Source organism: Ixodes scapularis, unplaced genomic scaffold (assembly GCF_016920785.2).
Source record: "Ixodes scapularis isolate PalLabHiFi unplaced genomic scaffold, ASM1692078v2 PGA_scaffold12__126_contigs__length_90152505, whole genome shotgun sequence".
NCBI classification, from domain to species: domain Eukaryota; kingdom Metazoa; phylum Arthropoda; class Arachnida; order Ixodida; family Ixodidae; genus Ixodes; species Ixodes scapularis.
Genome location: NW_024609838.1, coordinates 34,455,896 through 34,525,990, shown reverse-complemented (window position 1 = coordinate 34,525,990; position 70,095 = coordinate 34,455,896). Strand labels below are relative to the sequence as shown.

The 70,095-nt window shown below is 47.8% G+C and overlaps 1 protein-coding gene and 1 non-coding gene across 2 annotated transcripts; one reads left to right on the top strand and one right to left on the bottom strand.

Annotated features, from left to right (window-relative positions):
- Nucleotides 1-10,665: 10,665 nt before the first annotated feature.
- Nucleotides 10,666-54,970, bottom strand: LOC8029461 (zinc finger protein 2-like). Its single transcript, XM_040209702.1, has 3 exons — nucleotides 54,609-54,970; nucleotides 47,370-47,893; nucleotides 10,666-10,805 (listed from the first exon to the last, which is right to left on the bottom strand). The coding sequence occupies exons 1-3, from the start codon at nucleotides 54,668-54,670 to the stop codon at nucleotides 10,666-10,668; spliced, it is 726 nt and encodes a 241-aa protein (XP_040065636.1). The 5' UTR covers nucleotides 54,671-54,970.
- An 874-nt stretch (nucleotides 54,971-55,844) lies between these two features.
- On the top strand, nucleotides 55,845-55,963 carry LOC120839425. The gene has a single exon (XR_005715325.1). It is a non-coding gene; the product is annotated as a U5 spliceosomal RNA (small nuclear RNA).
- The last annotated feature ends 14,132 nt before the right edge of the window (nucleotides 55,964-70,095 follow it).

The window sequence follows — 70,095 nt, the reverse complement described above, 5'->3', positions numbered from 1 at the left end:
CAACCGAGCAAACAACCACTGGCCTTGCAGATCAAAAGAGTGTGGCCAGAGGCTCATCGAGTCAAGGAATCAATATAGTCGAACCGACGGATCAGGCAAGTGTTGGGGACCACCCAAGAAAAACACCGGAATCCTCCAAGCGAGATTAAGCTTATCGAGAATGCTACAGTTGCGGGAAGTACGGACACATGGCGAGAAACTGCCCAGCAACAAACCCTGTTTGCAACTTCGAGGTGAATCAGAGTCCAAAAAAGTAACAGTGATCAAGCTAAATTCCTTATCAATGGAACTCACCAGCTCCCGTGATGATCGACCCTGGAAGTTGTGGGGACCACGTGTTTCCCGTCTCCCTATCTAGGCCTAGCACAAGCAGGCCGTGGGAGCGTTATGGCGACGTCATCCCGGATACGGGGGTAAGGCCGCATTCCTCGAAGAGGGCGTGTCTTCCCTCGCCCCTTTTGGGTGAAAGTGCCTCCGGCGCACCCTCCGGAAATGATTGTGGACGTGGCCCATCTGCGGGATCAGCCACACTATCTACCCCGGGCGCGTCCACTTTCCGCTGGCTAGATAAGCGGCCGCGAACGGCGGCCCGGGCTCTCGTCCGGGGAAGGCTCTGGGCCACGGAGCCTCGTTCTTTTTGGAGCTTTCCCCATTCCACGAATCTGCCTAATGCGGCAGCGTGGGCCCCCTCCAGGTGAATCTGTCTAATGCGACAGCGCCGACCCTTTTCCGTTCTTTTCTTTTATTAGTTTGGCCGACGGGCACAGCGTGGTGGCACAGCAGCCGAATAAACCCGCTTCTTCAGTATCTTTGTGTTTTGGAGTGAATCCTCTCCTCGGAGTCCACGGCAGCCTCCGGACGGACCCGGCCGTAGCAGTCCTCAACATCGAGCTACGGAGTGGGATCGACCTCGTGGTGCAGTAAGGCAAGTCGAATCCCACATTTGGCGCCCCAACGTGCGGCCTGTCCGGCGACTGCAAACAAAGCAGCACTTTCGCAATGACAGCGAACCACGCCAGTTTCCGGTCAAGGATCAAACAGGTGGACAAAGGGAGAGGCGAACGCCCGACACCCGATGCCACTCAACGGCTTAGTGGCACGTCAGCCACGTAAAGACAATGAATAAGTGTCTCGGCCGAACACGGACGTGACTCAACGCCCGGAATGCGTCCGAGGCATTCCCCTTCGGGACGACGCCAGCCTGCTTCGCTGGGAGAGCGCACCTGCGCTTTTCGGGGTCAACCCCGTTCCCGAACAAAGTACGTTGACGCAACAAGAAGCAAGTGCAGCTTTTTGCCTTTGAGACGGGTCGCGGGGCCCACCCAGAGTGGACACCCCGTCAGCGCACAAACTTAGAGCGTATCTCGGAGCGAGAAAATGCGCTGTGCCTGCATTCCCCCACTGCTGGAATACGCAGCGCGCGTATGGAGACCGCCGATGGTGCCCCTCTATAGGCTGCGACAACGGACCAGCAGTCAGCACGTCGACGGCGGGACCTTCCCGGATCCAGAAGCGAGATCGACCATCCACGGAGAACTACTGAGTGAGTCCTTTCATTTTTCTCCCAAGCCTTTCCGTCCCCATCGAGGGAACAGGACTGGCGTCAGAACGGTTTTCGGCAAACTAACTTCAAAGATTTCCCGATCACCCGCGATTGATTCCGGCAAGAGTCAATGAGCGTCGCACGTACCGACATCGTTAAAAACCTGTGACTCCGAAAAAAAAAAAAAAAAAAGCGACGTCGAAAACGTTGCGGAGTTTGGGAGACGTTTAACCAGCGCTACCGGACAAGCGCAGGAGGTTGAACAGCATCCCGAAAACGTGGTAGGAACCGCGACGTAATTGCGTATCATAAGGTGACCGCCATGCGGTCACTGGACGATATCGTGAACCACGGCACTCGGGGTGTTCGTTGGGAATCGACCGTAGCACCGATGAGTTTTTGATGCTCAGCAGAACGATCCGGGGTGTAAATATGTGAATAGTTGTAAATACTTTCGCGGACTCTGCGGAGTCGGGCGGTGCGTCCGCCGGGCGGTACGCTCGCCACTAACGTCGCTAAGCAACTCGTATTGTTGCAGACGGGCTTTGGCAGCCGGGCAGCGTACTCGCCGGGTCGAGCAACTCGTGTTGTTGCCGATCGGTGCCGTAAATAGTCTGGTATTGCTATTGGCACGGGGTTTGTTTTTATTTGGGATCGGTTTCTGTTCTTGCTGATGCGGATAAACTCGTGCTACGGCGCTTGGCCTCTACGAACAGTGCAGTTCAAGGTGGCTGTCCTGCGCGACTGGGAGTTGCATTCGGTGCTCTCCTGGTTCGCGTTGGCCAGGGCAGCACGCGGCTCCAAGACTTTTCGAAGTTAGGTCGCTGTGCTATACCTGGCCACAGGAATTTGTGTTTTAGCCTAAGGTAAAGCTAACATGTTTGGAAAATAACAATGTTGGCGAGCCTGCCCGATTGCAGCCCTGCATCGTTTCAATATCACAAGAAAGGACAGGGTGGCGCATTTGACATTTCATTGCGCCCGCAAATCGAAGCGATTAGGCATCGTTAGCAAAAGCAGCTACAAAGAACTTTGCCTCTTCGAATAGTCACCAACAAATCCATTGTCCGGGGTGACGCGAGTCAGCTTGGTATGTGGACATCCGTGTTCACATTAAGCGGAGTCGTGGAACTATTTTCACAATAACTTCGCAAGCCGAGCCAGTGCGATGCACGTGACTCACGGCAGAAAAGACACCCTTGTCTCTGCCTTTTTCGTTTTTTTTTTTTTATCTCTGGGTCCTTGAGCACCCAGGGATCGGTCGAGTGTCCTCAGTTGGACGGCTTGACCTTGCTCGGAATTGCCGAGGTTTCTTGGGGAAAGAAACGGGAGAGGGGGCAGAGCGCAGGTTGCATTCCAGTACCAGGCGGGTGTGAGTCATGGCGCCGCCCACGAGGAGGACAACAATGCCGGGCAGCGTCATCATCGCCGGGGCTGCCTGTCCCCCTGCCGGCCCGAAAGACTTGGTCACTTCCGCTGTGATCAAGATGGCGTCACGTGTCCTCCTGCTGCCTGGTTCCGTCTCCAACCCTGGGAACCTGGAGCTGGGGCTTCGCTGCCGTTCATGGGCTTTGAGTGTCATTCCCCGACACACTTCGTCGTCACGGCGATCCTGCTGCTGCCCCCAACCTGCGGATTCCCGTCCCGATGCCTGGACCCCGTCTGCAAGCCACCTGCACTGCGGGTGGGCGCTCGTGCCGACGCCAACGACGGGGCGCGTCGTCTGGAGACGCTCCGTCGTCGTCATTCCTGGACTACGGCAAGACATCGTCCTGCGCCATGGTGAGCCACGGACTTCAACGCCGGGAGCGCCTCCGAGGATATTTTTTATTTGTCAGCCCCAGCATGTGGGGGTCGGTACCGGACGCGGTAGTTTTTTTTTCGGTTTCGTTTTTTTGTGTTTGAGAGTCGGTAGGCCAATTTTGTTTTTAGTCCTACCTTAGCCTTAAGGGGGGAGGAGTGTGGGGACCACGTGTTTCCCGTCTCCCTATCTAGGCCTAGCACAAGCAGGCCGTGGGAGCGTTATGGCGACGTCATCCCGGATACGGGGGTAAGGCCGCATTCCTCGAAGAGGGCGTGCCTTCCCTCGCCCTTTTGGGTGAATGTGCCTCCGGCGCACCCTTCGGAACTGATTGTGGACGCGGCCCATCTGCGGGATAAGCCACACTACCTACCCCGGGCGCGTCCACTTTCCGCTGGCTAGATAAGCGGCCGCGAACGGCGGCCCGGGCTCTCGTCGGGGAAGGCTCTGGGCCACGGAGCCTCGTTCTTTTTGGAGCTTTCCCCATTCCACGAATCTGCCTAATGCGGCAGCGTGGGCCCCCTCCAGGTGAATCTGTCTAATGCGACAGCGCCGACCCTTTTCCGTTCTTTTCTTTTATTAGTTTGGCCGACGGGCACAGCGTGGTGGCACAACAGCCAAATAAACCCGCTTCTTCAGTATCTTTGTGTTTTGGAGTGAATCCTCTCCTCGGAGTCCACGGCAGCCTCCGGACGGACCCGGCCGTAGCAGTCCTCAACATCGAGCTACGGAGTGGGATCGACCTCGTGGTGCAGTAAGGCAAGTCGAATCCCACAAAGTTTACACTGTATATTGCGCCATCGAGCAGCTGAAAAGTGTGACCTACAAGTTGTGTGCAAGGGCCAAGACTTGTATGGATTTGGGAACACCGACGTATCTACAGTGCGGTCAATCGGAACCTCAGAGGTCGACATTGAAATCGACGACGTGGTATGCCGTAAGGTCAAGGTGATCGTCGTCAACGACAGTGCCCTGCCTGTGTACATGCTGGTCGGTAGGACCTGGACGGAACAAGGCCACCATTGCATACCTGCGCATGAAAGATGAGCTCAGGTTTGGCTACCGTAATGATTTTCCGTTTTGTGACATCGACCTTGCCCGGATGAAGCCTACCAAGGAACCATTGCGTGTGAAGGAAACCATGGGGCTGCCCAAGAGAACTGTGTTGGGTAACAGTGGAGACCGGTAAGAGTGAAAGAAATTTCATCGTACCAAGTGGGACTGACAAGAGAATGCTGCTTCACATTGAACACGGAAGGGTTGAGATACCCGTGTTGAACGACAAGAATGAAGACCAACAGCTGCTCAAGGGAAGTTTGTTTGCTCACGCTGAATTACTCTCGGAGAGCGAAGAGTTAACCCCAGTGAGGACTGTGCCTCAGCAAGAGCCCATCGATCGGGGCATGCTGATGGTCGGAAAGGACATTAATGAACAGCAAATGGACGTACTGCTGGAGTTGCCGATTGCGTATAAGGACTGCTTTGCACTGAATCTGCCCGAGTAAGGGTGTTGCAACCAACTAGAAATAACCATCACGGAGAAACCTGGAAGTATACCCAGTCAGCTGCAAGCTGTACAAGACTAAGGCAGTGGAAAAGGAAGCGATCCAAAAAGAAATTGTCGAAGAGTAGAAGGCGACTGGTATCGTCACCGAAACAACGTCACCATATGCTACTCCAGTGCTACTCGTGAAAAAGAAAAATGGAGAAAATCGTCTTGTCAGACAATCGACGGCTCAACAGCCAGACTGTGGCAGAACACTTCCCATTACCAAACATTGACGACCAGCTGCAACGACTGTCCGGAGCACGAATGTACTGCATGTTAGACTGAAAACGGATACCTCCAGCTTCCACTGAGTGAGGGATTGAAGGCCAAAACTGCATTCATCACGCCTGATGAGACTGCACAGTTTGAACGTATAGTGTTTGCGCTAAGAAATGGCCCGGCTGTATTTCAACGTCTAATGAACAAAGTCCTTGGGACTCTGCGCAACACAGTAGCATTGTGCTACATGGACGACTTGTTGATTTCAGCCAAGGACTGGGAGGACTGGCTGGTTCAGCTCAAACAAGTCCTGCATGATCTGCGGGCTGCCTGACTAACCCTGAAACTATCCAGGTGTGTGTTTGAAAGTGACGAACTTGATTACTTAGGCTTCAAGATTGTAAAGTGCTATATGCAGCCAGGTGAAGTGAAGCAACGAGCCATACTGGAAGCTAGCCCGCCGATCAATGTTCACGGGTGTTGTGTATGTATAAAGCAATGTCACAGGTTCCTATTCTCACCACCAGGGTGCGCTCGGTTTGCCCTGTAAATTGGGTTTTAGAGACAGCGAAGGGAGAGTGGATTTCAAGACTGTAGAGATTACCAAGCAAAGATTAAGTGAATGGTGGCAGAAATCGAGAGAAAACTAGGTATTTTCTTATCCACTGATGGCAAGGGGGTTTCATAGCCTCACTTTCTTTGCACTGCGGAGTGAATATAGATTTCACATTTAAATATTCTAAGCTTAAATGGTAAAACAAAATGGCTAGGTGGCGTAAGCTACCGCCCGATCCAAAGGACTCAGCCGTATTCATCCATCCATCCATCCATAAAATGTGTCTTCGCCATATTAAGTTTGTTCTTTCTGTGCTGTTGCTCTGCGTGGGAGCTTCTGTTCTTTGGCGCTTCGGCGCGACACAACAATGGCAACGAGGCTCGGATGGGAGATCGAACGAACCGAGTAACAACGTGGCAAACGGCACAATGCCGAAGTTCACGGAGTTCAAGCCGGAGGAGGACGACGTCGACGAATATCTCGGACGCTTCGAGATTTTCCTTCGAGTGAACGCTGTCAAGACGGAAGACAAGGCCGTGACGCTGCTGAACTGCATCAAGAAAGCGTTGTACCAGGTTCTGAAAACCTTGCTCGTCCCAGACTCGCCGGTATCGAAATCGTACGACGTACTTTCCGAGTGTTGAAACGCCACTACGCGCCCAAGCGCCTAGTGATTGCAGAGCGCACGAAGTTCCATTGGAGAAATCAAGAGGTCGGCGAGAGCCTAGCGGACTTCTCCTTGGCTATCAAGAAGCTCGCCCAGACATGCGCGTTCAAGGACTACCTCGACCAGGCTCTTCGGGACCGGCTCGTGGCGGGGTGGCGGGGTGTCGCGACCCTGAGGTACAGCGGACACTCATCCAGCTCGACGACGATTACATCGACGAAGTTCTAAAGGTGGGCCTGGCCAAAGAACTTTCTCTGCGCAAAACGGACGAGATACGACAGCCCGGCGTTCCGGACTCAATGGACGTGCACCGCGCTCAAGGTGATGGTGGAGGACACTCCGGGTGTCCACCTTCCGCCACTGCATCGAAACAGGTCCAGTATCAGCGTACGGTAGGCCATTGTTTTAGATGCGCCAGTACCGTGCATGCTTCCGAAAAGTGTCCGTTTTCGAAAGCAAAGTGTTCCAAATGCGGGAAGCAGGGGCACACTAAGGCGGTGTGTAGGGCCAAGCCTAAGCCTACTTCGAACACCAAGCGCGGACCTTGGAGCGTAACCTGTATGCGGAAGAATGACGCGTCTGCGGCATTCCAGAAGGTTTTAGAAATCGAAGGAAAACCGGTGACGATGGAAATCGACACTGGTTCAGCAGTTACTTTGATGCCAAAAAGAATGTATGTGAATTTTTTTTCTCACGTGCCCCTTGAGGCGAGTGACATGCGTCTCCGAACGTACACCGGGGCTCTAGTGCCAATCAAGGGTGTAGCGAGCGTTAATGTAAAGAACGGGGAGCTACCTAGCGAAAAGTTACCTTTGATTGTGGTAAAGTCCGCGAATGCCCAGCTGCCAGCTCTTCTAGGCAGAGACTGGATGGAGCAGTTAGAAATTAACTGGTCGGGCGTAGGTCGTATTGAGAACGAGACGATGACAGACTTGCTGAAAAGGTCGTTCCCTAGCGTCTTTGAAGGTCCAGTGGGGCCGATAAAGGGTTTTCAGGCAAGGATTGTACTGAAAGAAAACTCTCAACCGGTGTTTTGTAAACACAGAGTGGTGCCATACGCATTCAGAGAGCAAGTAGAGAGTGAGCTTGAGAAAATGGTGGCGCAGGGCATTTTGAGGCCTGTAAAAAGTAGTGAATGGGCAACACCCCTTGTTGTGGTTCCCAAGCCAGGGGGTAAAGTTCGCATCTGTGGTGACTACAGTGTGTCCGTAAACCCACAGGTGACGGTGGATCACTACCCATTACCGAGGGTAGATGAGGTGTTCAACAACTTTCGGGGGTGTGGCATCTTTGCTATTTTGGATCTAAAGACTGCATACTTGCAGTTAGCCCTTGACGAAGCTTCGCGGAAACTGCTCACAGTGACCACTCACCTAGTATTGTTTGAGTTTTTACGTATGCCTTACGGAGTCTCGAGCGCACCAGAAATTTTCCAGAGTGTAATGGATAAAATTTTGTTGGGCCTAACCAAGGTAGCGTGCTATCTTGATGATGTACTGGTGGGTGGCGTAGACCAAAATGACTGCAACCAGAGAGTCTTGGAAGTGTTGAAACGCTTTCAGGAACATAGCCTTTGTGTGAATCAGGACAAGTGTCAATTTTTTGTACGCGAAGTGCGTTACTTGGGATACTTGTTGAGTGACCAGGGTTTAAAGCCATGCCCTGAGAAGGTAGAGGCTATCAAAGAGGCACCCGCACCGAGTAACGTGACGGAGGTTAAGGCATTTTTGGGGCTGCTAGCTTTTTATGCTCGTTTCCTCCCAGACTCAGCTGCCACACTGGGACCTTTGTATGAACTCTTAAAGAAAGACAAGAAGTGGCATTGGTCGGAAGAATGCCAACAGGCTGTAGACAGAAGCAAAGATCAGTTGTGCAGTGCTGGGGTAATTGTCCTCTACGACCCTAGTCTACCACTTCGAGTGACGACCGACGCATCCAGCTACGGCCTCGGAGCGGTCTTAACACAAGACATGGGAAACGGGGACTACAGACCTGTGGAGTTTGCGTCTAGGACGCTTACTGTGGCTGAAAAGAACTACGCACAAGTGGAAAGAGAGGCCTTGGCACTCATATTTGCGGTCAAGAAATTCCACCGGTATCTCTTTGGGCGTTCGTTCACCCTCGTAACTGACCACTACCCGCTAACGTCGATCCTGGGACCTAAGTATCCTACCACAGCCATAGCTGCTGCGAGGATCCAGAGGTGGCACTTGTTACTTGCAGAGTACAACTTCAAGATCCTGTACCGCAAGGGCGGGGAGCTCGGGGATGCTGATGCCTTATCGAGACTTCCTCTGAAAACAACTGTAGGAGAGGAAAGTATGTTGAAATATTTTTCACCCACAGAGAAACCGCTTCTTTCAAGTTCTGATGTGGGGAAAGAGACCCTCAGCGACCCCTTGCTGCAACGTGTCCTTGAACACACCAAGAGAGGTTGGCCAACATCCGTGCAAGATCCAGGGTTGCAACCCTTCTGGCACAGGCGGGAGACGCTGTCAACGGACCAAGATTGCCTACTCTGGGGGATTAGAGTCGTGATTCCACAGGCACTACAGGCTGCGGTCCTCAAGAGCCTGCATGAAGAACATCCAGGAATGGTGCGTATGAAACAACTTGCGAGAGGGCATGTGTGGTGGCCCGGAATCGATGCCATGATCGAGAACAAGGTGCAGTCATGCGAGATCTGCCAAGCGGTCCAAAACGACGTTCTTCCAGTACCACTCCAGCCATGGAAGATGACCTCGCGGGTCTTTGAACGTGTTCATTTGGACTTTGCAACCAAGTCGGGAACCAACCCGTTTGTTTTGGTTGACAGTTTTTCTAAATGGGTTGAGGTCCTGCCCATGTCTTCCACAACCGCACCCCAGACAGTCGAGAAACTTATGGCTGTCTTCGCACAGTTTGGACTACCCGAAAAAGTGGTGACTGATGGAGGCTCCCAGTTTCGAAGTGAGGAGTTCAAGAACTTCTTGAAGGATCAAGGAGTGGTGCACACCATGACGCCACCCTACCACCCGGCTTCGAATGGCGCCGCGGAGAGGGCTGTGCAAACAGTCAAGCGAGCGCTGCTCAAGCAGGTACTTGAAGACGACCTCCAAGGGAAGAGAAGGAATATCCATGAGAAGTTGTCGTGTTTCCTACTTGTCTACCGGACGACACCACACACAAGTACTGGAAAGGCACCTGCAGAGTCCTTCCTGGGACGGCTTCCGCGGACCCGACTGTCGCCGCTCAAGCCAGGTGCAACGTCTTTTCCACGACGAGAGAAGCAAAACAAGAGAAAGGAGCTGGCTGACAAGCGCAGAGGTCCAACGAAACTCTTTCAAGTGGGCGACAGAGTTTGGGTCAGAAATGTGAGGGGGGAGAGAGTAAACTGGACCAAAGGCATTTTAAAGAAAGTAATAAGTCCGGTTACATACCTGGTGTGGGTGGCTAGCCAGATTCGTTATGTGCATGCTGATCACTTGCGCTTTCGAAGTGAGGGCTCGTCCCGGTCAGCCTCTTCGGAGAGTGGATCGAGTGACAGTGAGAGTGTTGATGAACCGGGCGAATGTGAGGTGCCTATGCCACTGAATGCTGGCAGTGGCCTAGCTGCTCACGAAGTTCGACGGTCGAGCAGAGCTCGACGCCCTCCAAATAGACTGGTGTACTAGTGTTCCTTTATGTAAGTGTGGAGGAGTGTTGTGTATGTATAAAGCAATGTCACAGGTTTCTATTCTCACCACCAGGGTGCGCTGGTCTTTGCCCTGTAAAATGTGTCTTCGCCATATTAAATTTGTTCTTTGTGTGCTGTTGCTCTGCGTGGGAGCTTCTGTTCTTTGGCGCTTCGGCGCGACACAACAACGGGGTCAGGAGGTTTCTGGGCCTGACAGGATTTTTCATATGGCTCATTCCCCACTATGCCCTGAGGGCAGAACCTCTTACTCGTCTGACTAAGAAAGACACAAAGTTTACATGGGGAGTAGAGCAACAGGAGGCTTTCCACCAGCTCCGAAAGGAACTAACAGAACCCCCGGTACTGAGGTTGTACGAACCTTCGGTCCCAACTGAACTCCATACGGACGCAAGCCTGCATGGACTTGCGGGAACGATTCTTCAGCAAGACGAGTCAGGACGCTGGCACCTGGTGTTTTGTGTTAGCAAGCGCACCACTGATGCTGAGAATTACCATGCAGGAAAAGTAGAGCTCATGGCAATAGTCTGGACTATGGAAAGACTTCGTCCATTCCTTCTAGGGATTCCTTTCACGCTGGTAACAGATTGTCATGCGATTGTGTACCTAAATGCACACAAGACTCTTAAACCACAAATAGCAAGGTGGTTTGACTTACTACAGGAGTATGACTTCAAGATGAAGCACCGTGCAGGTGAGAAAATGGCTCATGCGGACTACCTGAGTCGTGAACCTGTAGAGCCGTCGGAGGACACCCTTGATGAGGTCGTCGAAACCAGACTTGAAGTGTGCCTCACCTTAGGTTTAGAAGACCAAGTTGTGATCATCCAGAGATCTGACACGGACTTGGCTAACCTCGCACAGGTTCTCGAAAAGCCAATCAAGAAAAAGGGCCAAAGAGGAAAGTGTCAAGGTCAATAAGAACCTACGACTGAAGGATGGAAAGCTGTTTTACGTGGAGGAAGACGGACGACTCCTTTTCGTGATGCCTAAGAGCATACGTACAACACTGTGTAAAATTTCACGACTTGCAGGGAAATTTTAGCACAGACCGAACTGTGTCGAAAATCAAGGAACCCTATTGGTTTCCTCGGATGAAGCGCTGTGTGCACCAGCACATCCGTAGGTGTTTCGAGTGTCTGATCACAAAGGTACCAGAAGGGAAGAAGCCTGCACGTCTGCACTTTATACCGCCTGGGAAGAGGCCATTTCAAGTTCTACACGAGGACCATGTTGGTCCGTTTGTGAGAAGTTCCAAGATAACCAGTGGATCTTGGTGCTGATGGACAGTCTGACCAAGTTTGTACGCCTCTACTCTGTGCGAGACACTTCGGCAAGGAATGTACTGCGTTGCATGCAGAGTTTTATCACAGAGTTTGGACTGCCGGAACGCATCATTTCGGACCGTGGTTCCTGTTTCACATCACACAGCTTCGAAGCCTTCCGCCAGGAATATGGTGTGGCTCACACACTGAACTCATCACACCATCCAAGGGCTGACGGCCAGGTAGAGTGAGTGAACCGAACTTTAGTACCGTGCATTATGGCTACAATCGAGGACCCAGCTCACAAGGACTGATCAGAAGATCAAGGAGGTAGAGAGCTACCTGAACACAGCATATAATGCCTCAGCAGGCACTAGTCCCTTCAGGCTTCTGCATGGATATCAACCAAGGATGCAAGACAGTGTCCTCAGATTGCTAAACACAGAGGGTGATGAGTGGGTGTGTCCAGAGCAACTTCAAGAGACGGCTCAAAATGACATAATTACCCAGCAAGGAAAGTCAAAGCAGTACTTCGACCAGTATCACTTCGCAGCGGAAGGACTGAGCATTATAGACGTAGTGGTCATGCGCTGCGTTCCAGAGCACAGCGGCGTCTCATCAAAAACCCAGAAGAAGTTTAGAGGCCCACTGACTGTGACGGAAGTACTCCCAGCGGACACCTAAAGAGTGACCGAGAGGAATGAAAAGAAGGGGGTCTACTCAACAACCGCCCACACCAGGCAACTGAAGAGATGGGGTGAAAGATGCCAAGAACCGTGCGACCAATCAAGCACCGACGAAGAAGACAGCGTGCCGGAACGTAGCGCAAGTGTGCCCAAAATACCTTCATACCTTGGGGACTACGCCACATGAACTCAGGACAGTTCGCTGCCAGGAATAACTAAATTCGAAAACGAAGGGAGCAACATTGGGCAGAGAGTCAGGGACCCGGAAAAAAGATGGCGGCATGCAAGTGTGCGTTCGCCGCACGTGTAACTTTAAATGTTATTTTTCCTGTATTGAAGTTTTTAATTTTCCTAAAAGTTTGTAAATCATATAAAATAGCGGAACAGAAAGACAAGGACAATAAGTATACAGGACAGGCGCCTGTCTTGTATACTTCTTGTCCTTGTCTTTCTGTTGCGCTATTTTATATGATTTACTAAGATTTATTTTTTTATTTATTTATAAATACTGTTAACCCTTGCCAGGGTCATTACAGAGAGGGAAAAACAACAAAACACATTACCTAACATCTTTCACAACAACAGTACACGTCAAGTAGGCTCTCAAATTCACGAACATTTTCCCTGTCAACAATATAACTAGGCAATGCATTCCAGGACTCAATCACATCAGGAAAAAATGAGTATCGAAAAACATCAACACGGGCATTGAACGGCTCAATGGCTAGGTTGTGATTTAATCGGTCACTTCGTTTACATGGTAGTTTTACATAGCTGTCCTTATTAATCTTAATTTGTCCATGGATGAGTTGAAAAAACAATATCAGTCGATGTTTTTGTCTCCTTGTCTAGGCTAGCTCTAAGTCGCATGAGTCTAACATTGATGTAACTGAATCTGTCCATTTATATTTAGCACAAACAAAGCGGACAGCTAATCTTTGAATTCTTTCTAATTTGGACTTCTAGACTTTCTGATGTGGACTCCAGACAGCCGATGCATATTCTAGAACTGACCTCACGAATGTTTTGTAGGCAATTAACTTAACGTTCTTTGTTGCGTTGTGCAATTTTTTCCTTAAGAAGTACAATTTCTTTGAAGCCTAAGAGCACACGTTTTCCACATGTTTTCGCCAGTTTAGATCATGGGTCATGGTCACTCCTAAATATTTAAAACTATTTACACTGTTCAAGACGTTATTTCCAATGTTATACCTAAAACAAAGTGCACTCTTTTTTGTAGTTATGTGAGTAAATGTGGATTTAGTATAGTTAATTTCCATGTCCCACTTTTCACACCACATGTTCAAAGCCTGAAGGCTACGATTGATTTTAATTTGCTCATTCACATTTGTGACTACCGAATAAAGTAAACAATCGTCGGCAAAAAGCTTAATTTCTACGCCTGGCTCTACAATGCTAGCAATATCGTTGATGTACAACAAAAATAATAAGGGTCCCAACACAGATCCTTGTGGGACACCAGAAAACACCTCCAACGAACAAGACATACAATCGTCAACACGCACCACCTGCCTGCGATTGATCAAATAAGCCTCAATCCATTCTAATATTGTAGAGCTAATACCGATTTGTTGAAGTTTGAAGAGTAGTTTATTATGAGAAACCTTATCAAAAGCTTTTTGCGAAGTCTATACAAATAACATCTATCTGCCTCTGGTCGTTTATTGCTAACGAAACATCGTGAATAGTTTCGATTAGCTGCGTAACAGTGGAAAGATTGCTTCGAAACCCGTGTTGATGCGGGTAAAGCAACTGGTTCTCTTCAAGAAAGATAATAATATGTTTTGCTACATTGTGCTCCAGAAGCTTACATGACACAGAGGTAAGAGACACGGGGCGATAATTATTCACGATTGCTCGGACTCCGTTAAAAATAGGTATTACGATTGCACTACGCCAATCTTGTGGTAGTGAGTGAGTTTGCAAAGATTTCTGAAAGATAGCTTCTAGATAAAATGACACCCACTCGGCATATCGTTGCAAAAATGCAGTCGGTATTTCATCAGGCCCACTAGCCTTCTTTACATCCAACTCTAGCAACTGCTGAAATACGCCCAGCCGAGTTATTGAAAAATCTTCCATGCAGCACGGGAATGAATTAAATTGTTCACCGTCATAGCTATTACCATTGTCTTTCGAAAAAACAGACTGAAAAAATTCATTGAAGCAGTCTGCTATTTCCTTCCGTTCTGTAACCATCTTGGTTGCGGTTTGAACATGATCGATGCTTTCTTTCTTCTCACTAAAAAAACGCCAAAATTTTTCTGGCGATGTTTTCAGGAAGTTGCCAAGTCTCCAATTAAAGAACTGTTGCCTAGATTCATTTAATGCGGTTTTTAAATTACGACGGACCTGAGATATCTGGTCTTTACTATCTTTTCTTTTCCGTAATCTATTTATTTTACGCTTCATGTGAATAATCTTACGATTGATCCACGGGTTTTGTTGTTTTGTTTTTTTAAAGCGAGTCGGAATAAATCTGTTTACACAATGATTTATAACTCCTTTAAAACGCTGCCACAGTTCCTCCACGGACTCACAATCGCAGGCAAGCTGGAACTGGCTAAATGAACATTCCAAAAAATCGATTACAGAAGTGTCATCCGCTTGAACATAATCTTTGATTGGAATAGGAACAAAGGGTCGCTTACGATTTCCTATACTATGCAATATGTCCATAGCAATCATCTTATGATCTGATATTCCTTCTTCAACGGATAGTGTGTAATCACCCACTCTCTGGGATATAAACAACAAGTCCAACAGTGACCGGGACTCAGGAGTTACTCTCGTTTCCTCGTTCACAATTTGCTTTAGATTGTGAGAAATCAATATTTCCAACAATATTTCAGCACTGGAAGTCTCCACGTGCCCAGGGGACAAAGCTTCCCAATCTATGTGAGGTAAATTCAAGTTACCGGTCAGTATTAATCTTGTAGTACTGTTCACATGAGCGCACAAGAACAAATTCAACTTATCCAAAGATGAACCAACTAGCCCAACAACGTACCCTACTAAAAGTTTGTTGAATCGGAGGAAGGCCAACACGTCGTAGTGCCCCCCTTCCCCCCCCAAAAAAAGGAGGTTAGTGACTAGCTGTCGACGACCATCATCTAAATGCTAATACAAATGTGCCCGTCTACCTAATGCCAATGACGGACTGGGTGTTAGCCGAGCTAAGAAGGGCAAGGTGGTTCACAAGTTATAATTTGTCTATGTGCTTTCTTTAGATCCAGCGAGGACGTACCCAAGACGGCATTTTTATGTCACCTGGGCACGTTCGAGTAAGAGAAGGCCCTTTGGGGTAGGGAGCCTTCATGTGCGCACATGGAGGCACCCTACTTTGGGGTAGCTGGCGCACCAGCCACTTCCCAAGCTCCGATGGTCAAGGTGTTGAGAGACATCAAGTACAAATTCTTCATGGCTTTTCCGGGTGATGTGTTAATTTACTCTGGCTCCTTCGAACACCTCCTGGGCCACATTAAGGAAATGTTGCACAGGATTGAGCAGGGTGAACTCTCAATCAATCCCAGCAAGACCCAACTGTACCAAGGGAATGTCGTCCAGATCCAGAGAAGGTTGCAGCCGCGAGAGACTTCCCACCCCCCAGGCAGTCAAGTAGCTGCAAGCACTCTTGGGTCAGCAGGAGATTATTGCATTTTTATCCCTAGATTTTCAGAGGTAGTGAGACCCCCTACCTTCGCTGCGAAAGGACGTTAGACGGGCGCGGGAAAACCAGCAGCGAACGGCTTTCATTGATCTACGAGATCTTCTTGAGGACAACCTGTAGTCCTAAACAGACCGTTTGTCGTCGAGACCGATGCACGTGCCATGGGCAAGGCTGCAGTCCTTCTGCAGGACCAAGATAATCATCTTAGACCGGGTTTATTTATTAGGACTCTTGAGATCCACACCGACCACGGCACCTTAAAGTAGATGTTCACAACAGAGCAAAGATCGAGCCGCGTGCGTCGCTGAGTTTTCATACTGCAAGGTTTCAACTGCCTTCTTAAACATCAGCAAGGAAGAGCAAATATCCCTGTAGACGAATTGAGCAGATGCCCTCTACCGCCCGAGTCCACAGCATGCCCCCCTGAATCTACAAAAGAGACAAAGGAGTGGTTCCCAATTGACGCTCCCTAGCCTTAACCCCAGATGCGTTTTGAAGAAGTGGCTCTCGTACAAGAGCTGGATTTGACAGCCCTAAACGATAATGCTCAAGTGGCCAAGCAGATAATGCCAGAGCCGGCCAGGATGATCACATATATAAAATATGGGACCTTATCTGCCAACCGCCTTAAAGCTCGTCAGGTCCAGAGCTTGGTCGAGGACAGTGAACTACGACCGAGAGGAATTCTGGACCAGATTTTTAGAAAAAGACAGGTTGGCTGGATGTCCCTCCAGTTGCGTCAGAGTGTTAATCGACTGTACCACGACCAACTTCTCAGTGATCACCTAGGCTATTGTAGACATTGAGGCGGATCCAGCAGCGGTACATCTGGCTGGGCATGCGGTCTGACGTGCCGTGCTATGTGCGTTCTTGCAAGTCTTGGCGGATGCTCAAACCACGCCGACAGAAGCCAAAAGGCTTCATGACAGAAAATGGACGGCGGAGCCGATGGCTGAGCTTAGTGGTGGCCTGATAGAGCCGCTTCCTAGTACACCTGGACAAAACAGACACCTTCTGGTGGTGGTGGTGGATGAACTCACCAAGTTTGTACAACTGTTTCTTCTCCGCGTTCCCACAAAACAAGTTACCTTGGAATGGATGCTGGAGAGCTTCTGTCGCCATGGGTTCCCCAAGAGTACAACGGCAAAGTCTTCGTAAGAAACTTGTGAAGGCCAGTCCGGAAACGTCTCGGAATTGAGAACACACACACGGCACCATACCGACCGACAGGACAGCTGGTTGAACGCCACAATGCCACTGTGAAGCAGCGTCTCGTGGCTTACTGTCATGAGCACAGGGATTGGGGCGGACCTGCGAAAACATCATAACGGGTGTACTCTAGCGCTCATGTGCTATGGACGACAGCTCCGAATGCCAGGAGAATCCCACGTGAAGCAAAATTAAACAACCTCGTGAAGTTCTGCTCCAGGTTCCAGCATTTGTAACGAATTTGACCACAAGTTTGCAAGATGCCCATGCCTTCGCATTGAAGCATCAAAGGAAAGCACAAGCGCTCCAGCGTAAATATTATGACAATATGATGATGCCAGTGGAGCACCATGCCGGCACTTTGGTGTTGCGTGATCTTCACACTCCGAGTGATGCCAGACGAGCAGTCGAAGCGAAGCTGGCAGAGCGAAGGACTGGGCCATATGTGATCGTGCAGAGAATCGGATGCAATGACTACCGCCTTAAGGACAGCCAGAGTGGACGGCCAGCGAGCATTGCCCATGCGGATCAGCTGGTGGCCTACCACGAGAACTGAACTTTAAAAATGTTATATTTACAATTCAATGAGAGAGAATTGTTAGGATGTGGAGCAGCCGGCCCACCGGTTGCTGGTGCAGAACTAGGAAAAAGAAGAACGGGCGCAGTGCACACTTGAGCCCGCGTGGACTCTCGTTTCGCCATATAAAAGCATTCGTTACACCACATAATTGTCGAACCCCCGTAAGCGTTGACGTGTCAACATGTCTACAAGGACAATCCGGAAAACGTGTAAATCCTTGAAGAGCTCAGGTGACCCCGAGTGAAACGCTAACCCACACAAGAGGTCACCGGATCACCGAACAAAACTAGTACGCCGTGGAGGTCACGAAAGAAATAAACGGCTTAAAACGAGTTCGGCCTATCTTACCTCACATCAAACAAAAAACGAAACTCAGGTGTGCGCCTGAATACCACATGAAAAAAAAAAAAAAAATAAAATCTACTAAAGTTTGTGACACACACCCCACTTCAAAAAATAATCAATTATGAAAATTAAAAAAGAGGCACAAGTTTAGACATACCAAACCCAGGAGCCAGCACTCCTAAAGGAAAAAATTTATCTATTACTGATTAGAGCAGAAAAAAAATTATTACTCAGGCTACACGAAAATAGCCCTAAAGGGTAGAACAACACAAAACAGATCCCTCAAGCCTGTCTAGGTAACCTTCCATGAGCAAGAACAAAATTTAAAAGCAGAAATCGCCTTGTACAAACATCTCGAACAAAAAAAAAATAAATAAAAAAAGCATCGCTCTCTGCGCTTTATCGAAACGATATAACGCGAAAGGAAATCTGACTATTCTTCAGGTTGCCCCTGGCAGGCACGTAGCCAGGATTTTGTTTCGGGGGGGGGGGGGGGGGGGGGGGCGCCCATGACAAAATTCTGTATGAGGTGGAGGGGGGAGAGGAGGTCCCAGCAAAACTGAAGATTTAGGGGGGGGGGGCCCGGGCCCCATGGGCGCCCCCCCCCCCCCCCCGGCTACGTGCCTGGCCCCTGGGCCTCGCGAGGAAAACCCTGACATAAATACCTTCAATAAAAACCTACGACCGACGAAAATCAATTGAAAAAAAAACTAATAAAATTAGGAGGTCGCTGGCACTCCCCACGCGCCTATGAAAGACCCTATTTATTCGCACCCAAACGGTGGAGAAAGACGAAAAGATACTCATCACCTCGAAGAAGGTTCAAACTCCACCCCCTAACCTAGCTTGCCATGCTACCCAGCTTTGCCCTACCATCCCAGTCGCCCCTGGACCCGTATGGAATGTCGCGTAGTTGTCCGCTTCCAGGCCCTCTTTAGGATCGCAGCTCTGACGGTATCTCTTCCCATCTGGCTTGCGGCCTCGGCGCTTGGATGTATACCACTCTCTCTTGACTGAGGCGCAGGTTCGGCGTCCTCTGCGCCTGCCCCTGCAGGACCATATGCCGGGGCTCGGTGTCTCGGAGTCACTGCCAGACGTCCCTTCTTGGCTGAAGCCTTGTGGTGCCCTGCCAGCTTGACCTTCGGCGATGAGGCTGCTGACCTTGCCCCGAAGTCACTGCAGTCTTCAGTGACGAGTTCCCCGAGTCCTCGCGAACGGCGCAGCCGTTGGTTTCAAACCCGTGATAGACGGTCTCCTCGATATTGGAGTCGCCTTCACCCGGTCGTGTAGGCCATGGGCTAAACTCGCCGTCGTTGACCCTGTCTTCATGCGATGCCGGCCGGCTCTTGGGGTGTCTTCGGCACTTCCACCTGCGCCGCTACCGGCCGTCTTCTCGAAGACGGAGACTGCTCCGTCTTCGACAAGAGACCTGCCACCCGAGAGAGTGGTCTGGTCTCTTGTCGGCGTCTTTCATGTCTCTGCCGCGACCTCCCTCGATACGCCGCTCGATCTGCCATCCAGGCGAGACGCCAGGTCCCCCGTGCCAGGAGATCCGCCCTGGTCCCCCCCCCCCCCCTTTCCCCCTTCCCGGTGGGATGTCGGGTGCGTCGTCGAAGGCGCACACGATCCCCACCGGCCGCGACGTCGGCACCTCCACGTCCGTCCTCGGGCTGAGCTTGGGGCCCTGTTGCCTGCCTTGAAGATCGGATCGGCTCTGTTTTGCCCGTCAGCCTCTGCATCTTTCTCCAGCCTTGCGGCGGAGGCGACCAGGTCCTCGGTGCAGGGTTCTTGCGGGACCTCCATTTCCTGCTGAAGAGTATCGAGCTATGAGCGCGCTTTTTTTCTTGAAGCGCGACGTCCAGAATTTCTATGGCCGCCACCAGGTACAGGATATCTACCTCAGCCTTCTCCCGTGCCTCCCGATTTCGTCTCAATCTTGCACAGTCCTTATCTGATACTTCAGGGCCGTCCTCTTGCTTTCATTGCAGGAGAACACGCTCACAGTCTTCGGTCTGTCCTAGGTCTCCCTTACAATAAACCAACATTTCCTCCTTCGGCCATACCTTCGGCCTCGCTACATCAAGCCCGAGCGGCTCATAACGATGGACTATTTCAGCCAGATTCATCGCAAAAACCCTGTTCAAAATATCACAAAAAATATCGCAGAGCCCTCTGCGGTCATAACCTTTCCGACCTCACACCAACGCCACCGGTCCTGTCGCGGACGCCAGATTTCAAAGTGGGGTGAAAATTAATAAAAATAATATACTCACTCCATTTGAAGAAAGATAAGTTACTTAAAAAGAAAAGAAATGCTAGATTCGGGCTGGTAACAAGCGATGGGTCCACGTCTGGTGTGAAGCCAAAAGAGAGGCGACGGAACGCGCAGAAGTTTAAATAAAAACAAATATAAGTAGGAAAAAAAAAAAAAGTCGCGCAAGGCGACGACACGAAAAGCTACCGACAAAACGCCCACAAGCATTCACCACAAAGTACTCCGACGAACCTTCGAGCAGCGTGACCACGAAGAAACAAACAGAACTCAAAACCAAGACACCGCGAAACAACGCGACGCGCGTGGCACAAATGCAACCGGGAAGAAACGCTCGCTGGCGCAAATTAAAAAAAGCTCCGAAAAAGAAAAAAAAAAAAAAAAAAAAGTCTCAACAACTGGATTTGAAGTCCAAGAAAAATTGTTCGCAGGCTCACCGACGTTGGGTGGATGACGGATCCAGAAGATCGCTGTCACCTCGTTGCTCGGCGGGCCGCCGACAACACCGCAGTCCCAAAACGGGAAGAACACACCGCCAGCCTCAAAAAACACGCCGTAAGGCGGCAGCACGTTCGAAGGCAACAGCACGCCCGAATAAAAGCTCGCCCAAAGGCAAAAACACGCCCATAAGCAAAAATAAAAAATAAAAAAAATCCCGAAGGCAGGCAAGCTCGCAGGCAAAGCACGCCCGAAAGCAAATGCATGCCACCGAGGGCGAAACACCGAAAAACCAAAAACTTAAATTACAACCCCGCCCCCCCCCCCCCCCAAAAAAAAAAAAAAAAAAAAAAAAACGAGTTGTAGGTACGTGTTTTTAGAAATCGGGACCGCTCGTTAGTTGCTCAAGGCGGAACTTCGACGAAAGGACAAGTGGTTCCTGAACATCTGCAGGAGGATGTGGGCAGCTTCCCGCGCCTCGTGGTCGACGTCAGCTGTCGTGGTGAGACGCAGCTCCGAGTCCTGCACAGCTGCTGGCTGCTGCCCGACATCCTCTGTGAGTATACAAACCAGAGAAAAAGACGTTTGCCACTTCGGCGATATCATCGTTATAAAAGAGACCTTAAATAGAAGCTAAAGAGGTTCTTGACAAAAGAAGAATAAAAAAAAACGCATCTCCACGTGGTGAATGATGTTGATTGGGGCGAAGCTCTGGGGTGCTATTCTGGTCACAAACGGTCACGTTCGTGTTTCTCGAAAACTCCTTCCCCCTACGAACCGCGCGCTCCTATTGGCCACAGCCCGCGTGATAATTCCACGCGGTTCCCATGGGAACGTTCGCGAAACATGAAAGCAACCGTTTGCCGTAAAGCGGGTTTCACATGCAGCGATTTTGGCCCTAAAGCGGTGCGATTTCTGCCCTCGCGGCGCTCGTGCCGCTCAATTGCTGGTGCTGGCCAGAGCGTCGCGACGGCAGAAATCGCGCCGCTCTTGGGCCAAAACCGCTGCATGTGAACTAGGCTTAACTGTCGCTCTTCGAGTTCGGACCGTGACGACAAAGTGACGTATGACCACGTCTGACTTACGTAGCACATAGCGGAAGTCGCGTCACTAGATTAACTGCGGTATTACTCGACACAGCCTACTCCCTGTTTCACTATGAATGCGAGCTAGTGCGGGTGAGCTACATGAACGTGCTCCGGGCTTTCAACGTCCCTGTCGAGCAGGCGCGCTTGCAGTGCAAGCCAACGTTCATGCAAGATCGTTCGGGGTGATGCGCTCGTGCATTTAACCTCTCTTTCTATTGCACGAAGTAGAACAAGCTTTGGGCCAAAAAGCGCAACATAGCCCCCCTGGGGGGCTATGTTGCGCTTTTTGGACTCCCAGGAGACTAGGGAGAGGGAAGTGACGTCAACGACACAGCAAGCGCAGATTGGGTGTTGATTTCTTTTTCTTCTGTCAACATCCAATCTGCGTTTGCTGTGTCGTTGACGTCACTTCCCTCTTCCTAGTCTCCTGGGAGTGCAAAAAGCGCAACATAGCCCTCCAGGATTACGGCAGGATTCTAGAGCGTAGAAGATGGCGGCGATGCTTGTTGCTCAACGATGGCTCGACCAACGCGTACAATGACGGGTTTTCCGCGAGCACCCGGTTGCCTTCGCGATGCACGACGACTGTTTCTGACGACAATACCGCTTGTCGAAAAGCACCGTGTGATCGCAGTGTGACAACGAGAGACGGCGACGATGAGAGATGATGACCGTCGAGCAGCAGCCACTAATTGAATCGCACTGAGATTTTTCGCAACGGGGAACTACAAGGGCGCGGTTGCCCCCGATGATCACATAGCTAATGCCCAGTGGATAATGATCAGAGCCGTGACGGCCGTCGTGAGTATCGCTGTCAACCGGCTGGGAAGAGACGGTTGGGTCGACAAAACCCCGGACCGAGGCAGCTGAGGCATGTGTGAAAGAAGGCTTTCGTCGCCACCATGACAAGCACACCGACGTCGTCGGGTGCGTTGACTAAACTTAGACTCTAACTAAACCTTCGTCACTGTCATCATCGGTCTGAAGGAGACCGTCACCATTCTGAAGGACTCCAACACTTTGCCGCAAACATCATTTTGCCATTAACAACATGGTGGTAAGTTGACGTTTAAACTTCAGGGTTTCTACCGCTTCGAAGTTAGCGCACGCTTAGAAGTTAGTACCTATGTCTTCAGTTGACAATTTGTTGCGGTCTGTAGCTACTGTCAATCACGCAATAAAATCCGGATGGGTTGCTGATGGCATTTCGTTGTATCAATTAGATATTTTACCTTTTCACGCCAAGCTGCTGGAATTGCAAGTCAGTCATCGGAAAGTCATAAGAACACTTTTCGATGCCCTGCAATAAACTACGAACACGTCTGTCCTAAAATGAATAGTTACTTGTCTATACAGCAGCAGTTTCGTCTGACAGAGTATGGTAACATTGTTACCCACTGTAGACGAGAAATTTAGCCAGTGTCTTGTGGATGGTTGTCATCTTCGTGACCAAGAAAAACAATAAAAATAGAATTGTCCTACATTCAACACACGCGAGTTTAATGTAAAGGTTATTATAGAAATTAAATAGATTGTTGTTTCAAAAGTGACAGTAACTCATTGAAATTAAAGAGTAGTGTGAGCTGGATTTTTGAAATTTGCCTGTGATGCAGAGCAAATACGCACTGTTGGCTTATCACCATCAAGCATAAACGACAAGCGGAGGCAGAGTAGATGTGTGAAGGAAAAGCGAGCATATGTACTAAAGAAAGAACTGCTACGTAACGTGAAGAATGTCAGCAACTATCTTGCCATTGTGGTACGAGCTCAGTGGCTATGCACATTCTTATAGCAGCCTGTGAATGTAGAATGCTCCCCTTATGTGGCAAAGCCAGGGGTGGGGGGGAGGGGGCGAGGGGGGTGTTTATGGGGCTTCGCTCCTTCCCTCCCCAAATCCGGCGGGCCCTAGAATATACACACAAATTCCGTCACCATCCCCCCCGCACTCCAAGTCATGAACATCCCAGCCACCTCAACCCCCCCTCCAACCTCACCCCCTTAGAAGCTTCTGGCTACGCCACTACTATCAACAGCACTCAATAGATAGTCAACATTATCAAGATAAACGAAATTTCTTTTATTTTATGCACCGTATAGGCAGTGTTTTCGTCTTTATATGAATGCAGCCAAAGCACACACTGTAGAAAACACTTGTATGAAGCCTGCGTTCACAATGCGGTCCCCGTCAAACTTTCAAGGCGTTAACGAATTCCACAAATTAAATTTTCAACGAAACGAATTCGTTTTGCAAAACGCTGGCAAACTTACGTTGCGTTTTACATCATTCACCTTTGTCGTCCGATGAATCAGTAGTCAGTACTACACAAACCTCAATGAGCTTGTCGTTTGTTTTCTTGCCGTTGGGGCGATCGCTGCAGCGGTCGTGGCGGCGGCATAATTCTTTCTCAGACCGTTGGCTGCTGCCTCCGTGCTCGCGGAAACGTGGTTCCCTTTGTGTCAAAGTGAGGTTTTGAATCTTAATGCACGGCAACGCTGAATAAAGGTCTATTACCGTCTTCATAATCTCAGCAACGCTACCGTACGAGCCACAACACCACCACCACTTTCAAGCTTCATAACACCGGCACAAATAGAAGCCAAGTCTTGCATCTCGCCAAGCGTTACATCGGAGACGTTAAACGCCAGCTCACTGTGCTCTTCGACCCGGTCCTGGCGCCGAATGGGCTCATCCAACAGCACGAAAGTATTCGTGTGCGCGTTGATCAAGTGACCGATCGCATGTCAAACCCCAGCCGCGGTCGATCCGACGAGCATCGCGGCCATGTTCTTTCAAGTTTAACTCGCCAAAGGTACGGTTGTCGAGTTAAAACAATGCAAATAGTCCCGTGCATTCTTGTTCTTACGTCATTTTGTCGTCACAACCCGAACTCGAAAAATGACTGTTAGCGGCAAACAGAGGCTTTCTAGTTTCACGAACGTTTCCATGGCAAATGGCGTTGAATCGTCACGCGCAATGAAGCCAATGGGAAAGCGAGGTACCTATGTAGGGACGTGTAAAAACGTAAAAGCCGTTTTTTTTTTTTTTTGTACGAGCTATTCTGCAAATAAAAATAAGTAAAAAAGACTGCCCGAGATTATGCCGTCGCGTGCATTTCTTCAGCGCCGAAAGAGAAGAGCATGGCTTATGGAGACTATAGACGCTTTACACACGCGCAAAATTACAGCCGCCATTGCTGACCTTCTCTTGTCTTTCCCATATGCCGAGCCACTGAAGCGAGCGTTGACAAGCCTCCACAGAGGCCAATGCTGTGGAGAAGGATGCAGCACAACCTAAAATAGCAATGACCTGCCCTGCTGTGGTTATGATGAAGTGAAGTAAATGTAATAAGATGAAACAAAAACCGAAGGTCGGTTATGGCGGCACCCATGCACAGCTGCTGCAAAGCGTCTATACCGGCATAATCACTGCAGTGAGCAAAGGAGCAAAGCATTATTAAAACTGCCCGAAGAAACTTTCCTGCATCATCCACAGAATGCTCACAACCGTTGCACTCTGCGTCGATCTCATGACTTGTCATATACTACCACAGAGTCGTCGTCAGCTCTGTATCCATTTGAAGTCTCCTTCACAGGCAAACAGGAAATTTCATTTGCAGCTTATGTTCACGGCGGCTTCACAAAGGATGATCGGTGTCGCAGCGCACCTTCACGTAATATTTTTTTTTTCTCGTAATGCCATTCGTATCGTGCAGAAGCAGGGAAAGCAACGACGCAAACGAGACACAAACACCACAAGGTCGTCACCGCGGTTTTCGCCATGTTTGTTTTCAAAGACCGTAGCGAAAGATTTCGCGAAAACAAGCTGAGATATCTTAGCTAAATTTACTTTACGTCATAATTATTGAAATAATATTTCGTATTTTATAAAAAGATAATATTATTTTTCTCTGTTTCCTTCCATTTTCCGGAAGGTAGCCTTTTCTCCGTTATTCGCTCGTTTTAACTCCCGGAGGAAAGAAAGAGGATAACAAAAAGAACAGGGGGAAATGCGGGGATTTCTGCGCCCGAATGCGTGGACACGTCATCGCGATGTAGGAGGATCGTCAGATTCTAGCTGACCGCGTGCGTGAACCCGAACATTGGGGCGGAGCCTCAAACGAGAATCATTTTAGTTTGAGGCTCCGCCCCTTCTTTCTCGATACGTCACAACTCGAAAGGTTCCGTTTGCGACCGGAATAGCACCCCTGGTGGGTGCTAGGGTGCTTGTCTGCGTAGACGCTGAGCCGCAGCATGCTGAGCCTTTCGTTCGTTTTCATCCATGTCACGCTGCGGTCAAATGCTCAAATGCGTATAGAACCACGTTCCATGCCACACATTCTCTTTCTGACATGGATGAAAACGAACGAAAGGCTCGGCATGCTGCGGCTCACCGTCTACGCAGAGAAGCACAACCAAAGCTTCGCCCCAATCAACATCATTCACCACGTGGAGATGCGGTTGTTTTTGTTGTTTTTTTTGTTTTTTTTGCCGTACACGAGCACGGGAGCACGTGCTTACGTGCTCGTGAGCACGTGAGCGCGTGAGCTCACGAGCAGAGGCACGAGTCCCCGACGCCAGACATCGGACGGACATGGCTAGCCCCTAAGGAGCTTCGCCCCTAAAAAGCACAGGCCGCCACGTCTGGACTGGCCGCGCCTGCCACTCCGAGAGCAGATGTCGTCTTCCACTGGTGTAGCAGGCGGTTGTGTACCGTTCGCGTGCTCCGTGGCGGATTTAGGCCACTGATCCAAAACGACCAGTGGAATGCGCCCTGATCAGAAGTCATCATGGAACAACTTTTACCCACATCGAAGATGACTGCTCTCACAGGGCGTGTGATGGCAATGAAATATCATGATACCACGCTTTACGGCACTATCTGTTATTAAGGAGTTTTCGTAGATCGTTTCTGCTGTCTCGCAACACCCTCCGCAACCCGCTACGATACCCAGATTTCTACAGTCAAGGCCATGGGCGCGCAGGCGCAGTAGCGGCTTCTTCGTTGCGGAGGGCTTAGCGAAGGGGGAAACGCTGTCTACGAAAACTCGACATTGTATTTTTGTGTACGTACGTCGTGGTTCGCTAAACTTGGCGGAAAAATGTCTCTCCTAGATTAAGCGGGAATCACTGTTTAGTGACATTATGATGTCGCAGTGTGACGTGATGTCATGTCACGTTATTTCAAGATTCTCCCTCTAAAATTAGTGGGGAGCATTTCTCAGCGCGAATTTAGTGCCACGCCAAGTCACTGTGCCACGTGACGTCGCAGTGTGGGATGAACACCATCCTCTAAATGTGGCGCGGCAGTGTAAAGCTACAAAATTTGCCACGGCGTTCGCTGCGAACATGATGACATCTATACGGACACGGCTCACGCAAGGCATGTTTCCTTTATACATGATTCGAACGTGCCCGCAGACCGTGTTTGTATCGCCAATGTGACCGTCCTTCAAGAAAGAAACGCGCCTCACACAGTACCTGCAGACTGCCTTCAGCAGGGCGTATCAACAATGGGACGACGCGGCTTAACTTTTGTGCAGTAACGTGCAGCGCTTCGGCTCTTGCAGCCGTTCATTAGCAGGCAATCTGCGGACATGAAACTGGATTATCCAAGACCTATATTCTACAACTTTATGTTCTACTCTAAGTATTTTTAGGAGATAATTGTCCTTGTGCATGCTCTTAAGAAAAAAAAAAAGAAATGGTGGTTTTTGTGCGTTAAAAGAGACCGTGGATCCGTGAACGCGGCGCAGCTAGGAGCACGGTGGAGCGAAAGCTCGCGCTGCAGAATCCAGATATCAACCCCAAGATTCTCGGACAGGCGAGCGCCGTTACTACTTACGCCATCTATCGGCCGCCGCTGCGCCGGCGCCCGTAACTCAATGGACCAAAGCGATATTTTTTATACAAAGAAAAATAATCACTCAATCCCTTTGCTCTTTTGTTTCACGTTTTAATACGTTGCCCTCAACCTCCACGAGAAGTTTCGTGGTCCTGGGTTTATATTAAGTCTGGCCAAAATGCAACCAAACTTTTACTCATTGGTTCCTATGGCGAACCGCAGAAAAATCATACGTCTTTTCAACATTTGATGCAAACCCTAAGAAAACCACACGATCAATTTAGTTGCATTTTGCTATATATATAGCCAATGTCTCTAGCTCCATGGAAACAGCTTTTATTTTCAAATTACTTAAATTTAAAGTGGTTCCCCAGGGCTTTAAATACCAAAAAGAATCCGCAGTTGGTGAGGAGACTCGAGGATTCAGTGACGTTGTTGCGTTCCTAAATACATTTTTTAGCAACATATGTAATGTATAACAAAACGGCAACTACACTGAATATTTTCTTAATTGATAAACACAAAACCTAAATGCAGGTTTTTTTTTGCTTTTTTTTTTGTTCTTATCGCGTAATTAGCTCAAATACATTATACTTAAAGCACTGAATAATTAAGGAGTCAAAGCGTTTTTTGATCCGAACTATCTTTTACAAAGTGTCCAAATTTCATTTCACCAGCTATTCCACTTCAAAGAATGGTATTAAAAATAAAAATGCCAAAATGAGTGGGCGTGGTCCAGACAGTTTGGCAAACGGGACATGAAGAGTACAATTTATGGCGACATTTAGCACGCTGTTACTGCTAATTAATCAATCTTATGTAGGTTTGCTTCGCGTGCGCCCAAGAGCTTTTGAAACGGCCCAGTATCTCTTAAGTCATCACAACCTCAGACGTCAAAATCGGGCAAAAAAGGGGTGTGTCCCAGAAATTTGGGCCTACGCGCCGTCAGTTATACCATCAATGGCGACACTCAGCAGTCTGTAATTCATTATAAGGAATCTCCTCTAGGTCTATGAAGCGTATGCACGAGTGCTTTTGAAGCGGCCAAGAATTTATTTAGTTATCGCTCTCCAAAGGTGGACTCAGACGTCAAAATCGGCCAAAAAGGGGGCGTTTCCCACAAATTCGGGCATACGCGCCGTCAATTGTACCATCAATGGCGACACTCAGCAGTCTGTAATTCATTATAAGGAATCTCCTCTAGGTCTATGACCCGTATGCCCGAGTGCTTTTGAAGCGGCCCAGAATTTATTTAGTTATCACTCTCCAAAGCTTGCCTCAACCGTCAAAATCGGCCACAAAAGGGGCGTTTCCCACAAATTTGGGCATACGCGCCGTCCATTGTACCATCAATGGCGACACTCAGCAGTCTGTAATTCATTATAAGGAATCTCCTCTAGGTGTATGACGCGTATGCCCGAGTGCTTTTGAAGCGGCCAAGAATTTATTTAGTTATCGCTCTCCAAAGGTTGCCTCAGACGTCAAAATCGGCCAAAAAGGGGGCGTTCCCCACAAGTTCAGGCATACGCGCCGTCAATTGTACCGTCAATGGCGACACTCAGCAGTCTGTAGTTCATTATAAGGAATCTCCTCTCGGACTATGACCCGTATGCCCGAGTGCTTTTGAAGCGGCCCAGAATTCATTTAGTTATCGCTCTCCAAAGGTTGCCTCAGACGTCGAAATCGGCCAAAAAGGGGGCGTTTCCCACAAATTCGTGCATACGCGCCGTCAATTGTACCATCAATGGCGACACTCAGCAGTCTGTAATTCATTATAAGGAATCTCCTCTAGGTCTATGACGCGTATGCCCGAGTGCTTTTGAAGCGGCCCAGAATTCATTTAGTTATCGCTCTCCAAAGGTTGCCTCAGACGTCGAAATCGGCCAAAAAGGGGGCGTTCCCCACAAATTCGGGCATACGCGCCGTCAATTGTACCATCAATGGCGACACTCAGCAGTCTGTAATTCATTATAAGGAATCTCCTCTAGGTCTATGACCCGTATGCCCGAGTGCTTTTGAAGCGGCCCAGAATTCATTTAGTTATCGCTCTCCAAAGGTTGCCTCAGACGTCGAAATCGGACAAAAAGGGGGCGTTCCCCACAAATTCGTGCATACGCGCCGTCAATTGTACCATCAATGGCGACACTCAGCAGTCTGTAATTCATTATAAGGAATCTCCTCTAGGTGTATGACGCGTATGCCCGAGTGCTTTTGAAGCGCCCCAGAATTTATTTAGTTATCGCTCTCCAAAGGTTGCCTCAGACGTCAAAATCGGCCAAAAAGGGGGCGTTCCCCACAAATTCGGGCATACGCGCCGTCGATTGTACCATCAATGGCGACACTCAGCAGTCTGTAATTCATTATAAGGAATCTCCTCTAGGTGTATAACGCGTATGCCCGAGTGCTTTTGAAGCGGCCCAGAATTTATTTAGTTATCGCTCTCCAAAGGTTGCCTCAGACGTCAAAATAGGCCAAAAAGGGGGTGTTCCCCACAAATTCGGGCATACGCGCCGTCAATTGTACCATCAATGGCGACAGTCAGCAGTCTGTAATTCATTATAAGGAATCTCCTCTAGGTCTATGACGCGTATGCCCGAGTGCTTTTGAAGCGGCCCAGAAGTTATTTAGTTATCGCCCTCCAAATGTGGACTCAGACGTCAAAATCGGCCAAAAAGGGGGTGTTCCCCACAAATTCGGGCATACGCGCCGTCAATTGTACCATCAATGGCGACACTCAGCAGTCTGTAATTCATTATAAGGAATCTCCTCTAGGTCTATGACGCGTATGCCCGAGTGCTTTTGGAGCGTCCCAGAATTTATTTAGCTATCGCTCTCCAAAGGTTGCCTCAGACGTCAAAATCGGCCAAAAAGGGGGCGTTCCCCACAAAATCGGGCATACGCGCCGTCAATTGTACCATCAATGGCAACACTCAGCAGTCTGTAATTCATTATAAGGAATCTCCTCTAGGTGTATGACGCGTATGCCCGAGTGCTTTTGAAGCGGCCCAGGATTTATTTAGTTATCGCTCTCCAAATGTTGCCTCAGACGTGAAAATCGGCCAAAAAGGGGGCGTTCCCCACAAATTCGGGCAAACGCGCCGTCAATTGTACCATCAATGGCGACACTCAGCAGTCTGTAATTCATTATAAGGACTCTCCTCTAGGTGTATGACGCGTATGCCCGAGTGCTTTTGAAGCGGCCCAGAATTTATTTAGTTATCACTCTCCAAATGTTGCCTCAGACGTCAAAATCGGCCAAAAAGGGGGCGTTCCCCACAAATTCGGGCATACGCGCCGTCAATTGTACCATCAATGGCGACACTCAGCAGTCTGTAATTCATTATAAGGAATCTCCTCTAGGTGTATGACCCGTATGCCCGAGTGCTTTTGGAGCGGCCCAGAATTTATTTAGCTATCGCTCTCCAAAGGTTGCCTCAGACGTCAAAATCGGCCAAAAAGGGGGCGTTCCCCACAAAATCGGGCATACGCGCCGTCAATTGTACCATCAATGGCAACACTCAGCAGTCTGTAATTCATTATAATGAATCTCCTCTAGGTGTATGACGCGTATGCCCGAGTGCTTTTGAAGCGGCCCAGGATTTATTTAGTTATCGCTCTCCAAATGTTGCCTCAGACGTCAAAATCGGCCAAAAAGGGGGCGTTCCCCACAAATTCGGGCAAACGCGCCGTCAATTGTACCATCAATGGCGACACTCAGCAGTCTGTAATTCATTATAAGGACTCTCCTCTAGGTCTATGACCCGTATGCCCGAGTGCTTTTGAAGCGGCCCAGGATTTATTTAGTTATCGCTCTCCAAATGTTGCCTCAGATGTCAAAATCGGCCAAAAAGGGGGCGTTCCCCACAAATTCGGGCATACGCGCCGTCAATTGTACCATCAATGGCGACACTCAGCAGTCTGTAATTCATTATAAGGAATCTCCTCTAGGTGTATGACGCGTATGCCCGAGTGCTTTTGAAGCGGTCCAGAATTTATTTAGTTATCGCTCTCCAAATGTTGCCTCAGACGTCAAAATCGGCCAAAAAGGGGGCGTTCCCCACAAATTCGGGCATACGCGCCGCCAATTGTACCATCAATGGCGACACTCAGCAGTCTGTAATTCATTATAAGGAATCTCCTCTAGGTGTATGACCCGTATGCCCGAGTGCTTTTGAAGCGGCCCAGGATTTATTTAGTTATCGCTCTCCAAATGTTGCCTCAGACGTCAAAATCGGCCAAAAAGGCGGCGTTCCCCACAAATTCGGGCATACGCGCCGTCAATTGTACCATCAATGGCGACACTCAGCAGTCTGTAATTCATTATAAGGAATCTCCTCTAGGTCTATGACCCGTATGCCCGAGTGCTTTCGAAGCGGCCCAGGATTTATTTAGTTATCGCTCTCCAAATGTTGCCTCAGACGTCAAAATCGGCCAAAAAGGGGGCGTTCCCCACAAATTCGGGCAAACGCGCCGTCAATTGTACCATCAATGGCGACACTCAGCAGTCTGTAATTCATTATAAGGACTCTCCTCTAGGTCTATGACCCGTATGCCCGAGTGCTTTTGAAGCGGCCCAGGATTTATTTAGTTATCGCTCTCCAAATGTTGCCTCAGACGTCAAAATCGGCCAAAAAGGGGGCGTTCCCCACAAATTCGGGCATACGCGCCGTCAATTGTACCATCAATGGCGACACTCAGCAGTCTGTAATTCATTATAAGGAATCTCCTCTAGGTGTATGACGCGTATGCCGGAGTGCTTTTGAAGCGGCCCAGAATTTATTTAGTTATCGCTCTCCAAATGTTGCCTCAGACGTCAAAATCGGCCAAAAAGGGGGCGTTCCCCACAAATTCGGGCATACGCGCCGTCAATTGTACCATCAATGGCGACACTCAGCAGTCTGTAATTCATTATAAGGAATCTCCTCTAGGTGTATGACCCGTATGCCCGAGTGCTTTTGAAGCGGCCCAGAATTTATTTAGTTATCGCTCTCCAAATGTTGCCTCAGACGTCAAAATCGGCCAAAAAGGGGGCGTTCCCCACAAATTCGGGCATACGCGCCGTCAATTGTACCATCAATGGCGACACTCAGCAGTCTGTGATTCATTATAAGGAATCTCCTCTAGGTCTATGACCCGTATGCCCGAGTGCTTTTGAAGCGGCCCAGGATTTATTTAGTTATCGCTCTCCAAATGTTGCCTCAGACGTCAAAATCGGCCAAAAAGGGGGCGTTCCCCACAAATTCGGGCATACGCGCCGGCAATTGTACCATCAATGGCGACACTCAGCAGTCTGTAATTCATTATAAGGAATCTCCTCTAGGTCTATGACCCGTATGCCCGAGTGCTTTTGAAGCGGCCCAGGATTTATTTAGTTATCGCTCTCCAAATGTTGCCTCAGACGTCAAAATCGGCCAAAAAGGGGGAGTTTCCCACAAATTCGGGCAAACGCGCCGTCAATTGTACCATCAATGGCGACACTCAGCAGTCTGTAATTCATTATAAGGACTCTCCTCTAGGTCTATGACCCGTATGCCCGAGTGCTTTTGAAGCGGCCCAGGATTTATTTAGTTATCGCTCTCCAAATGTTGCCTCAGACGTCAAAATCGGCCAAAAAGGGGGCGTTCCCCACAAATTCGGGCATACGCGCCGTCAATTGTACCATCAATGGCGACACTCAGCAGTCTGTAATTCATTATAAGGAATCTCCTCTAGGTGTATGACGCGTATGCCGGAGTGCTTTTGAAGCGGCCCAGAATTTATTTAGTTATCGCTCTCCAAATGTTGCCTCAGACGTCAAAATCGGCCAAAAAGGGGGCGTTCCCCACAAATTCGGGCATACGCGCCGTCAATTGTACCATCAATGGCGACACTCAGCAGTCTGTAATTCATTATAAGGAATCTCCTCTAGGTGTATGACCCGTATGCCCGAGTGCTTTTGAAGCGGCCCAGAATTTATTTAGTTATCGCTCTCCAAATGTTGCCTCAGACGTCAAAATCGGCCAAAAAGGGGGCGTTCCCCACAAATTCGGGCATACGCGCCGTCAATTGTACCATCAATGGCGACACTCAGCAGTCTGTGATTCATTATAAGGAATCTCCTCTAGGTCTATGACCCGTATGCCCGAGTGCTTTTGAAGCGGCCCAGGATTTATTTAGTTATCGCTCTCCAAATGTTGCCTCAGACGTCATAATCGGCCAAAAAGGGGGAGTTTCCCACAAATTCGGGCATACGCGCAGTCAATTGTACCATCAATGGCGACACTCAGCAGTCTGTAATTCATTATAAGGAATCTCCTCTAGGTGTATGACGCGTATGCCCGAGTGCTTTTGAAGCGGCCCAGAATTTATTTAGTTATCGCTCTCCAAAGGTGGACTCAGACGTCAAAATCGGCCAAAAAAGGGGGAGTTTCCCACAAATTCGGGCATACGCGCAGTCAATTGTACCATCAATGGCGACACTCAGCAGTCTGTAATTCATTATAAAGAATCTCCTCTAGGTGTATGACGCGTATGCCCGAGTGCTTTAGAAGCGGCCCAGAATTTATTTAGTTATCGCTCTACAAAGGTGGACTCAGACGGGAGAGGCCCTTTCGGGCGCACGACACTAGCCGGCCTCCAGGTGAGGCGCTTCGTGTAGAACCTGCCAGGTGGCGCTGGTGTTCGATTCCGGAGCACTCCTGCCAGCGAAGCTCGCGCCAAGCGTAGCTGTTTTTGATATTAGCGGTTCATTAGTGTGGCCTTTGAATGCTTCATGGGTGTTTCAACGTGTATGAATAAATTGGTTAAAGCTTACTTCCACAATTTAGTGAAAACTGGGGTAACCAGTCTTGCATGCTGGCGCGTAGCGCTGCGCATCCGTCTTCTTTCTCTTCGTTTTCATTGCATAGCGACAAAACTCGAACCTATGTAATCACAATGCCAAGCACTTGATAATCACAAAAACAAATTGCAAAAGCGACCATAGACACTACAGAAACCACCCGAGAACGTACGCGACGCCATATCCCATGTTAGAGTAGCCATGTCCTCCGGATTTCGACAACAGCGCCACTCGCGGCAGTCTGCACTTCTGTTTTCACACGGCCGATGGGACGCCGCCGACATTTTTTCCACTGCCCCTATATTCTAGTTCAGTGTAACTAGAGCGCCGACGTTAGAACGCGCGACTCGAGAGCGCTGCGATAGGAGCGCGCTTGCCATTAGAGTGCACGTCACAAGAGTGCATGACCAGTAGAGCACATGTCACGAGATTGATTACCTTGTCCGAAAAAGAAGCTTTATTGTACGCAAACACTTTAAAGCACACAGAACCACTTGACGATCGATCGGCTGGGTGCAGGAGCCGAGATTGAATGTTATTTCGAATGGTGAAGTTGTGTACATTAGGAAGTGACTTCCAACTCAACCATAACCACATTTTCTGAGTTCCATGTTTGCGAAGCGCTGCTCAACAACACAAGGTGCACCTCACTAGACTGTTTCTTTCTACCACACAAACTTGTGGTGTAGTGGAAAGTCATCACTTGGGCCACTAACTTTAGCGCGTCGGTGTCGTATTGGCCCTCACAGCATTCACAAACACGTTATGAAAGTGCGTCACACACCGCTAACAAATAAATGCGCCCCGCAAACTCAATAATGAGCGGCCGCATCATCGACGTCTGTCCTGAGCCGGCTCTGCATGCCATTCGTGCCTTCTTTTTCTGGACAGCATCTCCGTCGCAGTGCACACCGATGTTGCGATCGCCGGAGTACGGTAGAAGCTGGCTGTGTAGTTTTCGCTTCTTTTTTGTTGCGCGAGCGCTTGCTGCAGCCCAACGCACCACCGTCTTTTATAGCTCCGCTGCAAATCGCGGTCGTGTCAACCACCAGCATGGTCGAAACCGGCGTGCGACGTCCTTCTGTGGCGTAGGTGCAGCCCATGTATAGTACAATGGTTTGTTTTAGGCTTCATCTAGCAGTCTGAAGAGTCTAGGACATTTCGGTGCTCGAAATATTTGGTGTGCGGAGTTTTTGTTGCATGGTCGTGGAACACAAAGCGACGCAGAGTCGCTTTTGTCCTTATTTTACGATTATTTTTTGCCCGAACTTCATTAAAAAATGTCATCTTCTCTTTCTGCTCGACTTTTTAGCAGATACCACCGCCCCACGGGGGTTAGAGCATGTGATTCTCGCCTCCGACCACAATGAATAAACTTGCACCCCCGTGTAGCGTCTTTTGGAAAGCCGGGATCAGGGACTGCAATGGTGCTCGACGATTCCTCAGGGGCGTTGCTATAGCAACGCCGATTAGGTCACAGAGCAGTGAGCACACGCGTTTTGTAAATGAAAGGGGCCCACATGACCCTTTGTGCATGATTATATTTCTTTTGAAGGCAGCTGGCCTCAGACTTTATTAAGTATATGACGACTCACTTGTGATACGTGGCCGTTATAGTATTTGGGAGGGCTAGAAACTGGCATTCTTTCCGGAATATATTATTATCAAGCCACAGATGCGAATAACTTCATATGCGTATGCTTATGCACGTTACATACCTATCATCCAGACATAATTATGACAAATCTTAATAAAGATGTCCTAGACGTATATTCTAACATTTAAAATATTAAAGCATTCTATTGCCAGAAATGACGGGCCGTTTACACCGAAATATCCGTGTACCTTACGTCTTCTATGAACATGTCCTCACAGGATCACACAGGCCAATAATTGCTTGATTACACCTATCGTATATTTTCATTAGGGGGAAAACATAGTCAAATAAGACATCTCGATAATTACATCCCTTATATTGGGTCCGGACATTTCGTCGAACGCCGTTTCATAGAAGCCTTTTCATCGAACGCCTTTTCATCGAACGCTGTTACAGCCTGCAATAGTTTTGCAATTTATTTTGATTTTTATACACAACGTCATCTAATTCTCCATTTTTTTAAATCACAGTATGCAGTGACGAGATAAGTTCCATTGTGAACATGTCCTGCTTCGAGAAGAAAGCCTCCATGAAACAATGACCCCTCTTCATGTCACGTGAAACAATTAAAAATGAGACAAAAAAACAACAAAAGAAACAGAAAGCACGATGTGCTTTCTGGGAAGCGGGTAGTGTTTTATTGTTTGACAGCGTGTACCTGTAACCTTGGGTTATGTGAGGATCCGAAAGGGTGACAGAGTACACCCAGGGCTTTACTATTGTCTGGTGCGGGTTGGCCTTCCTAAGAAAGCGTCCTGAAGATGATTCATAATAGGCAAAAGGGTCGGTAATAAAGTTGACAGTGAAGGGGAGGTGGTTCCAGTCCAGGTGTAGCCCGAAACCATGTTGGCTGACACTTTGTGCAGCTTTTGACTCTGTAGAGTTTGAAAACTAAAAAAAAAAAAAAAAAAAAAAAAGAAAAAGGGCAGAAACGTTCAATCTGAGCATAAAGCTGATAATCAGAGTATCATTATATTTTATTTCGTGTGCTCTCCTGGCAGAGAATTGTTTTATTATAAGCGTGCTGCCCTGGCAGTTAAATGCTTTTCGTGAATAAACCTTCAACTAAGCGTAAGTGTGCAAATGTGGGACCGGACATTTCATCGAACGCCGTTTCGTCGAACGCCGTTTCATCGAAGCCGTTTCATCGAATGCCGTTTCATCGAACGCCATTTCATCGAACACCGTTTCATCGAAGCCGTTTCATCGAACGCCGTTTTATCGAACGCCGTTTTATCGAACGCCGTCTTATCGAACGCCAGGGTGGCATTCCCGCTTCCTGAGGCTGGTCGGAGGTGCCCATCCCAGGTCCTGGAAGTTTTTGACTTGCATCGCCACAGAACATCAACTGACGGAAGACAAACTGGAGGCGATGCTGAGTTCCCAAGAGCCTCCTCGCCAGAAGACGGCCATATAGCGGAAAGGAATGTGAAGGTCCGCCTTTTTTTATGAGAACCGACGGACCATGGCTGTGGGGGACTTTTTGAGAGCAATTCATCATCAATTGAAACGGTGAATGGCTGTCGCACGAACACATGAAGCCCCGAAAGTTTTGAAATAAAATTTGAAGTGACGTACTTACTTTTGACTTTATTGAGTCTTAAAACTGAAAAAAAAACAATGTTTCGTTGTAGTTTCATAAACAGCACCTCAGCTTTAGCTACTGCAAGCTTCGGGCAGTAAAAAAGTATCGATAGAAAGACATGAGAGGCTAGGAGGCTCACATGGCTAAAGTTGTTGCGCCTGCGCAAAACCTATGTCGCTTTCTGGCCTCCATGAGTTGGAGTGCGCTCTCACCGGGAGTGCGACTTTTTATTTATTTGTTACCATACCCTCAAGGCCAATCGGGTAATACAGAGGGGGTGAACAGATGTGCACAATATGCGAACAAACATAAAGATCGGGACAAATATCTTCATGGGTTACTTGCATCAAAATAAATTGTAACAGCTACAAGTTTGGACATTAAAAAACCAGATAATGAAATGGGTGAATGACACGAAAATGCACTCGATACGTGCATAAAAGAGCATCTTTCACATTTTTTTTATAAAAGACATTCGACGAAACGGCCGTCAGCGATTCGATGAAACGGCTTTCGATGAAACGGCGTTCGATGAAACGTCCATTTTTTCGATGAAACGGTGTTCGACGAAACGGCGTTCGATGAAATGTCCGGGAACCGTGCAAATGAGCTGGTGTGAATGGCACATTACCGAAACCCCCGGACAGCCGGTAAAAAAAACGACAGACATTCAAAAGTGTTTTAAGTGTCGGTCCTTTACCTCCAGTATCATGTTTTCTGACAGGTACATGAGTAAAACTTTTCAGTAAGTCGCATACCCATTCGTTTTATACCAATGGTTTTTATTTCTAGTAATTTGGCTCCACCCTAAAGACTGTTTCTTAAGTGACTACCTTACAAATGTAAGGTAAAACATCTACAAAGCACTGTTATGCCTCAAAACTCGATACAGAGAAATTCGATGAAACGGCCCTAAGCGATTCGATGAAACGGCGTTCGATGAAATGGCGTTCGATGAAATGTCCATTCATTCGATGAAACGGTGTTCGATGAAACGGTGTTCGATGAAATGTCCGCTAGCCGTCCGCAATGCCTGCTGGAAAGCTCAGCTATTTGAACTTCCAAACGTGTATTTACACAAAAATATCCATGCAGCAAAAAGTCTCTCCACCGAAAAGTCCGTGCTCCGAAATGTCGGCACCGAAACGACCTACACCGAAACTTCCTACACTGAATTGTTCGGATCCCCAGTCTGAAGAATCCAACAACCTTGCGAATAAAGACAGAGCCATTTGACTCTCCTTGTATTTTTCTAAATTTGTAAAACGCCAAGTATCCGGGTTCATCAGAGATTTAAGCCATAACTGCAGCGACTAGCGGCTTCATAATAATATATAAAAACAAAACTTATGCAATCTTTCACAAGAGCAGTCGTTGAAACAGGGCGCTCTCGCACTACCCCATGCCTCCCGCGCTTGGAAATATTGAATTAAAAAAAGAAAGAAGCAATTGGGGAGGAGGACAGACCGTTACGCCCCAAGCGGTTAACTTATCAACTACACGGATGGGGACAACAAATAGAATGACGCAGCGCTCGGCCGACATAACCGAACGCGGCGTCAGCGTTCGACTGGAGTTCGTGTTCTCCGGCGAGGGGGAGGAGGGGCGCTTTTGTTTTCACGACGGCCTGCATGAACAATGCAGCATGCACGATCCCAGCTCAGCACAAAAGCCGAAGTGGGTCAAGCTCGCATTCTCAGAAGCTAGATCCGGCACTTAACGTCGCTTCGTCGATTGTTAGTATTTTTTACATTAAACTGTGCCCCGCGCTCTATTGTAGAAGATGACACGGCCATGCCCATAAGGCCGGTTGGCATGTGTACAGGCCTTGTGTTGAGTAAACACCGAGCGTGGGGAAAACAAACGGGTCAGAGCGCCCCCTATTAGCCCCGAGAAGTTCGCGTGGCGCCCCCTTACGGCAAACCGGGGTGACGTCACGGCGAGGAGTGAATTTTTCCCCGACTCGCGCCGCTCGCCCTGTGGAGGCTGTGACGACGCTAGCTGTCGGCGCGCTCGTTTCTATATATTTTTTTTTTCTGGCATGTTTTTCGTAGGAAGTATAACCGTTTATATGTGCCTTTATTGAGGCTTGTAGCTACGGGCGAAACTTCAACCAACATTTTAAGCATGGTAGACAGGGCAGGCAACGCATGAATCGGAGCTGGTATATGAAAATACAGAAATATGGCCACAATTGCAGGAGCATCACTATAGATTTACATCTCACACAATAAACGCTGCTGATGGTTTGGATGAATTGGCAGGTTACGTATACTATTTTTTTTTTTTTTTTGTCTCCGTTTTTAAACAAGATCGCCGAAGCAGAAAAGCTGCATGCTGCTCGAGCAACATGCTAAATACAGTCTGGGCCATGGGGAGAGAATCACAAGTAAGACAGCCCAAGTGCAGGGGCAAAGGAAAAAAAAACAAGGAACATTTATTATATACATTGCTCGCATTTGACCTTTGCTGGATTTGGATAGTATTTCAATGGAATACACGGGTGGTATCTGTGGACTTGTTTATATCAACCCTCAAGTAATGTATAACAAACGTAGGCGAAGGTGTCTAGCTCGTTATTAGTCCATTAAGTCCTAAAATTGAGATTTTACTTAAATCGAAATGTACTGAAGCTAAAATACCAGAAGCTTTTCTCACGCAGACTGTCGCCCTTCAGAGGTTCCACATTTTATGCTACTAGTGCTGCATCTACCACTGGACAGACGTTCGAATCCTTGCTTTTACTCCTGCTTTCCTCTGTTGTCAGAGAGTCCAGCTGTAGGGAGTTTGGAGGCTGAGGAAGCTTTTGGAGACCTGCAGCAGTGTCTCTTTTAATTGGAAATGACAATTCAGACTAAACGGTGTATTTTCTGAATACCCAAGGCTGGAATAAAAATGTCAGGAAAAGATATAAATATTCCAAATTACGGCACTATTGCTGTGCATATTGTGGGCAGTTCAATACATAGCATACAGGCAACTGGAGGCAATTCGGCCGTCTTTGCTGCTACCATACAAACTAATTTCCAGTAATTGGGAATCTTTTAAGAAATATGCCTGCATACATGTATAAACTATATAATTAATTCACGAAGAAGCTACATTTATGTAAGACAACCCTGTTCCATGAGCACTTCAAAGATAATCAGGCACAGGGCCTTTGAAACATCTGCGAACCAGCGCATGCAGAGTGGCAGCGCAAAGTCGGAGTCGCGAGCTCATTTGCCGACCACCCAAAGGCCCATTATATAAATGCCACTTCAAATGCCTTGAAAGCGGGATGTAATATCGTCCTAAATGATGAACGTGCAAGGAACAGAATTCCAGCGTCTGAAACACTTGCGGCACCGCTTCACCGATCCCTCGCAAAATTGCCTCCGTCGATTGCTTTCGGGATTTGTAACCCAATTTTAAGGTTAAAAGGGACGAGCAGGCTTATAAAATGTACGGGAGCACGTCAATATCGGCCTAACTTAACGTCTTGTACACCGGGAAAACGATGTCCAGCTCCTCGAAGTGCTTGCGGCACACATCGCTAAACCTAGAAACCGGTGCTGGGAAGCGAGCCGATGCGAGATCGCGGAGCGGAGTACTCGCCCTGACGTCACGGTACGCCTCACCCAATCAGAGCGCGGCGACCGCAGCGACGCTTGTGTTCGCTCTCGGGGCTAATAGTTCGATCTCCTGCCCAATACTGGAACGGGGTGTGTGTGATTCATGCTGAAAGCGAGGAAGGGGGGGGGGGGGGGGGGTGCACTTATCATTCTTCATTGTTCAGTATACCAGGAACTCTGTGATAACGTATTTGCCCGTTCAAGGTTTTCGAAACGCACAATGGGTCGCTTTAGAGCCTGCTTGCGGAATTCCTTCGGGTCGCTGAGGTGGGGCTTGATGGAAGTAGGACATCCGGACGCAACAAGCTGTTCCAGCAGATGCACTGCTGTGAGGGTTTCATATGACTTCTCGCTCCTTGGCGCGCATCGCTGCACCAAATCCGAATGCCACGTGTCACTTTTCCCAGCACTGAGTCACCTCCGATGTCTCATGGTATCGAGGCGCTCGAGGAGGAAGGGGGGGAGAGGAGTCGCCACTGCGTTCTTTCTTGTGTTTGGGTTCAATGTTTCAAGCCCAAGTCTGTAAATAACGGGGAGGCTTGGGAGAAAGCTTCGAAAACCAGACAGCTTCTTGTGCAAATTGTGATTGATTTGAGCCTGAGCTACGAACTACGTGCATAATGAAATGTCCGAAAATATGTGTACCCTTTTTTTATCCCTTTCATCGCCTCATCTAAAACTTTCTGGTTTTCTCGTGCGTAAATGACATCTTTCAAACAATTGTGATCTTGGGTGTTCCCTACTTTAGACAAGCTTAGTAGCACAAGTGTGACACAAATAGGCGGCGCACACCAAGTCACTGAGCCAGAAATTTTCTGGTTGTCGCGGGGTAGTCAGCACTGCATAGTGTACGCGTGTTTGTCCTCATGCGACTACCATTATATTGCCGGAGAAAAGCAGTTCTTTTCTTGGTCCTGACATTTAATTGAAAATATGGCATAGAATATTGTTGTCCTTCAATGCAAAAGGAACTATTTCCGAAAACGAGAAACGATCTCCAAATACTATTTTAAAGCATTCAATTAAACGGCTTTGATAAAATGGCGTTTGATTCAATAACGTTCGATTAAATGGCTTCGATGAGACGGCGTTCGATGAAGTGTCCGGACCCAATCACCAGCATTAATTTGAAATACGAGTTAATCTTTCCTACCTTGCTCAGTCCACGGATAAAACCACCTCATCTGGTTGGTTGCTAATTTCAATGACCTAACTTTATTATAAATGCCATCAGTGACGTTTTTGCGGTGGCCCGTGACCTGCTTCTTTGTTTCTGTTTATTATTAGTAATTATTTGTTACAGATGTACAGACTATTTTGGCAGTGTATTTACCTTCCGCTCTATAACGACTTCGGGCCACGAGAGCGCATTCGATAAACAAGTACACAAAAGTAGTAATTGTGGTCGCGTTGTCAACTCCATCCCTTGCTTAATCATGTATACAATGCGTAGGAAGAAACGCGTTGATAGCAATATAAGGGGAGAAGCATGGAAAATTGTTAAGCGGGTGTTGGTTTTTAAAAGCCGGGGATCTTGAAGATGTGTGACAAAACGCGGGGTTTTGCGGCAGGGGTATGGAAACGGGGCTTTCGGATTTGGATTATTTCTTAAACTAATCATGGAATGGGGCAGAATCGTAAATGCCGGCGAGGAGCACTTTATTCTGTCAGGAAGGCCCGGCTTGCTTTTGTAAGTAAACGACCGTTGAAACAGATAACAGACATACACTGGATTCTCCAGTAGCTTCGAAAAGCCACGTTACGTTCTCTGCTCAAACCGTGACATTGAACTTTAAAAATACGTGGAACAGAAAAAACGATCAGATAGAAAAGCTACACGGACTGAGTGTATCTCCGTTTCACCATAACTTGGTCAACGGCGAAAGCTACGATCCCCGTTGGCCAATCAGAGCAAGGGAGCGACGCACGACACAGCTCTCCGTGGAAGGATCGTGTTTCTATGGCACATCGTCAAGTGCTTTGCTCCGATGCCCCGATTGGCTCACGAGGGTCGTAGCTTTATATCCTGTCTTCAAAGGACTGGCTCTCACAACGCTTGAGCGAGCACTTAACCCCTCGCCTTGTCCTGTGCGGAAGGTACTCCGTGATAATGGTTTTGTCCGGTTCGACATTCTGACAATATACAATGACACTTTTGTGAGCTGCTTGGAGATGTCTTCGGGGTAATCCGAGAAGTCAGACATACTGCTTTGGTACAAGATTATGTTCTGTATACCCAGAGATGGACCACACCGGACGCTGCAAGTCGTTCCAGCCAATGCAGTGCTGCGAGCGCTTCATTTGGCCTCGTGCCACACTCAGCGCATGTCACGTGTCACACACTCGGAACTGATTTACCTCCGATGGCTCGTAGCGTCCGCTGCGGTCCATTTTAAGGTAGAACGGATCGTAACAGAGTACGCTGCTGTGTGTTTGCGAATAATGGATCGCTTAGAGTGGTTCATTGGTAAATCCTGCTTTTGTTCAGCCTGAGCTCGCAAACTCTGGACACAATAAAACTATGTGGCGTAGAAATAAAAGCTTCTGAAAATGTCGGTATCGTTTTTCTTTTTTTACGTGCAACTTTTGTTATTGCTTGGGACCGAGTTCGGCCCTGGAAGCTGTTTGCCGCACTGTAAATTTGTCCAGTTATTAGTGAGTGTAATGATTTTTATGTAGGTGATAGGCCCTCTTGGGAAGAACATATCAGAAATAGTTCAATGCTATATCTCGAAGACATTGCCAGATAACAACTCACAAATATTGGGTAAAAATGTCAAAGTTGCCTAGTTCGTGTATTTCGAAGCGCTGCATTTCGCATGGAGACAAAATAATGCAACATGTTAATGGAACACCACGCGATATAGTGTAAAATATTTTCCTCGAGAAAAAAAAGAAAAACGAAGTTTTTTTTTAATTGCACGCTGAAGTTGGGGAACTTTTCACATTGAAGCACGTTTGAAGCGTTGTAAATATTTTCAGTTATAAAACTCGAGTAAAAAAATATTTTTAGATGATTTACCGTTCCGGAAAGAATATACAAAAAAAAAAATTCAACGCTATATCTAGAAAATATTACGAGATATGCACTCCTAAACATCAGATACAAATATCAAAGTTACACGCACGCACACACGCACGAAGGTACACAATAACCTGAAAACCGAATGCAGTGGCTGATGTATGAGTAGTGATCAAACTGTTTCTGCGGTTGACATCATGGGACGTCGCGTTCATGTGGGAGCTGTAAAGGTTAGGTGATCAAAAATGCACAATCATGACAATCAGAGCACATATCTCCAACATTTTTTACCCTCAACAACCTTCTCTCCCCCCCCCCTTTTTTTTTCTCGCTCAGAAAAAAAGAAAAGAAAAAGAAGGGAGATCATTTAATGGTGCGACTTTTGCCGACGGTGCACGCGCGCAAAAGTACATGTCAACCGCAAAAGTGCTATTTACAAGATAAAGTACACAGGAAAGTGATTGTCGCTTTGGATGTCATTATAATTGGTTTTAGTAGTGCACCCATACAGTAGCCTAACCACATAGTTTTAACGCAACTACGTAAAAACGATCAGTTCTTTTGTTGGCCCGTTCAAGACTGGCAGTTGTTGAAATATTTTAGCAAAGCGAAAACCGGGTATCGGCGCAAATGATAATCTATACGCAAACCCGAGCCCCTGAGACTTCAACAGTGCCTCCGGTATATGTGTGCGTGTGTTCACCTCGATTAGAGAAGTCATTCCAGATACAGTCACGGCAGTCCGGAAAGTCGAAGTGCTTCCGTCGCATTCCAATTAATGCTCGGAGCCTTTATTCTTGGCTGTAGGTATAGGTTAGGTTAGCTCGCCCCTCACGCGTGAACCTAAGAACAAACAATTCCGTCAAAGCATTTTATGCTGCACAGGTTACGCCACCTCAGCTTAACGGATATCAGTGGTACATTACAATAGACTTGAGTAGCTCTTGCTGTGTTGCAACTTACAAGCACAAGTAGAGAATTAAAGAAAAAAATATCTTCTTTTTTTATTAAAAACGAGCTTGCGAGAGCACGGTTATGGTCTCATCTCATATGTTGCGCTGTAGTACAGCATGGCGACACCACTGATTCAGATACTTTGGAGTTACTAGCGCATCGTAAAACCTCGTTGTCATCGGCGGCTTCCTGAACAAAGTTGCGGCATGACAGTAATATATTATATTGCGCCTACATTGCACTGTTTGCAACAGCAGACTGATATTTCATTATCGACAAGCAAACTCTACCTGCAAAAATTAAATGTAATACGAAGAGAATTCCCATAGTTTTAGTAATCAGTAATTTGTAATGTGATATAATTAAATTTTAGTGATTTTTAAGAGAGGAATCGGTAATGTAAAACAGTTAGTTTTGGAAAATGCTTTTGCCATCTCTCGCCTAGAAATCTCAAGAGGGCGACTGTACTAAAGTGATTAACCATTTCGAGAAGAGATAATGAGTTGAGAAAAATTAACGCAATATTGTAATTACACTCCCAAAATTTGACGGGTGAACTTGTACTTAAAACTTTTGTTTACGGAAAGGTGGAGTTCTACTCACCGGTGTGGCCACGTGCAATATGACGTCTAAACGCGGCACTGGTCACTAGTAGGATCTCAAAACGCAATATAAAAATGCAAGGAACCGAAAAAAAAAAAAAAGGCTCTGCTCCGTAATATAGATTTTTGCAGATCTCAATATTTGAAGTTTCGGTCAAATTTCAGAACAAAAACAACGGTCTGACAGCCCCCAGCACTGTTTATTTCAACGTGTGTCCCATTTAGGCAACACCAGGTGGGTTGGGGTAAAAGCACCGGACATGTTAGAGTACGCACGCTGGCATGAATTCCCGTCCCGTAAACACTTTTTGTAAGGCTCGCCACTTCCTCTTCAAGTACCCAGGGTCACAATACACTCTGTAGTACCGTATTTTCCGGACTATATAAGTTTAAAAGTTGAAAATTCACCCGATGCGGACTATCTACAGGTGCGTACAATACAATGATATAATTTTTCTAGATCCTTCACTATGACAATCGTGAAGGATTTTATGAGTAACGGACTATACTAATGTTGATTTACGTACATAAAGCTTCATCGTGAGCTAATACAGTAGGCATTTGTCAAGGTCTGTTGAGTATGATACTTTTTACGTTCGGACTAGGTGCTAAGCGCGGGCTTTGCACTGGGTGCCGTTTGTGTACCGGGTGCGGACTATCTAAGCAAGCACTTTTATTTTTGACGCAAAATATTTCCCTGCGGACTATGCACCGGGTCCGGGCTATAGTCCGGAAAATGCGGTAGTTCCTTCGAACTCTAGGGTTCTTGGACGATGGCCCTTAGCCTATGCCCATCCTCACATGGCCTTGGGTCACTTTACATGGACGGCAGAAGCAGTCAAATGCTCGGAGTAGCCAAGCATGCTTATCGCAAAACAAAACAAAAGTTCAGAGACAAAACCGAGAGGCTAGGCTCTGAAATGCTGCAGAAAGGAGAGTTCGGTTTCGGGCGCTTCTCTGGTATCGCCGGAGGAAAGGGGTCGCTGTGCCTCCCGCCGCAAATCGCCCATTATGCGCTTAGCTTGGCTTATCTGGCCCCGAGATGCAGCAACAAAAGGAGTCTCCCCGCCGTCAAGTCAACTGTGGGAGACGAGGAAATGGGAAGTGTGGCGAGGGGAACTTTTTTCTGGTTGAAAAATATTCTGCAGGTCGGTCTTTGAGCGCCACGTGGTGGGAAGTTTTGAAACTAGCCCGAATGTCTCGGAATCTTGGCCTTGCTTGGGTTCACTTTCTGTTTCTGCCCGTTTCGATCTTGGTGTGCAATAAATATGGTACCGACGTGCGGTCGTACATCACTACTGCGTGATGCACGTTGGAGATCCCAGGTTTCTCTGGCATTGCACTGGCTAAATTTCTTACCTACAGCTGAGGCACCAGACACCCACTGGAGCTGACTAACTTCCCGCTGGCTAAACATACACGCAACACAATTACTCCCTCCTCTAAGGTACTTTTTTTCTGTACTTATAAAGGCTTGGAGTCACTTAGATTTGAACTCAATATTGTTTCAAGGTTCATCTCAAAGAAAAAAAGTATACATCCGAACGAACAACAAGACGGTAAGTGCAGGAGTAAACAGAGAGGTTGACCAGGGCGGCTTGCCTCGGTTGGCTACTCTGAGTTGGGGAAAGCGATGGGGAGATGAAGGAGGAAGGAAAAAGAGGGAGCAGCCAACGAGCATAGCCACTCACCTTGCGGCGTTCCGGAACCGTCCTGGTGTTGTGTTCGTGAGGTCCTTTCCGCGGAGTTCGACCTGGAGTAGCTCCCCTCTTCTGGCACGGACCCGGAGTCCTTGTCAGCAGGAGGAACGTCATTTTTGTTAGCACTCGGATGTCGCCGCATCCTGTTCTTCACTACGCCGTGCCTGGCCTCTTGGTGTCTTTCGACGTTGTACTTGCTCGGGGACTTGTAGGGGCACACTTGGCAGAAAAACCTTTTTTCACCGCTGTGGGTGAACATGTGACGCCCCAAGACTCCTGCCCGGTCGAAGCGTTCCGGGCAGAGCAAGCACCGGTACGAACGGTCCGCGAGATGCACGAGACCCTTGTGCTGGTCAAGGCTGAATTGGTCCCTGAAGGCCTGGCCGCAGCACTGCCGTCCGTCGCCGGCGAAGGGCTGGTGCTTGGCCGTGCGGTGGCGCTGGAGGTTGCTCTGCCTATTCGTGTTGTACGAACAGTCGGCGCAGCCAAAAGTGCATTCCTTCGGGTCGCTGGAGCTGCAAGGGGAGCGGACAGGGCAAGGAGGTAAGGATGAGTTACGTGGAGGAGACTTGACAAGGTAAATAATGCAGCCGGCCACATCAAGTGTGCTGCTATTGAAAGCGAGAGCTGTTCAGTCGTTGAAATATATGCTTTAGGATATTGATTTTAGTCGATGTGAACAGTTTGGGGAGACTCCACCCCCCTCCTGACACTTTAGCAGAGCGAAGGTGTCGCCCCCTCTCCAGCGTTTGCTTTGCTAGAGTTTAAAAAAAGGGGCGCCGACTAGTATTCGCGACTCCAGCGACCCTAGAGGGGGCGCCACCACCAAACAAACATTGCGGCTGGGTCCAGGTCGCGTCGGCTCGGCCGGGCCGCCTTAAAGGGGCCCTGCAATGACTTTTTTACTAATTCTTAATTTGCACCGGACCTGAGCGCACTGAACGTAGTAACTTCGTGAAACTTTTCTTTTCTCGAAATTTTCTTTATTTTAAAAGTTATAGGCAAATTAAAATTACAAAAACAAGCAAAAAATAACCTCCTTCATGACGTCCTTGGTTGCTTGAGAGTGGCCGTGAACTAGAGGAGAAGTAGTGAGCTCATCGAGCGCTCACAGCTGCCGCACTCCGAGTCGGCGGCGCGAGAGGGCGCCATTAAAGCGTGTTCTGGATAGGCTGTATGCAGCGGTCAGCCAGAGCGGCTCTCATTGCATTTGCTGCGCGATTAAATACTAATTCGGCATGACACTTCATTAGCCACAAACGACAGCAAACACGGGGTAAAGATCAGTTCAGAACGGGAGCCACTTCGCGTTGCCATACCGCCAAAGGGCTAAATCGCCAGCCAAGCCCGCGCCGAGAGCCTTGGGAACGCTCGGAACCGGTCGGATCCTCGAGCCGGTATACGACCGCAGCGCCGCCGCGTACATCCGGGAGCTTTCCGTGTCGGCGCCTGATCACACTATTCCTTTCTAGTATGCGCCGCTGTTTCCACCGCTTGGTGGCGGGTATGTTGACGGGTCATTTCTTGTTTCCGTACTTTATGAACTGCATTCGTTTCTTTTTTTATCTAAAATACTGAACAAAAACTACTTTTATAAAAAATTGAAACGGTTCGCGCCACTTATATTTTTTATTTCGACTAAAAAGAAGCTTTTAGCGGCTCTGACCAGTAGTAAGCCCAGGACCAAAGACGTCACATTTTGCGCGCTTTCGGTACCGCGGGTCGCCCTCGTCGGTGGAGGAGGTTTCCGCGTCGTCAGGTTAAAATATGACGCACTGATATTTAGTTACTCTCTCCGTGCCCGCTGGCTTGCCTGAACCCCAAGAGACGTGGAAACCGCAAAAAAGGTAGACGCTTAAATACGATTGCAGGGCCCCTTAAACAGTTTTGGTTTCGGAGATTTCGTTCAAAACCGAAACTATGGGCTCCGGAGAGACGGTAATAGACTTTAATCAGTTTTGATCAGCTAAGGAAAGTGGCGATGACTACATAATTGTTCCCCTGAGAATAATTTTCAGCTAACTGCATGCCTCGACCGTGCGACTTATCTGTACGCGAAATCGAGCTTTTGTGCGTATCCGCGTTTAAGAAACAGCTGCAAATTAAGCAAGCGCTTTTTGGGCCAAGGAGTATGTTAACCCGCTGGCGCCCCACTAAGCAGCTGATACTCGTATTTCAATTCAGGTTTTAGTAGCAATCGAGAAGTAATTTTGACGAGCGGGTTACGTATTATATTACGTACTATGTCCCACTAAAGCAATATTAGAATATTCGTCGGGTTGAAATATGAGCTTAGTTGACTAGCTATTAAGTGAACTGCTGAATAAAAGTATATTTGACGGACAAAGAGATACTACTTAAACTCAGCCAAATGGTTCTAGCCGGTAGCACGGAGACGAATGCGGACAAACTGAAGAGAGTCTTCATCGGAGATTCACGCAGAACCTCTCTGCATTGAACTAGACTTTGAATTCTGAACGGAGAAAATGAGTATTCTTTGTGGCCGGTCAACCTGAGCAATGTAGGCGCATTGCTGCTGGCTTCGACGGGGGTATGATATAAATATTGGAGGCGCGATAGATCATAATGCTGTGGCAGCTTCTAACTTTGCGAGACGCGTCCCCCACCTTCTGAAAGCAGACAATTTCCCTCATTAATCGTATGCAGCAAGCAGGTCTTCCGGAATCAAGTGATTGCGAAATCAGCCCAACTCCTTCGGTGTATTTGGAGTTGTTGTTGTTTTTTTTTGTTGTTTTTTACGGCGAAAAACCAGATGAATAGCTCACCGACCGGCGTGGGTGGCTCGAACTTGAAGCTAATCGAACACAACCAAACTCAAGAAAAGGAGCGATCGAACTTCCCCATTCACTTGATTGCAACATTGGTGTTGAAACATTAGTGAAACACTTCGTCTGTCGTCCTCAGTCCACCGTTCTATATCCTTATAAAGAAACCACTTATCAGTTACCAAGCCGTCGTCACTTTGAATGCGATTCAAGACAGACAAGAAATCAAAACGTTTTTCCGTGATTCCTCCCCATCCAAGAAATCGAAAGCACGCGACCGCGTGTTGTGGAGTAAAGGGACTTTCAAACATGTGATGGAAGGAAACAATCTACCGAGGTTTCACCACACTAATGAACACTCAGGAAAACTTAAGAAATTTTCGGACCTTCGTCAAATTACATTGTTCGCCACCGCGCCGACAACACGTGTCCGCGAAAGCCACCAGAGACGCAGAGGAGCGCAAAGCGACCTGGTCCGGCTGGTTCCCGGTTTTCCCGCTTGGTGGCGTCCGTTTTGCTGGAGTCGCGAAAAGGCTATCTGTTTTTGGAGCTTTATTTTGTGTAGAATGGTTGAAGGGAATGTGCTTTGTAATACGTTTTACTACTAGTTTTCTTGTTTTTATTTTTTCTATTTTCTACCCTGCACTTGCTGGGGCATATTCAAAAGGCCTGCAGTATGTATTCTAAATAAAAAAATAAAATAGTAGTCAGTGTCAAAGTGACAACTGGAGGGAGGAGCTTCAGTTGTCCCGCCTCCATCTTCGAAGTCTTGTGCTCCCCGAGCGCGTGCGCTCAGCCAAAGCACGGCGTTAGGTTGGAGGCCTACCACCGTGCTTTGGTTTTTCAACTCCAATTCGCACATGGACATCTTGTGTTATTTATATTTATCGCCTCGAACCGATCGGGGTGAACTTGGTTCGACTCTCGTCGAACGTTTGCTCTGAAGGTCGAAGTTCGTCGACCTTTGAAGCTTAACAATTTCGGAAGTTTGAAGCTGTGAAGTTCGAAAATGTCGAATTTCAATCGCATTGGAAGTTCGGAAACAATATTTCTCAGTGCCATAAATTCTAAAGTTAAAATATAATAGAATATTTTAGGTAACAAGTTCAACGATTCGAAACTTTACGAAACCCTTGGTGTTGGCTCAATCTTCGAACCTCAGGTTCGCAAAAACTTTACTTCCAAGTCAGGCAGGTTTTTTCTGCCGGGTTCCTGCGGGTCTTCTGCGCTACGCTTGAGTCTGTTTCCTGTTACCGAGTGCCATCAGACGACGATGGACGTGGTTTTGTATTTCCCCGAGTCACCAACACCACCATGATAGAGTTATGCGAAATCAGGAATCATCGTCGATATCTCCATGTGTTTCGCATACCAGTGGTGAAAAAGCGAGGTAATATTTGTATCCGGTTGCAGGTTGACATTAAAAAAAAGAAGAAAAAAAAATACGCAGGGACCAACACGAAAATTAAATTACTCTGTACGTTTTTTTTTTGTTGTTTTTTTAATCTTTTTGGTTCGGGGTTTACAAGTATGGAGTTTCCTAACCAGCCCGCCTGCCACTCTCTCCCTGCTGACATTCTGCTTTACATTAAAGAGTTTAATAAGGCTGCTTGAACGATTATGGTGCAATCGATCGACCTACGGGTAGTCGTGTTGAAACGCTGGTCTGAAAAGTAGCTCCAATCGTACAGTGACCAATGCAACGCCACCTTGTCCCCTCCCCGAGAGCGATTGGGCTCTCGTGAAAGGGATGAACAGGCTCGAAATATTACGAAAAAGAAAACAAAAAAAAAACACGTACATTTACAGCTCGAAATATTGGCATTAAAAAAAATCAGAAAAAAAAAAACGACCGATGTGAGCTGCTAGGTAAATATGCTTTCTGTTATAGCCGAATAGATTTTAGTCGACATTCGGCTTGTAGCCGAGCCCACAAAGCCTACCTGCAACCGTTATAACGTTTTCTTTTTGATTTTTGTACTTAACCGATCCCAAATGGTTTTAGCTACCTCAGGCTGTTCAGGCCCTTTCTTGAAGCAAGAATCGGGTTCGTGCTATTTACTTCAATTAAATTAAAAAAATGTACCGTTGATGCCAAATGCATGAACTCTTAACGTATAAGTCTACCCCCCCCCCCCCCCCCCCGCCCCGCCCCCAAAATGATGCACTGACCATCGGGCAGAAAATTACGACTTCGGAACACCGAGTGCTTCCGCGTCGTCGATACGACATAGTTACTTATATACGCGAGTTATCCCCACCATTCGCTTGTTTCCGAACGCACCATTGCGTATCTAACTGTGCAAAACCCCTCCCGCGATTCGTAGTTTTTACCGCATTCATGTTGGTCGATAAGCGATTCCCCTGCCCGTTAAACACCTCTTCCAGCTGCTGAGTGATTACCTCCTTTACAGGATTAATTTACGACGACCTCTGCCATCGCACACAAACAGCGCTAAAAAAAAAAAAAAAATTATGACAGAAAACTGGCGTCCCACGCGCCATGTTACGGCGTGCTTTGCGGGGAAGCGAGCACATGACTGCTAGGAACCGCAGTGGAGCGGGTTGGCTCCCGCAAATAGTTACAGCATGAGCATTTACTTTTTACTAAGAGATTCATCACTTGTACCGTTCAAAATACCTTCTGAGCAATGACATTAGTGAGAAAAAATATCTACATAATGGTAGTATTATTTATTGCTTAGATTTTCATCGAGAAAATGCGTACTTTCGAAACGACAAGTATAAAAGGCGAAATCGGAGTTTGGGGCACTTCGACATCGTTCATGAACTGTTAGCGAGGTAGCGCGGACACCGTGTTTGGGCAGGCTGTTCCGTTCCCGGACTGGGCTAACGCGTCTCAGTTCGGAGCGTTGAGCGGTAGCTTGCGCTGCAGAACCTCCTTGATTCGATCTCCACCCCCCGCCCGTTTCGATCTAGACGAGTTTCGTACTGGCACGCGTTTGTATAATCACTACTGCGTGATGCACGTTAATGACCCCAGGTTTGCGGGTTGTAGTGCACTGGCTAAATTTCTCATCTACAGCTAAGAGACCGGTCACCAGTGAAGGCGTACGAACATCAAGAATGTCTAAAAATACCAGCAACATTATTTGTTTTGTCCGCTCCTTCAATCCTTCGCTCGAAGACGTGAGAGGAGGAAAGCCTTGCAAAATATCAAGTTTGGTAGGTCGCTTTTAACCTCCCTAAATGCAAATAAATTAGCGCCATAGGTCATCTGACGCGTCATCGGCAGGGCCAAATTTCAACATAATTTCTGAGTTGCGACAATCGAAATCGAAGCATGCCAAACAATATTCATTATTAAGGTGGGGTAACACAGTCTGCGTATACATAATACAGAAGGCAGTCTGCAAAAAGATTCGAACACAAGCCATCACGACATCCGTGCCTCGAATGCCGCGTGGGAACGGGTTCAATGAGAAACTTGCTACGCGGCATTCGAACCACGGATATTATAGTGACTGATACCCGGCAGAATGCCTTTTGTGACTGCGGCTTAGGCATGACAGGAAGTTTATTCAGACGACACAGCATGCCCCCAATTAGCGGACGGAGGCGGCTGTTGCTCACAGAACTCTCCTCACTGCAGATAAGCTCGAGCAAAACGGGACTTCTAAAGTCTGGTTCAGACAGTTGCGTTTGACTGCGTTGCGGCAGCGAGAAACCAGGACATCCCTGCTACCTATATCGCGTGCTAAGATGATTCTTTGAATTGGATTGCACGCTTCACACGAAGCACAGATGTGCCGGTGACTCGCTTTCGGTACTCGACGCAACGCAGTCAAACGCACTCAAACGCAAGTGTCTGAACCGGCCTTAACGCAGCAACTGACGCAAAAGTGCCATCAAAGTCAATCCCTGAGTGTCACGTGACCCTCGGGAGGAACGCAACGATGTCACGTACGTGATACAGGACACAACGCTGGAGTGGCTCCAGCGTTGTGTCGGAGGAGCGCTCGCGACCACCAACCACGAGAAACTTGCCTATAAATGCGCAAGCTTCATTGACCGCCATTACTGAATAATTTGAGGTAATTTAAAAGCAACCAACAGTGAAGTATGGCGGATTTCAAAAAGAGGCCCCGGCCAGAAAGACAGTGACAGCACAAAATGACTGCGTCTTCACCTCGTCAAAGCGATTCCGTGACCATGGCCTGTGTCTCGATGATTGGAGCTACGTTGAAAACCTCTTTTTTCAAAATCTTTAGGTTTAACGATTCTTTGCGATGAAGGACGTACTGGATGATTTCAACCTTTGACTATACTTTAGATGCACTGAGTGCCAAAAGCAGAGGCCCACCAAAGTGTCATCGATGATTCGTCGCCGACGAGGAATATTTATAATTTACTTTATAAAGGGCGTCCGTTTTCTGGGCAGTCGTGCTAGACTCAAGTTTCGAAAAAGGCGTCGAGAACTCACCGTTCACTCCTCTTGGCTTGAGCAGAGGTTCGCTTGGCGGGAACTCTTTGGGCGGGGGCCATTTCTCCACCTCCGAGTCAAGCGATCTGAAAACTTTCGTACAAAGGCTTTGTTTTGTACCAGTCCTCCCAGAGCACGGAAACTGATGATGCTCAACGGTTCTCGCATATCGTCACCGCGGACGATATGAGTCTTTGTCCCTCCTTGTTCCTCGAAGACATCCATGCTCATTGGCCAGTCCGAACTACGGGGGCGATGGCAGACCATTGCGTAGGCAAAGGATCGTCCACGCCCCCAACCCTTGAAATAAGACGAAGAGGGAAGGAGAAAGAGGGAACACAAAGCGAGGGCCATGCAGAGATTGTTTCACTCTGACCCCATTTCGACCCGATAGAGTCAGGATTTCTGTGAAGCACCCTCTTTGCTTGCCCTGGGGAGTGGTGTGGAAGACTTTGTGGACCGATTGACTCTTCGCTTCGCGGAATGCGTTCCCGCTCTTTGTTGGAGGATGCGCGCTGAGCAGTGGCGTTGAGATGGCATCGTGTGATGCAGTAGCGTTGGTGGTTGCTGGGGGATCCTTCTTCTGCTCTGATCTGGAAGGGAGGAGAAGACGAAGACTGAAAGAGGAAATGGGAAACTGTGCTTTTTTATCTCCTCTTTTCGTTAGCTAGCCCACGCGAGTAATCTGCCTAACGCATTCGCTTCCTCTCTTTGCATTTCGCCACATCGCTCCTAAACGCGACCAAAATTCCAGTAACACCCCCCCCCCCCTAAAAAAAAGTAAAATAAATAAAAGCAATCGGAAATAAACAGCGCGAAAAAAATACAGAGAAGGACAAAGGGAAGATGCTCGTGTTGGTGTTGGTCGCGCCGCAGAGAGAGTGGAGCGCTGGCGCAGGTTTTGGCTTGACGTCATAGCGCGCGCTACCAATGGCGTCGCGTCGCGCGGAGGAGGGAGAGAGAAAGAAGTCTGCCTTTTGAATACCCTGCCCATGGCATGCTGATATTGTGAGAACAAAAGCATCCTTTATGGCAATAACGAATAACCGTCACCATTTACATCGAATAGCTAGTAAGAGATCATAATTTCTTCGGGTACTAAATACAAGTTTTTGTAATTCAAATTAATATTTGCTGCCTCCACGTTTACAGTCATAACTCTATTGAACGCATTAGTGTGAAACAAGGGTAGCACGTCTTGATAGGCCCCCTTTTATGCGCCCCTTTAGAAACACACAGCTCAGGCCCCTCTTCTGATAGAGATAATCTTTCGCCTTTTACTAAAGATTACCGTGGGGAGGGGCCAATGAGCCTATAGGCCTATTTTTGGGAGGCCGCTACCGTTTGGTAGAGGCCTGATGTCGAATTTCAAAAATGAGAATTACCGAGTTGTGAGTGTACGAAGTTCGCGAGACGCCGATGACGCGCGTTGCTCAAGGTAGGTAGCTGGTGCTGGAGGCAGGACAACTGGAAGACCTCCCTGCCTTTTAGTCCTGTCCGTGACTACATCAATGCCACTTAGAAGGTAAGGCCTGCGGATGGTGTCGTCTTTAGTAGATCCCCGGTCTGTCCCATGTGGCAGCCAAGGCCAAGGGGTTTGAGACATGCATTTCTTGTGCGAACGCACGCTTCGAAGCAAGCGACCTCGAGCTCTTTGTGCCATTGGCAACCATCTAGCGTTGCACTTGTTGTGAGACGCTGAGATTGGTGTCGACATCCCATTCAGGTGAAGTGAAGCGTGAAAAAGCGTAACCGAGAATTTCACCGCCAAGTTTAACGGACAAAATGACGTCACATGACTTCGTGTCGCTTGACCGATACACAAATTCAGTTCCACCGCTAAGTTTAGCAAAAAAAAACTTGACGTCACGTGACCAATACGCAAACTCAGTTTGCCCGCTAGATTTAGCGGAAAAATTGATGTCACGTGACCTACACAAGAATGCAGTTTACCCGCTACTCGCCATTCCCCATGCATACTCTGTGGACAGACGCCCAGCTGACAGGAAAAGTCAATTGGTTAATGTAGTGAATATGAAGATGCGGGCGGAGTCAACTGAGAGAGTTTGGTCAATGGACGGAGCTTGTTGCTTGCTAGAACCAGCGGATTACGCTGTAACACAAAATGGCATTACTTCTTTGTCTTGTCTATCCCATCTGCACAAAGACGTCGCCGAGCCGTCGCCCCTTCTCGTGGCTGAAGACATCGCTCGCGCAAACGTCAACACGAAGTGCGTACTTCGAGTTGAATATGCTCGCGTACGATGGGTGCGAATGTGGCCAATGTATGGTGTTGCCCGATTTAGAGCCGGGAGTGCCTTTGCTGGAGGGAAATCGGAAGCAAACTTTTCGACCTACAGTCGACCAGCTGCGCTGATACGAAGAGTTCTACCAGTAGCTCAGTGGAAATATATCCGCTTCACACTTGTGTTCCCGGTGAGGAACACAAGCGAAGACATGGGCTCTCGACCCAGGCGTACCAGGACAGCTGTGGGGATGTCGTGTGGCAACTCTCGCACGCGCCTCTTCCGCATTGGCTACAGCAGGACCGACCGGTGCCCAGAGTGTAGCCGCCTCGAAAATCATAAGCACGTTTTTTCTGACTTCCTGAATGCAGCAGCCTTAAGGCGCAAGGTGGCGGGCCTCTACGGACTTCCACATGTGACGTACGACACGGTGTGGTTTCTAGACTGGATGCCAGTGCCACAGAGGAAAGGCCCAGGTTTCGGACTGCTGGTCCTCGAAGTGATCGTCCAGCTATGGATGGCGCGCAACAAGGACGCAGGAAACAAGACCGCCCTGCGCCTGATGGTGTTCGAGACGCGGAACGCCTTATTTGCAAGGATCACCGAGGATTTGGCAACGCTAAGCCGGAGCGAATTTCGGAAGAGGTGGAGGAACCACCACGACCTCTTTATGCTGAAAGGCACCACGCATGTCCGAATGATGTTTTGAACAATAGCCCGATCTATGCATGTGAACTAAAGAGTCGGCGCCGGAAGTCCGACTGCGCTTTTAATAGCACCTTGGGAGGATCTGCTCTCATGTACATAGTATGTAAATAGCCGGGTCTCAACCTTTTTTCACAAAAAAACAAATTACTAAAGATTACAGTGGGGAGGTGCCAATGGGTCAATAGCCTGCCGTTTGGAGGAGTCAATGCTGAAATTAAAGAAAAAATGTATAGCCCTTCTACTTCACGTGAAAATAGAAAACCAGCGAAGCTGTGTTTTTTTTTTTTTCTTTTTTTTACGATGCTTGTAGAGGACGATGTCTAGGACAACCTCAAGGACGACTTCGAGGACGGCGCCTAGGACGACGCATAGGACACAACCTCAAGGACGACCTCGAGGACGATGCCTAGAAATGATAACAAGGGATCAGGACCTCACTATTCAATAATGCCAAGGAAGGCTGGCTCACGCTGGTTGCCGCATCTTTTTATTTTTATTTATTCACACTTGCCTCGACCAATGGGAAGTTTTCTGTCAACATCCGCAAACGCATCCCCCCCCCCCCCCCCCCCGATCCTAGCGCATAATAGCTTCGCAATAAAAAAAAAAAAAAGAAAACGCGATTACCGATATTGTTAGAAAAATAATTACTGTACAGTAGATCCGGGTCAATGTTTTGTACCTTGTTACTTATAATTCTCTCTTTATTGAGACCAAAGCTGTTCACGATCGAGCACTCGATGGCTTCGAAGCCTGCTTTGGCAAGGAGTTTCTATTAAGTTTCTCAAAGAACCGTCTCAATTCAATGTAATGCTAAAACGCCTGGTTCTGTTTCTCTCCTCCTTTTATAACAGGTTACATTTAACCATCTTAAAGAAACAGTATAGTCAATCAAACATAATCGTAGGAGAGGCAATAGTTTTGAGGAATGACGCAGGTCGCGTGAGCCATAGAGTAGAAACTTCTTATCATATTTGAGAGGTATAACAATGCACGATCCCTGACAAGGGTGCGTCACGAAGAGCTCAAGACTAAAAGCTCGCGCGAGGAACTAACTCTGACAGCATGATTCTTTCTAGGCTACGCCGCTTATTACGAACTTTCTTCGGTCGGTCGGTCGCCCTCTCTCTCTCTCTCTCTCTCTCTCTGACTTTTCTTCCATTGCATAAGATTATAATTTTTTATTTTATTTAATGGAATCCTCGTTGAATAAGCCCAGCATATACGCGCTTTTTAATCCTTTACTCTGTTTGGGAGCACCATAAATAAACCTAAATCTAAGGGTAAACGTGTGGAGGCTATGTAGGCTAAACATCTTTTTGGTGATAATCCACTTGCTTGGGGGGCATTGTTGGCGTGCAGAATCTTTGTAAATGAAATAAACGAAAGACCGACCCAACATTAAAACAAAATAACAATCGAGTGTCCCTCGCTGATTATTCAGACAGGCTTTATTAATTTTTATTCTATTTTGATGCTGGATCTATATCTTTGTGCTTTTGCCCTTTCCAATTTGCGACAGACACTGATATTAGCGCAAATATCACAAGTATAATGATGATGATAATGATTGTGGGCTTTATGGCGCAGGGGCAACTAGGGCCATGCTGCGCCGAAGATCACAACTACCTCTAAAGCAGTGATGCCGAATCGTGGGAAATTTCTAACAAACATAGCTTTAGGGGATAACGGGGAACTAAACTCGAACGTATGTAAAATGAGATATTTTAATTTCCATAAATTAATATTTTACATGCGTTCAAATTAAATTTATCTACACTTTTGGCGTTAGGCTTTCCACACAAGGTTGGAAATTTCCCACGATTTGGCAACACTGCCCTAAAGTCACAGGCAGGATCAGAACAGCAGGACGTCTCTTTCAGACGCCCGGCCCTTCAGCCTTCGGTCTCTTTGCTTTCCGCCGTGCTTTGGCTGTGCGTGTACGTTCGCAGGTCACAAGACGCTGAAGCGCCATCGAAGGTATACGGAACTCGTGCTGGAGTCGGGGTAACTGAAACAATTTCCTTCTGTCCTCATCCTGTCATTTACAATAAATCGCAAGCCGGCACCTTGTCCGAGAAAAAAAAAATATTCATAGCTATGCTTCGTAATGGTGGGAAGCACGGGAGCGGTCTATACACTTTTAAAATGGCTTTTCTTGCGCAGGCACAGTCGTGAAATCTGGCACTTGACGTCAGTTCCTTACCCGCTGGCCAGTAGCATGTTCGAGAACTACAAAATCCAACCCCAGAAGCCGTCTGCGGCCCAGCCGTTGACACCTTCAGTTATTTTTCATATTCGCGTGCAATTAAGCTATTCTTCGTTAGCGTCGTATTTTGGGTTGACAAAGCATAAACGCATATGAACTTATGGTAGACGCAAGCAGACGGCCCAGTCGACGACAGACGTCAAGAAGTACTACCAGGGACGTATTTGGCAACTTGCACTGTTTTATTTTATTTTTTTTCTGTTTAGGGTCACCCGGCGGCATCTACAGGGGCCACTCTGCCCGTCGACAAGCCGACTTCTTGAATACATGCCGGTCCGAAGTTCGAATAAAGATCGGTACGCATCAAAACTGAGTATCAGTTGATGCTCCTGTGCTGAATGCTCCGTTGGCTAGCGCAGTCGATCGCGACGCGGATGAACCAGAAGCGATCTGGAAAACATTGCTTCCGCGCAAATTAACATGTCGGACACAGAAAGAAAGCAGCATTCATGTCACCGACATGAGTGCAGACATTTGGAGCCGGAAGCAGCGTGGCAGCACGCTCTCGCGCAACTGCACCCCCCCCCCCCCCCTTTTCTTTTTTTTTTTTTGCCTACACTTACAGCGATGCAGAATCCAAATATTTTGAGTTCGCATACCACACCCCTGCCCCGTCTCAAGCTGTAGTGAGCACAGCTTTAGGGAACCGTTTTTGCACATCCGATATACGGTATATGATGGGCCCTTTAGTGCCAACTGTGCGTGAGGGCCAAAATCGTACACTGTTAGCAAGTCCCGTGTATTTGGCGAATATTTGGGGAGAAAAACACGCTATTTACACAAATTACCATAAATTTACACGATGAGTAACGGATAATTCGTTCAGAAATGATGCGAGGTTGTAAAAAACGTGTTTTGGTTCGGTCATACACGCATAACCGTGTAGCCGACCTCGATAACACGCATCGCCCCCGGCGACGACCGCGGCATTGCCGGCTATCGAAGCACCGGAATGCTTGGGGACACACTTAGAAAGGACCGTCGAGACAAATGCCGCGGAAAGAAACATGTCTCGGAGACAGATATGCACCAAAAGCAATTGCGCCATGTCGCAGGACGTTGGCGAAACCCCCGCTTACCGTGCTCGCCGCCGTCGCCGCCATCTTCTGGTCGATGGCAATGCGGCTTCCCTCATGTCGCCCATGTTTGTATTTAATTTAGGGGTCCTGATAACAGTTTCTTTTTAGACACCATAAATAAAGTCATGGGTCTAATTATTCGTTCCAAACAGTTATAACATATATAAAAAGCGTGTCCTTGATGTGAACACGTGACATTGCAGTTGGTTTCGTTTTTGCTTCAACCTTCAACTGCAAGCGATCTGGCCACGGCGCAAGCGCAACGCCGATGTACGCTGGAAGCAAGCGCCGGTTGGCTTTCGTTGTTTTTGTTTGACCGGAGAAAATCTGGCAAGTACGCATGGCGCCGCTACTGTTTTGGTTTGACGGGACGCGAGAAGCTTCGCATAGAGCTTCGGAGTTTGCGAGCATATAGTGAAGACGTGACCGGAGAAGTGCCCCTGTGATGTTCCTGGAAGACGGAAAGTAGCATTCGTAATCGTCGTGTGTGCTTTGAAAGCGAAGGGAGTCACAGGGTCCACGAGTTCGCAACCACAAGCTAAGGTTCACGACAGCGCGGCGTTGACTTCGGCGATCTCGTTCTGTTTGTTGCAACCCGGCGATGCGAAAAAGAGCTGAAACATTCGTCGTGTGTGGTGCGGTGCTTTGTATTCCGGGTCTGTTTGAACCACGCTTTTAGCACGGAGCGCAAATTGTTTGTTGCGTGGTGGAGGTTCAACGGATACAGTCCCGTCGTCGTCAGCTGATCCGGTCCAGCTGGTCCGGGAGGACGCAGCGAGCGTTTTTAAAAGTAAATCTTCCTTCGTTCCGTTTCAAACTGTGGAAGTATCCCGACACATACCGTGAGTAAGAAGCAGCGGGCGTTTTCAACAAAATTACGTTGTTTTAATCGAATAATAATGGACTCCGGATTGTTGTCTTAAATCTGCCGTTTTTTATGCTTCGTGTTGGACTGCATTTGCATAGCGACGCACACCGCTCGAGTAGATGATTCGGTCCTGCAACGAGTTTGTTGCGCCAATCATGCGGCGTGAATAAATTAGGGCAAGGTTTCCTACCTGCCCACAGATGCATGTACTGAGACCATTTTTTATGTTGTGAACGTAGTGCTCTTTCTTTATTTTGGAAGACGCGTTGGTGCATTTATTATGGTACAATCACTTGAGAGTTGAGAAATTGGAGAGCGAGCAAGCTTTCCCAACTTTGTCTCTTTCTCTCTGGCACTGCCCTGTTTCAGTTTCAGTAGGCATATCTACTAGCAGGTACAAACTGCTCTAAAGCAGGTAAAAAACGGGAAACTTAGGACGGTGCGGCCTCCGTGTTTCGCGCTTTTCGCAAGGTGACAGGGTAAATGCTTTTGTGAGATATGCGGAATATGCAAGCGACTTTGTTATGCCCGTCGTTTGCGTCTCTCCAGCAAAACGAATAAGATGATCTACAACAAAGGCGCAATCACAAGCCAAGATTTAAGATCGCAGTCGTTTGCTTCGGTGATCCGTGTAGCTGTATTTTACCCTGCTCTCTGCAACACCGTGTCATGACGAAGAGCTGGAACGGTCACGGTTTGTGCTGGCCTCCCGGTTAACAGAAACCCGCGTCGCCCGCATCGGCACCGAGTGCGCTTGGGCTGTTGATGCTCAAGCCTTTCATCCGCGGCTTGTCGCCAGCTCATCCTGCTGCTCAACGGTGAGGAAGCGGCGAGAGTAACCTCGGAAGTTAATGTAAATCCTCGTTCATTCAGTTATCCGGTGTCAAAGTGTGGAAGATGTCCAACGTGTACTGAGGGCGGGAACTACGAGCGTTTTGCCTTTCTTTTATAACCGAAACCAGACCAACGTGATAACTGCCTTGCGTACTCTAAAATGACGGAAGCAATAGGTTTCAACAGGTCGAGTACGTCACCGGGGATGTAGGCGAGACGGTGCACACTGTTTAAACGCTTGCAGTACCCACGAGTGGTACCAGGAAAGCGACGTCAACAGAGAAGGAGCTCGCGATTCAGCATAATGCACTGCTACGGGCCCGTGTATCTTCAAAGTTCGGGGTGGTGGCAGTATAAAAAAAAGACGCATCAGCGCTTCACACCAGTGTTCACGAATAACACCGGTCACAAACTCCCAAGCCCCACAGCTCTTCTCGACACCGACACGACATACGACAACAAACTGCATCAAAACGCCCCAAAAGTGAAGGCGTCTGCTCCCGTACTGCAACTGCTGCAACTAGCGGAAGTGAAGTGTTGGGCGGATGTCCGGATATCCTTCACAAAAATATATAAAAAATGCTTTGAGCAAGGATTATTTTCATTTAATATTGTATACGTAATGACAAAATCCCAATAATTTGTTTTCCTATCTGATTCAAGCTAGTCGGACTGGTCATAACACTGGTCAAGCAAGAAAATAACAAAAAATTGAACTTTTTCATGACCGGTTTAAGATTTATTGTTAACATATCGTTATTTATCGCAACGGACTAACATTATAGATTTTGCCTCCATACTTTTTAAATGCAAACAGTTCTAACACACGGCTGTCCATTGCGCCGTGTTTTGTGTATTCTTCTATAAATCTGTAATGGTCAGCGACCAAAGAGCTCACCCGCACATGTCAAGCTTATATGCGCCGCGGGGAGAAATGGATATCGAGTAGGAAGTGTCGGGCGTAGTGTCGGTTGTTGTATTTGTGTACATGTCGGTGCTGTGTAGCTGTGTGCTGTGTTGCCTGCGTTGTATGTAGGGTTGTGGTCGTTCGCGTGTTAACAGACTCGTCTTTTTTTTTTAAAAAACAGGCTGCTAGAAGTATTGATAGGTGGCGCAAGTTACCGTCCGATTCTAAATAGTTTGCTCAAGTTATTTATCTATGTAAGTTCGGCATTCATTTTTTTTTTTTTTTTTTTTTTTTGTCTAGCGGCTTGTTGAAGCTACCGACGCCGCCGACCGCCGACAACACACGTACGTACCTTCGCAAGTAGCTACGTCCGCCGCTTGGAGACTTTACTGTGTATAAAAGACATCGAACGAGAACTAACGCGCCCTGTGTGCTTTCAATTCAGCTGAAAGGCGCGCGGCTCGCTGGGCTCGTCTCTCGCCTGTTCTCGTCCGCTGGCCGCCATGTTTCATAAGGAACACGCTCGAAACGGTTTTGCGGAAGGCAGACACGGTGTAGCGTGTTAAGTTTACACAGCACCTCATGTGTAGACAAAAAACACAGATGACCTCGTGTAAAACGAACACGTTTCGACGTGTCCGCTATGGGACAGCAGTTTACACGTCTGGGCGTGTTATTTTTGCTAACAGTGTACCGTATCGGATGTGCAAAAAAAAAAAAACGTTTTCCTAAAGCACTCTTCTGTGCTTTTGCTGTCCCCGGTTAAACCAATCACTAACAGTGAATGCGCCGTGATCCTGCGATTCTTTTTCGGTGCGTGATTGTTCTAGCCGTTGCTAGCAAACTCCCTAGGCCGACGAGAGCCATGACAACACACTTTTGGGGCCGCTTGATCGGCTCCGTCACTTCGTAGCGTTGGCCATGCGAAGCGAAAGTTCGTTTGCTCGCCCTCTCGCGGACGAACGAAGAACCGGAGCAGCGGGGACAATGGCAGAGACTGTCGGCCTTTGCGCCTCTGTACTGATATTACCGCATGGTTCTGGTCGGCATGTTCGTGCGGGAAGCAATTTTAACGAAAAAATTAAGCGCGTTAAAATAGAAATTATCGAGTTCCGCGCTTCGCGACAGCGTTGCACGAGGGGACCGGGATGTCTTATTCTTTTCGTATTTCGCATACGCCAAGGATTTGTGGTCATGTGGTCGCTAGCTCAATTTGTGTTAAACGTGACGGCAAACTCTCCCTCTAGTAGTATAGAGCTCTAACGTACGGCCTATGAAGAGTATTCTTTGCCCTAAGTAGGAAAACATTTGTCGCGGTATGTCGAGCAATACACATCGGGAATGGGTTCGCGTTTTAAGGCCACTACAAGAAACATGACCACATGATCCAAGCACTTTCAAAAGAAAGAATACGCTTACTTGCTTTCAGGTAATTGCAAAGGCAAATAAAGAAACACTCGATTTTAAGTCTGTGTTAGCCAGCCGTTTGTGACAAGAGCTTAGAACAGGCAGTTTTGGCGAGGTGGTCGCAAAGTTTTAAATAACATGGTACGCAAATGCACGGTATATTAAAGTATTAACTTTTGATAGAGAAATAAATAAAACCCGTAAACACGCCGATGACTTAAATAGGCAGTTTTAGCATTACGTTACCACATGGCTACCGTGAGCACGGCAACGCTACTGAGAGCGCTGAAAATTGGGCTTCAAAGGCGCAGGGCCATCTTCCGCCTGCGATACTGCACCGTACGGTAGCCTGCGGTCACGCCATTCTAAAACTTTCGATCAATAACCATGGCGCTGTTTGATCACGCGTTGCAATACACTTAAATCGCGACTCGTCAGCGGCGAGGTGTGCGCCTGTGACACGGAGACATCGATACTGTGAACTCTGCTCTTCCGGAGCTTGACGGTCTTAGTGCGCGGCTCCATTTTTAAAGCACCAATGGCCAGACAAAGCGCAAAAACCTCGATATTTTCATTACCCTCAAAAATATTTTGCCACAGTGACATGGCCGGTGCGCGAACAGCGCTTGGCCTTCACAAGGCTTCGCAACTTAAGATGTCTGCAAATTTTAAATATCAACACGCTCGTTTTTCTATATGCACATCACAATCTCGATCACCTGCAATATGCTCGTGCCCTGACCGCTTCGCATTTGTGGACAAATAAATTATGTTTAGCGCACCGACCAGTCAGCGAGCAGGCGCACGGGAAATCCTGGAAAACCCTTCCCCGTCTGTTCCGCCATCTTGGAACTACAGCCCCGCCACCTACAGGGCGTTGGAGTTGCAAATAGCTTTGGTCGGACCTAAAGTGATACGGAATATAATAGGGAGTTTTAGGGAACCGTCTTTCCACGTCCGATGCCCTCCGGTAAGAACTGCGCGTATGTGAGTCTTCTGTCGCACCGTGTCGGATGTGCAAAAAAGGTTCCCCAAAACCGGCGCGTTACGAAAAAAGCCTCCCTCCCCCTCTCTCTCTTTCTGTCACACACGCACACACACGCGCACGCACACACACGCACCCACACACGCGCGCGCGCGCACACACGCACGCACACGCACACCAAGACTGATTGCGCACGTAATTAGTCCTGGAGAGTCTATAATTATCGCTGCACATCGCTTCGAGCTTGTGACAGTTTTTTTTTTTAATCTTTTATTTTTCTTTTTTGATCACCGACCTCTGATTTAAATGTATCTCGTGCGTGGCACAGCTTTATATTGCGACGCGATTGCAGTACGCCATCTCCCTTGATTTTGGTGTAGGTTTTTCCGAGCTTCGTGAAGTCTGCCGAGTCTCGACACACACGCGGACCATCTTTATTGACGAAGAGAAGCAAAAAACAACGGCACCAGCAAGTTCCGCAAGAAAAGAAAAAAAGACAAGTAGTGCAGATTGTGAATGATTATTTCTATCTTTGCTCCGAACAGCGGCGCGGGAATTTGCCGATACTAAGTCCCCGTTCTGAAGCTGACGGACGAGGAAAGGAGGAACGTCAGCACACCAAGTGGCATCCAAGATTTTCCGATTATTTTTGTAAACAAACCAGTAAAGCTGGGTTATTTACTAACAATCTCCTCTGTGAACGTCTCCTTTGAACTCGGCCGTATGACCATCGCACGCACAATCGTGTACAATCAGCGTGCAAAGTACGAGCGGCGTATTTGTGCGCATCTTGACCCTTAATCGCGTGCAAAAGAAAGAAAAAAGAACAAGGTCACGGCTCAACTACGGCCGGGACTGAACCTCGTTTGTGTACGCAGCCAATATTGATGTTTACAAGACGTTATCAGAGCAGCTCAGGGCATCGTGGTCATGATTCGCGACTGCGTAGTTTACAGCTTTGAACAAGTCTGCAGCCATGATGTCTCGACTTAATCTAAACAGCGATCAACCAATAAAATTTAGTTTTTTGTTTGTTTTTTTGTTTGTTTTTTTAGGAAAAATAAAACGCATTTCCGAACGTGCAATCTCCGTGTAGAGCGCTGGCGGACCACGGACTAGGACGCCAAAGTTTCAGAACCGTTATCTTATATTCAAGAGTTATAATTGATATGCTTCGGGTCCAACTAGCCTAAGCCTCAACCTAAGTGTAATTGATATTCTGAAATTTCAGTTGTAAAACAGTGCCCGTTCTGGGTAGCTGGCTCCATTTAGCTCCCTGTATTTGGCTTGGTCGGACGTCATTTTCTTATTGAAAAGCTCTCAAACTTTTGTTTGAGAGCTCTACATGGGCGGAGTCTGAGCGATCAGCAGTGCGTTGTTTTTTTTTTTTTTTCATTAGAAACAACAACGAATGTTTTGTTTTGATTAAACACAGTAAATCCAGGCCCTGAATGCTTGGTCTTTGAAAAAGATTGTTTTCAATGAACCAGATACAACCGAATGTGCAACCATGACTAAAAAGACCCGCTACGACGACACCCCCTCCCCCCATATTCTGTCATGTCCATCATCCTCTCTAATATGTGTTTCTGTTTTTACACATTCCTATTTATATTAAAATAGTAGATTTCTGTGACAGTTGCTGATTGATAGACAGATCGAAAGCAGCGCAACTAGACGGGACAAAGTTCAAGAAAAACGTAAGGGCAGGCGCTCGTTTCTTGAACTTTGTTCCGTCTATTCGCTCCACTTTTATTATGCCTATCATGTTTTGATCTGAAAACTTTTATATATATATATATATAATATTTCTTTTTTTTTAATTATACTGGTGCTCGCATCTGTGGGCCATAGTACGAGTGGTCACATATAAACGTGGAAGTTTCGCATGACATATCAAACTCAATAGCGCTTAATATATATGTATACAAAGCAGAAGTGGCTGCATCAACAAAGACATTAAATGCAAGAAGGGTTACAATTTTGTTTAATAAAAATTTCAATTCGCTAATTTCAGAGCGAAAAATACTTGAACATATTACGCTTAAGGGGCTGATGAAACGATATCGGGTTAGAATGTTCACGACTTTGGAGGGGCGCACTGGTCCTAGTCGCACAGACCGCCACTAATTCAGAAGCTTCATTGTCGCGGTGACGTTGCGAGGATAAAAGGGGACATTTTCTTTTAGTGTCGCCCTCGCAAGGCTCGATGACGTAATTCTGGAATTGAAACCACCCGCCTGACGACAGTTGAGCGCGGCTCATGAATTGGACACGAGAAATGCGTGAACACTCGACTTCAGCTCGTAACAATGAATGCATCGGCGGACAACTCAGGTGGTGTCTCGCGTCCAACCACTGCGGTGATGAGAATTGCCGAACTCTAACAATGCCTGGAGCTTGTGGTGGCTGCCGCCGCACTGTTCCGGCAGAGGGCAAGATTTCCGACGGCAGGACGCAGCTGGGGGGGGGGAGTCGCAGGGGCATTCAAGGTGGAGACAGGAAATAAACTGGACGTAAGAAACCCTTCCTTGTGACTACGTGTTCTTCCGGAGTGGACCGCACGGACGAGAACCCGGGGCATCCAAGGTGTGGGCAGGGAAACCTACAAGCTCAGCACGCGTTTTCTACTACGGCACGTGGTCACTTTTTCAGGCTCCGAGTTGAGGGGATGAACGATGCTCATATCTCCCAATTTTTTTGGCGACTGGCATTGCCTAGAAAGAAAAACTATAAGGCAAGTTAATTCAGTTATTAACTTTAGAGAGTGACTCCAAGTAGTATTTAGCAAAAGTCGAATAATTGTTTCATGGATCCTTTAAATTATTGTTTTGTAGGGATTGTATGATTTAGTCTAGACGAACCGGATGGTGAAAATGATCTATAATTCACAAGTATCATTCATATATATATATATATATATATATATATATTATTTGAAACGACTGCAAACGATGCCTGTACATTGCCCTCAAAATTCGAAGCCTAAAAACTCAAAATTTGTGAAGTAAAAAAAATATAAATAAATCCAAAAGCCGAATTTGAAGTTTTTGCGCGATCGGGTCGTCCTGTAACTCGAGTTTCTCTCCCGCCTCCGATCACTGTACCTGAACAGTCCGAACCGTGAGAAGACGACGCTTCACTTTCGAGTTTGACAGGCCCCTTCAGCGATCTCAAATTCTTTGAAACGATCTGAGTTCGAAGAAGACACGCAGTGGACCTTTGTGAGTGACCTGAGGGGCCATGCCGCGCCGGTGCTGCCACTGCTGCGTGAAAGGCTGTCCCGGTGGAGACAACCGAAGGTACACTAGAGAGGTTCCCGAAGAATTGCCTCAGGGTAGGCGGCCTGGCCAGCTCCAATTGACCTTTTTCAGAGATCGCTGGGCGCATGCGCCGACTCTGAGAGAGGAGAGGAAAGGGAAAGGCGCCATTTTTGGTGGCTCTCTCGCCCGCTCGGTCGCTCAGGCAGTGCTGGTTATGCTTGATTCTTCCGGTATTCTCGCGGCTTGGCTTCATAGTCGTCATGCCTCACCACCACGCAGCAGAAGGTTGCACAAATAGACGCAAACATTGTTAAAATCCCAAGTTTTCTAAAGTTCTTGTAGCCTTTGGCGGGTGGTGCACGAAAGCACCCGATGTCAAACGCCCCGCCGTTTTTGCCCTGCTTTCAAAAGCCTATGACGAGAGTCCCCCGCGTCAAGTGGCTGGAACATCAATGTGACGGCGGAACATTCTGCTTTTAACTAAAATACAGTAAATGTGAACAGGATGATATACCTGAAATCGGGGTAGGAAAAAGGAAAACGCAAAAAGGACAAGGAAAACGACAGACAACGTCTCCTGAGACGTTGCCCGTTTTTCCATTGCGTTTTCCTTTTCCTACCTCAGTCTCAGGTTTAATAATATAAAATGAGCGTGTTGCTGAATAGATACGAATACATGAAAGGATAAAACATCAAGGACGGGGACGGATACAGGACTTCTTGAAAGAGGTACTCTTTCCGTCCCTGTCCTCGATGTTCCATCAAGCTCTCATGTATTCAACTTACACCAGCTCGCCTGCACACTGACCTTTTTTTTTTTCATAGTAAACGTGCAAACGAGGTTGTGTGACGTAATCGTGCCATACCCGGTACTGAATTAAAAAATAACAGCATAAAGCTTTCCGTTCTTCAGGCGTGCGC

Bases quoted from the DNA above. Each gene is read 5' to 3' on its own strand.
- LOC8029461 (XM_040209702.1), bottom strand. From the start codon at position 54,670: ATGGCCCCCGCCCAAAGAGTTCCCGCCAAGCGAACCTCTGCTCAAGCC. The intron at 47,894-54,608 runs GTGAGTTCTCGA...CTCCCCTTGCAG, and splicing joins CAAGCCAAGAGGAGTGAACG to CTCCAGCGACCCGAAGGAAT. The intron at 10,806-47,369 runs GTGAGTGGCTAT...TCTAAACCTAAG, and splicing joins CGGTTCCGGAACGCCGCAAG to GTGAGGCACACTTCAAGTCT.